Source organism: Camellia sinensis, chromosome 15 (assembly GCF_055761805.1).
Source record: "Camellia sinensis isolate YWXY chromosome 15, ASM5576180v1, whole genome shotgun sequence".
Lineage (NCBI taxonomy): Eukaryota > Viridiplantae > Streptophyta > Magnoliopsida > Ericales > Theaceae > Camellia > Camellia sinensis.
The window spans coordinates 87,014,385-87,086,473 of record NC_138975.1 but is presented as its reverse complement, the minus strand read 5'-3'; the positions used below and the strand labels follow the sequence as shown (position 1 = coordinate 87,086,473).

The 72,089-nt window shown below is 41.1% G+C and overlaps 2 protein-coding genes and 1 pseudogene across 5 annotated transcripts; 2 read left to right on the top strand and 1 right to left on the bottom strand.

The window, feature by feature from the left end:
- The first annotated feature begins 47,558 nt into the window (after nt 1-47,558).
- Nucleotides 47,559-54,605, top strand: LOC114259347 (trihelix transcription factor GT-1). 3 transcript variants are annotated; one of them, XM_082908720.1, is made up of 6 exons: nt 47,586-48,458; nt 50,293-50,331; nt 52,169-52,300; nt 52,857-53,084; nt 53,199-53,392; nt 53,840-54,605. In XM_082908720.1, the coding sequence occupies exons 1-6, from the start codon at nt 47,921-47,923 to the stop codon at nt 53,843-53,845; spliced, it is 1,137 nt and encodes a 378-aa protein (XP_082764846.1). In that variant the 5' UTR covers nt 47,586-47,920; the 3' UTR covers nt 53,846-54,605. The 3 variants fall into 3 exon arrangements, with proteins under 3 accessions (XP_082764847.1, XP_082764845.1, XP_082764846.1); XM_082908719.1 differs by lacking the exon at nt 53,840-54,605 and having other exon boundaries at nt 47,561-48,458; nt 53,199-53,741; XM_082908721.1 differs by lacking the exons at nt 52,169-52,300; nt 53,840-54,605 and having other exon boundaries at nt 47,559-48,458; nt 53,199-53,741.
- Nucleotides 54,606-54,666: 61 nt separating this feature from the next.
- On the top strand, nt 54,667-59,511 carry LOC114259343 (glyceraldehyde-3-phosphate dehydrogenase, cytosolic). Its single transcript, XM_082908722.1, has 11 exons — nt 54,667-55,025; nt 55,122-55,222; nt 56,043-56,158; nt 56,247-56,346; nt 56,719-56,865; nt 56,951-57,011; nt 57,081-57,178; nt 57,441-57,583; nt 57,699-57,782; nt 58,964-59,065; nt 59,181-59,511. The coding sequence occupies exons 1-11, from the start codon at nt 54,998-55,000 to the stop codon at nt 59,221-59,223; spliced, it is 1,023 nt and encodes a 340-aa protein (XP_082764848.1). The 5' UTR covers nt 54,667-54,997; the 3' UTR covers nt 59,224-59,511.
- Nucleotides 59,512-60,331: 820 nt separating this feature from the next.
- Nucleotides 60,332-64,543, bottom strand: LOC114259346 (prohibitin-3, mitochondrial pseudogene; annotated as a pseudogene). The gene is made up of 2 exons (XR_014356418.1): nt 63,604-64,543; nt 60,332-60,524 (listed from the first exon to the last, which is right to left on the bottom strand). The product of XR_014356418.1 is annotated as a prohibitin-3, mitochondrial pseudogene (transcript).
- Between the last annotated feature and the right edge of the window lie 7,546 nt (nt 64,544-72,089).

Below are 72,089 nucleotides of genomic sequence, written 5' to 3'. Positions count from 1 at the left end.
ACTTAGCCCTATTTGTATTCACTTTTTGGCCTTGCTTAAAACTGTAAATATGTTTGTTTTGGGACTGTCTTGATTCTGTCTTCACACTTCATATTCGAATAATGCATGCTTTGCATAGCCATAGGTCATTCCATGTACCTAATTTCATGTTTCGGGTCTCATCCCATGTATCGGGTGCCATGTTTCCATGTTCTGGGGCCGTTTTGTATCATATTTTGCTACTGAAATTTGCATGCTAGTATGCCATATTCCATGCCTTGCCATGTCTTGTTAGAGTGGCATTTGGTGCCTTAGGGTCGATCCTCGGTTCGCGTGCACGTGGGCACGCATTTCGAGTTGTCTCATTTTCATCGTATGGCCTCCTATGTGAGTGCGGCTGAGGTCCACTCACGTTGGTGTAAGCCCATATTGCATTGTGTATGCCATTTCATTTCATAGCATTACGTATGCTAGGTTGTATGTTAGCGCATTGTGTATGCCATGTTACCTTATGCATCATGTATGCCATTTTATTTCATAGCATTGCATATGCTAGGTTGTATGTTAGGATTGCGTTCATGCATGTCATGCATATTGTATTGTGTTTGGGATAGGAGTTAGCCCGAGCACGGGAAACGAGGGACGTTTCATACTCCGAGTGACAGAACGTGTCTCAATTCCTAGTCACCGACACTCCGGATTATCCATGATGGAGTTTAGGTCTTGTTGTGTTTATATGTGCATTCATTTCATATTGAGTCGTGCAATTTGACTCCTTGGCCATTATGCATCGATATGCGTGATTGGTGGCACGAGGATCAAGGACTACACTCCCCGAAGAGTAGTCATGCATACATATGTGAAAATACTTTGCCATGCCCCTTTGTTGCTCTCTGTCGCAGCAAATCAAGAATCAGCAGCCTTCCGGAGCTTGGCACGCATTCCAAGAACAATTGCAAACAGAGGCAAACCGGGGCATTGCGAGGGATTCTCCGCACAAGGCAACCCGAGCATGCATCATGCATCATTCATCATCCGGAGCAGATTTGAGGCAGTCCCTGGCTTGCATGCCAATTTATTGTTTTCCTAATTTAATTTATTAATTAATTAGGGTTTTGTACATATTTTGACTGTAATTATTTGGGACTGTATATTATTTATTCGGACCCTCTGCGCGAGGGCACAACTGTAATAAGTGTGCGTGTGTATGATGTATGTCTTCCAACCCCACGTCTTTCTCCCTTTTATTTACCCGCTTATGATGGTTAGATTAGGGTATGTTTCAATTAGCATACAGTATGATAGCATGTTTGCATTCATTCATTTGTTTTGCATGCACTGGGCTCGGCGCATCATACTAACTGCATTGTATTTTCAATTCCAAGTTGAACACATGTTAGCTGTAGCATTTCATATGCCATGTTTAGAATAGCCGAGCCTGCTATAGTTGCATTTTTGCATGTGTTGCATTAGGCATTTCCGTATAATTAGGATCATGCATGGATTTCTAATTAGCTTCTGTTTTGGCTTGGAGTACTCGGTAAGTTTTATGCTTTAGCATCCTTGCATGCATGTGAGTGACTGCCATAAATAGCATGCTTACCATGAGGCTATATGCTTATGTGATATAACTGCCTGAATGCCTGTGGGTGAAGGTTGGGTTATTTGAATTGGAACAATTCATCAAATGTGTATTTTAAAGCCCACTAGATAGTGGCAAAATCATGTTTTCTAAGCCCACCCGAGGGTGGCAAATCCACGTCTTAGCCTACTTGCGGGTAGCACCATCAAACCATTTTCAAAATAAACAAACATGAAATGTTTTGTTCCAATTCAGACGATCCAGTCTATACTTGTATGCTGTGCGCATCACATAGTAAATCTAGGCTAATAACCGGAATAAGAACGCATAAAGTTTTCAAAACTAGATATCATGATTAGTAGAGGCCGATCTTTGATCGGGCGAGCGGGGGTGCTCACGAAGTGACCTTCCCCAATCGTACCCAAGTTCCCGAGCCGAGGAAACTTTAGTAATGACGGACACGTGGCCTTAGGCAAACGAGTCAGGGTTTTCTAAATTTTCCCAAAATAAAATATTTAGGTGGCGACTCTGTATCTAGTAAAGCAGTCCATGTTTGGCACTTCTTTCAAAAATCTGTTTTCTTAAAACGATTTGCCGTACTTGGACTCTTTGGTTCAAACTTAGAACCGTGACAATTTTAGAGTTCTGAACTGTAGTGAGCCCAATATCGAACGGAACGGGGGGGACTCGTTCCTCCCGGGGCATTCGAGGACGTCTACAGTTTCTGGCGACTCCGCTGGGGATTTAGAGAACTTGACTCGAACTCATGATATCTGGTTTTGACTACACTTATGTGTTTCTTTGCATTGCATTTGCATTGGTACGCCTAGGACACCGTATTTGCTATCTGCTATTCCTGAACGGTTTGCCGGAGGCTTGTCTTGTCAAGACATGACCATACGGCTGACCGGTTGTGGGCTCTGCCAGTATGGGAACACAAACCCCGGTTTTACCGGGGCACCCTTTTGACCATTCGACCTAGTGCATATTCGGAATCCATAGTGACCATTCCAAACTAGGACAGGTTGCTTACCTGATATAGGTTGTTTGAAACCGCTGCGTGCGTAATGAAACCCTAGCTCCTGACAAAATAGGACAGGGAAAACCCTACCCCAACATAGGGGTGTTTTGGCTCTCAATTATCTGTTATGTGCTGTCAGAGTGTGTCTCTACAGGGATTGCATGTATCAGTTTATGAGTTTGGGCATCAGGCCTGCGGGCATCAGTCAGTGTTTGAGAATCAATTATCTGCGGGTATCAGATTCGGTCTTTGGGGACGGCGATTCAGGGATAATGATCAGTGATTGAGGACAGTGTGTGTTCAGCTTACCGACTGTGGGTTGTTATGCCCGGCTGTGTGTCGTGCATTTACTTTAAGCTGTTATGCTGTCCGTTTATCTGTTTATTTATTTCCTTATTGCTTTATTTATCTTTTTACTAGGGCAGTTTTAGCACAATTGCGTCCAACCCAGTAGATATTCCTCAAGCACTTTGGACAAGAGGTCGTTGGCTCAATCGATCCGAGGATCTGGTCGACGGACAGCAGTGTTTCATTCTCTACCCCCAGTTGTCAGAAGAAGGCCAAGAAAACGCAGTGAGTCTAAGCAGAGGTTACCGGAACAACGGTCTACCCTAGCAGTAAACAGTCGGGCTAAAGTTTTAGTTTCTGCCATAGAAATACACATACCAGTCAGTCAGCAGGATCAGCAGAGCGTAGCTGGAATGGAGGAAATGATGCGTCAGCTCCAAGAGAGCATGAAGCAAATGCAGGAGGATGCTGTCCGCCAAGCGGAATTCTCTAAACAGCAGGCCACAGTCATGGCTCAGCAGGCCGAGCTAATCACTAGACTGCAACAGCAAAATGCAGCATCTGCCTCACATCAAGTTCCTCCTCCACCAGGGGTCCCGTTACCCGAGCAGGCACCAACTGTCCAGAATACCCTGCCAAACACCCAGAACACCTTACCCAATGTCCAGAACATCCAAGAGGGCACAGACCTTCCAACGGGGCCAGCTCCGCCCCCGCTTCCGCCTCAACTGTCCAAGACCCATACACCCAACCACCCGGACTCTCCCTTCGAGTTCGAAATAGACCATACAGCTCTGAAACTGAGCAAGCTCGAGAAGCTTTTCAAGAAATCACAAGGAGTAAAGGCTATTCCGGATATCGATGACGGATATACCGATGTGGCCGTAACGTTGCCAGATAGATTCAAGATGCCGCAGATTGATCGTTTCGACGGATCCGGGGATCCCATGGTCCACCTCCGGTTATTCTTAGATATACTGTGGCCAATGGGCCTAACCCGACCACAAAAGCTTTCGATGTTCGGCCGAACCCTGTCGGGTGTGGCCGCTATTTGGTACGCGAAGTTGGAAGATGAGGTAAAAAGAAGTTGGGATGAAATGGCCAAGGCCTTTGTCGCACAGTACTCGTACAATACCCAGATCGAGATTACAACTCGTGATCTCGAAACAACGAGGCAGGAGCCCAAAGAGACTTTCTCAGATTTCGTAACTCGGTGGAGGGCGAAGGCATCGATGATGACTTTGAGGCCCACTGATAAGGACCAAATCAGGATGATTGTGCGCAACCTCCAACCAAATTGATGCAAAAGATGATTGTACTCCATTTCCCCACCTTTTCGGATCTACATGAGATGGGGGTACAAATCAAGGATGCGATGAAGCAAGGTCTGATTGACCAGGACAGGGAGCAACCCCGGAGAACATTTAACCATAACAATAACGCAGGCCCGAGTGGCGTTGCAACCGCAAGAGCTTCAGAGGTCAGCATGGTCACCACCATTCCCCCTCCCCTTCCAAGGCCCATGGCAGCCACACCCTTCTCCGGTGCATCCGGAAGTAATACCCAAACCACTAAATACCAGCCTAGAGGCCAAAGAACCTTCACCCCACTGTACATGCCTTTGTCTAAGTGTAACAACCCCCATACTGCTTACCGGAAAAAAATTACTGAATTACCTACTGATTATTGCTAAACTGGACTGCTTATGACAGATAATTGAACTAACTGAAGTACTGAATGGACTGATTGAAAACTGGAACTGAATTGACTGAGCATATCTATTGTATTGCATTTTTATCTGTTCGATTGTTTGATTATCTGTTGGTATTTTTATGTTTAAACTGCAAAATGAATGCCTTATCGGCGGCCGAATCGAAAATAGATTGATGTTTTGGGATCATTGGAAATTATGTGATTTAATGGTATATTTATCAAAAATGTGATTAGGTATGACTGAATTAGATTAAATATTGTTATATTGCAAACTTTGACTTATTTACCAAACTTGCCACTAAGTGGGCCACTACCTCACACATTTAGAAACTTGTATATGCTTGATCAAAAACCATTTCCTCAGCCCTTTTCCTTATACTAGCCGACCAAGAGAGGAAATAGGAGAGAATTGAGTTCATTTTGTTGAATTGGCTTGAATTGCTTGGAATTGAAGTGTAAATTGTCAAATTGGACTCCTAAACCTTGAACACAAGACTAAGGTAGGACATTCATCTTCTTGTTGTTGTCATAGAATTAATTCTTGCATGATTCATGCTTCAATTGTAGAGTTAAGTCTTGTTTTAGTTCATACATGTAGGATTAGAACATAATTCATGCATGCATGTTTGAATTGATGAGTTTTGAGTTGAATTCATGGTAAAATTGTACATGCATGTTCATAATTAGGCTTGAGTCCATGAATTCATCATGTTCTTGAAGAAATGAGTCCATCTGAACAAGCTTTGAAGGTTGAATTTGGTTTGAATCCATGCATGTTTGCATGTTCTTCATATTCTTGAAAATGGGTTTGAATATGGTTTTAATTGACTCACCTTTGGGGCTTGAATTCATAAATTGAGCTTTGAAACTTGTTATACATTGAATTTAGTTATGTTTTCCAGAATTTGGGCCCAAGAGGTCGAGTTGGAGTGGTAGAATGCTTGGTTTGAGCTTGGGAGGCAAATCTAGAAATTCCAGATTTGGCTTCCTCGCTCGAGCGAAGGATTCCTCGCTCGAGCGAGCACCTTTGTCCCGGGCTCCGCTCGAGCGACCATCGCGCGTAAAATCACAGCATCCAGTATTTTTACTGTTTCGACAGACCGCTCGAGCGAAGGATTCCTCGCTCGAGCGAAGCCTTTGATTTTGAAAGCTCGCTCGAGCGAGGCTCCTATTTTCAGCAAACTTTGCGAAATGTTTTCTAAGTGTATTTTTGCATCCTCATCTCATCCTAGGCATTCTTAGGCCTAGTTTAAGGCATCTTAATGAGGATATAGATGTAGAACACACCAAGGCAAATTAGGGATTAAGTTATGATATTTCCCAACTGTGTAGCTTAGCGTGTGTTCAACCTGTGAACTGTGTAGGGTTGGCGACTGGGGAGACACGCTCTAGCATACTGTAGCCCAAACTCTGTGAGTAACAATTGTGTAAAGATATGTTCAACTGAGAATGTTTTCTGACTGTTTAACGAAACTATTTTCTGAAGTAATTATTGTTAATTGTTTGAATGTATGTCCTATATTCTGAAATGTATTATGGCATCCTTAGCAACTGTTGTATACTGTTACTGCTACTGTTACAGAGATCTCTGTCGGTTCCCTCGTGGAACCACTACTGTTTACTGATTGATGGCCATCATTACTGTTCGGTCTTTAAGACCTACTGTTTACTGCTATGCTAATGGATGTACCACATATGACTGAATAACTGTTCTGACTGAAAGACTGAAGTATTGTTTAATGAACTGCTTTCATTACTGTAAGGGCATTTCATTCTTAACCTCTTTACGCATTATGTTATTCACTGGGCTTTAGCTCACTGTTTATATATATATATATATGTAGGTGCTCAGCCACCAGATCGGAGCTAGGAGCGTGGGTTAGACTCCAGTTTTGTCAAGCCAGCCTTTGTGCCTCACTGCGAGGTTCCGAGTTGCCATTCTATGGCTTTGGGGTGTTTTGTTTTTCCCCCGTCTGTCTCCATACTGTTTGGATTACTGTATAGACTGTCAGCTACTAACTGTACTGTTATCAAGGGATTAGGTCCCTGTACTGTGTGACTGTAAATTTTGTATAGACTGTACTGTTTGTATGTATGAATGCATGAAAAATCTTTTTGGCATACCGACTATCACAGCTCAATGGACATTATTTATTTACTGTATTGGCTTCCACCGGGTCCTGAACTTTGTTTTACTGTACTACTGTTAAGCAGGCCTTCGGTAATCTCGGATTACTGGCCGGTTACGATGCTAAACCCATAGGGCCGGGTTTGGGTCGTGACACTAAGGCTCTGGGGGTCTTAATCAAAAAGGGGCATCTAAAACCCCTGGAGCCGAGGCCATTACCAAATCCACTTCCACCCTCTCACAACCCAACCAAGTACTGTGCATATCACCAGCAGCACGGTCATGATACTGACCAATGTTTCAGGCTGCGTCACGAAATTCAAGACCTCGTTGACAAAAATGTGATTCTACCTCCAGAGAAACCTAACGTCATAACCAATCCACTCCTTACACACAACCAAGCTCCACCTCCCAAAAGAGTCAATCTTATCCAGACTGGGGTCGTGTCTTACGATCCTAGCATCTATATTACTCCTACCCATCTACCTAAGCCGGAGGTGCTCCTTCCTGACTGCACTGACTTCTTGTGCATATTGGACATCTTTACAACCCAACCTGAGCCAGTGGTGGTGACTGTGGAAGACAGCGCAACAGAGGTTACAGAGGAGGATGGAATGGTTGAGACAGGGTTTGAGCAGTCTGGAAACTTTGCTGGGGAAACCTACGACCCAAGTGAGTACATCCTGTCAGTGGGCCAATCTGAGCTAAGTGTAGGGCTGCCAGAAAAAGCAGAACTATGTGTGATTCAGGGGGACAGATTTGAACAAGGAACGGACAATCTGACGGCTGTAAAAGAGGACCTTGCCAACCTCCAGTTCTTCAGTGACCAAGAATCAGGGGATGCGGCAGTCAACTGGTTTGAATATGAGGAGTCGGCAGAAGTTACCGAATGGTTAGATGATCAACCAGACATTGTAGAATTTCAACCAGAACAAGGCCAAGCAGGGGCGAGAGTACCAGTGATGGCCGGAAGGGCCGAAAGTCAGAGTGCATTGCCGGAGAGCGCCGGTACAAAGAATTTCGCTCAGGACAGAAGCATTGTGAATGCAGGGAAAGTTGAACAACAAATTGCACTGACGTAGGTAGAACAACAGGGTTCTGAGAGAACCGGGAAAGCCAAAATCCATAAGGGGATCGGAAGTTCTGTGGGCACAAGAACAGAGGATGCTGTGAGCATACAGGCTGAAAGTGCTGTGAGTCCAAACATGCCCGAGCCAGACAGGTGCCTTTTGAATGCCAACAGAATGTGGTGGGAAGACGATGACTTATGTCTTGCCCACACAGACGAAGACTGGGGAAGCAATCAACCAGACGACACCTGGTACCTCGATGAGGTTGATCACATGACAAGAAGCGGGCGGTACTTCAAGCCCCCGCACCTAGACCAACCCGAGGCATCTGGGAAGGACAAAGAAGCCGAGAGACAGAAAGAGAAGCAGATCGAAGAGGAAGCTGTACTGAAACAGCTGAAGAAGATACAAGCAGGCATCTCCATCTGGGGACTGCTTATGGCGTCGCGAGTACACAGACAGGCTGTCTTATCTGCCATGGACAAGGCCAAACTCTCTATAGATACTACACCAGAACAGCTGGTTGGGCTGGTTTTTCCGGGAGGAGGTTCCCCCGCATTAACCTTTTCAGACAAAGAACTACCACCTGAGGGCACAAATCATAACAAACCCCTCTACGTTTCTATGGAATGTAGAGACAAGTGGATACCGGTGGTACTTGTTGATACCGGGTCCGCCATCAATGTCTGCCCAGCCAGAACAACGTATGCAATCAGGTTGAAGCCTGCGGACTTCGTGCCGACTGCTCAGGTGATCAGAGCATATGATAATACTAGCAGGGAAGTGATGGGGACTGTCAAAATTCAGACCCAGGTTGGTCCCGAACAACACAACATTGAATTCCATGTCTTGGACGTTCCCGCAACCTTCAATCTACTCTTGGGGCGGCCGTGGTTGCACCAAGTAAAGGCAGTCTCTTCCACTTTACATCAGATGTTGAAGTACCCTCATGGGAAGGGGGTGGCTATTGTCTTCGGGAATTCATCAATCCATCCGCCACCGGAAGTGTCCACACCAGTCTTGGAAATCGAGCATGGCACTGAGGATATGTTCTTATCAGGGTTCACTTTGGCTGAGGCTCGAGTGGTGCAGAATATTATGGCTTTGAATGAGGGGGTGTACGTCAGTACTCAATCCGTCTACCTTATGAACAAATTACAACACATCCTCGGGATGGGATTAGGAAGGAGCGGCCGGAAGGGCGTCACAGCATTGACCGAAGTGCCACACAACCCTCAGGAAATGGCCGGAAGAGCCAGAGCAAAGCAGGCTGGGAAGCCTTTCGAATTAATGCATAGGCCCATTCGGGGTACCCTGAACGGACGCTTCGTCAGGGAGGGGGAGGACTTTCCATTTTGCGGCTTCCCAGAGTCGTGGCTAAACGCAGAGAAGAAGCGCGTGCCAGGTTTCGAGATCTTCTTCGACCTGCAACTACCTGGGGATGATATTGCCGAAGAGCAGACAGACCTATCAGCTGAGATTGGGCAGTGTAAGGCAGTGGATTCCGAAGGCGCTGAAATTGAAATGGGGGTGGCGCTGGCAAGTCTACTCTCAGATCCTCCGATCGACCATAAGTGCTTGGAGGATAACTTCTTGGTTTCCGTGATTGGGGATGAAACGGCTGCGGGCCTACCAACAACTATTTTGGATGCATCTATCGCACCCTCTCTCACTTGGCAGTACGAAGAGGGATTTTTGTCCAGCAACGCCGGGTCAGGTAGTGAGCCAGAATCTGATTCCACCGAATCTTGTGAGTCGGAATCAGGTTCTAGCTCGACTGAGTCTGAGTCCGAGTCCGGTAATCCTGGGGATGATAACCCGGATGCCACAGTTATGTCCAGGTCGTCTTTTTCTTTCTCGTTTGAGTCTGTTGTAACCGAGAATTTGGACGATTTGGATGTGCTTAATGAGAATCAAGTAACTGTGGTTTCTGAGTACTTTTCTGTGCCCTTAATTTATTGCATAAACTCAGACTTTCAAAATTTTGATGAAAACGACGAGGAAGAAATTCCTCCGTTTTTGCAACGTTTAATTGAGCAGGAGCAGGAGAGATTTGTCAAACCCTTAACGGATGAAATCATTACCGTGAATATTGGTACTGAGGAGGACCCGCGGCTGGTCCAGATCGGGTCCACGTTGTCTTCAGAGGAACGCGAGCGCTTAGTCGCCTTATTAAAAGATTTCAAAGATGTTTTCGCGTGGTCTTACGAAGACATGCCTGGGATCGATCCTGAGATTGTACAGCACTGGATCTCCCTTGACCCCGAGGCCCGACCTGTCAAACAGAAACTCAGAAGGATCCGCCCGGATTGGGCTCTCAAGATTAAAGAAGAGGTCACCAAGCAAATCGATGCAGGCTTCCTACTGGTGTCCGAATACCCGACTTGGTTGGCCAACATCGTTCTAGTGCCGAAGAAGGATGGCAGGATCCGAATGTGCGTGGATTTCAGGGATTTAAACAGAGCTAGTCCGAAGGACGACTTTCCCTTGCCGCATATTGATGAGTTGGTGGATTTCACAGCAGGGCATGCTTTGCTCTCATTCATGGATGGCTTCTCAAGGTACAATCAGATAGTAATAGCACCTGAAGATCGGGAAAAGACTGCATTCACCACCCCGTGGGGGACATACTGCTACAGAGTAATGCCGTTTGGGTTGAAGAATGCCGGAGCTACTTATTAACGGGCCGCAACCACAATATTGCACGACATGATCCACAAAGAGGTTGAGGTGTACGCGGACGACATGATTGTCAAGTCCAAAGAAAGAGAGGGCCACTACACCGCCTTACAGAAGTTCTTTCAAAGGATCAGGGAATTCCAGTTGCGGCTAAATCCTCAGAAGTGTACGTTCGGTGTTACAGCGGGAAAAATGCTGGGATTTCTGATTAACCTTGACTTGTGAACCACTTTTTGGTCTCCTGAAGAAAGGCAAGAAATTCTAATAGGACGGCCGATGCCAAGCTTCTTTTGAACAGATCAAGGAATATTTACATAACCCATCCGTGTTGTCACCGCCAAAGCCGGGGAAACCGTTGATATTATACCTTTCAGTGACTGAGACCACAATGGGCTGTATGTTTGCGCAAGAATCCGAGGACAAGGTGGAGAGGGCTATCTACTATCTGAGCAAGAAGATGCTAGAGTATGAGACTCGCTACACACCATTAGAGAAGGCTTGCTTAGCTTTGGTATGGGCTACTAGGAAGCTGCGACACTACCTGTTAGCTCACTTCGTAATGTTGGTTTCACGACTCGATCCCATCAAATATCTTTTCGAGAAACCAGCACTTACGGGTAGGCTAGCTTGTTGGCTGCTGTTGCTCTCCGAATTCGATCTGAAATATGTAACATGCAAGTCAGTCAAGGGAAGAGCAGTGGCAGAGTTCTTAGCCAATCATCCAGTCGAAGGAGATGAAGCAGTTGAGTACTTATTCCCAGATGAAGCCATTTTGCACATCGACGACGAATATTGGACGATGTATTTTGACGGAGGGTCAAATCAATACGGGTATGGGATAGGAGTGTTGCTGATAGCACCCGACAATTTCCGTATCCCTCTAGCCTTCAAACTCCTGTTCAAAGTCTCGAACAACGAAGCAGAATATGAGTCATGCATTGCCAGTCTAGAAGCAACCCTGGAATTAGGGGCAAGACGGTTGGACGTCATCGGTGACTCGAACCTTGTTGTGTCTCAAGCAAAAGGAGACTGGAAAGTCAAAGAAGAAAAGATGATGATGTATCACCAGACCTTGCACTTGTTAATTCCTAGGTTTGAGAAGCTAAACTTTGCTCATCTTCTAAGAGAGAACAACAGGTTCGCAGATTCTTTAGCAACTCTATCTTCCATGGTAGACATCCCGTTTGGAGTCCGGATGCGTCTAGTAATCATTGACCATAAATTTGCGCCAGCCTATGAGTCAATTGCTGCTATAGATGAGGTTCAGGACGAAAACCCCTGGTATTACGACATTTGGAACTTCTTGGAGAAGGAAGCATATCCGCCAGGGGTAAATGCCAAGGCTAAAAGGGCAATCAGAAGAATGGCCGTTCAGTTCATCATCTGTGGGGGCAAGCTGTATAAGAGAGGTCATCTGGGAATGCATAAACTGTGTGTTGATGCCGAAGAGTCGAAACATCTAATGGAAGCCATCCATGGAGGGGAATGCGGTGCACACATGAACGGAGTAATGTTAGCACGGAAGATCCTCAGACAGGGTTACTATTGGTCCACCATGGAGGAGGATTGTGTTAGTTTTGTTCGGTGATGCCACAAATGTCAGGTCTATGCAAATCGCATGAATATCCCGTCGTCGAAACTGTACAACATGACTTCGCCATGGCCGTTTTCAGTTTGGGGAATTGACGTGATCGAGGCTGTCACTCTGAAGGGATCAAATGGGCATGAGTTCATCCTGGTCGCGATAGATTATTTCACAAAGTGGGTTGAGGCCCAGTCTTATGCGGTGTTGGAGGCGTCGCACGTTGCGAAGTTTATCAGAAATAACATCATTTGTCGCTATGGGGTCCCGAACGAGGTCATTTTAGATAATGGTTCCCACTTCAAGAAGGAAGTGATTAGCTTGTTGGAAAAATACAACGTGGCTTTTCATAAGTCATCCACATACCGGCCGCAAACCAACGGAGCGGTCGAGGCCGCCAACAAGAATATCAAACACATACTGCAGAAGATGGTGGAAACCTACCGGGATTGGCCAGATAAGCTGCCCTTTGCTCTGTGGGGCTACCGGACGTCAATCAGAACTTCTACCGGAGCGACTCCGTATTCATTGGTTTATGGGATGGAGGCCGTTCTACCTATCGAGATTGAGGTTCCGTCATTGCGAGTATTGGCTGAGTGTCAAATAGCCGAAGCAGATTGGCAGCAGAGCAGGTTTGAGGAACTCATGCTTTTTGATGAGAGGAGACTGAAAGCACTGTACCATGTTCAAGGTTATCAGCGCAGAATTGCCCGGGCTTTCAACAAGAAAGTTAAGTCCAGGAATCTAAAGGAAGGAGATTTGGTGCTCAAAGACAACCGAGCTCCCATCCACGACCCGAGGGGCAAGTTCAGACCTAATTGGACTGGTCCCTATATCATCAAAGCTATCTGGTCAGGTGGAGCTGTGGTTCTGATGGACCTAGATGGCCTGGAATTATCCTAACCGATTAACATGGACAAGTTGAAGAAATATTACCCCTGAGAGGCTCGCTAGGCCGAAAACCCGAAAGGGCGACCTAGGCAAAATTTAGAGCACAAAAAAATTGGAAAATATAAAAACTGAGCTCGCAAGGTTGAAAACCCGCAAAGGGCGACCTTGGCAAAAGTTAGAGCGTAAAAGGAGAGTGAAAATACTTGAGTAAACCTAAGCCTGAACTACGTAAGGCTTGATTCCCATCTTTGGGATACGTAGGCAACTTCATCCTGAAGTTCAACCATAAACTTTTTCCCGATCAACTTTGTCCATTCGATCATCTCAGTCATCTTTGTCTATCAGCATCCATTGGAATCTCCGGTGCAGTGCTATTCAGACTAGAGGCAACTTTCCGTTGCTATGCAGTGCCGCGGTACTCTTCAGACTAGGGGCAACTTTCCAGTTGCAGGGATCTAGGGTTGTGCATCTCAGTGACAGATCTTAGGCGTGTCCAGTTCTGATCCATATCGAAAATGGCTTTGAAATTTTTTAATAAAAGTTGACTTTGTTCAAATTAATCTCTTTACAACTAAAACCATTTTTGGACCAAAGCGAAAAATTTTCAGTACCACAACCTTCAATTTCATTGATTTCAAAACAGAGTTCTCCTACTCTTGCATACAATCGAAGTTACTTTTTATTACATTCATAAAGAAAACTTGAAAGTACTAATAAAGCAATAAATCCAGGGCATAGTCAAGTCAAGTATCCCTGCGCCCCCTCCCAGAGCTGGTCGAAGCCTCTGATGCCAAGCTGGGCCCGACCTGTGCCTCCTCATTAAGCCAGTCCCAACACTCGTCAGACAAAGTGCAACTGAAAGTGGGAGCAAGGGCCAGGAGCTCTATAGTCCTCCATGCTGTGGCATATCGGGCAAGCTGTGCACCTCGGATCGGGAAAGCAGCCGGGTACTCAATCCCCTCTGGCGGGCAAATCTGATCATGACCGAACTGGCGCAGGAACCAGAACGGAAAGTAGAACACACAGTGGGTCAGACCAATCAATTGGATCCTGATCAGCCGGGACATGCTATAGCTCATTGTCAGGAGATTGAGCCAAGGACAACGCCAAGCAATGCGACCTGCAGACAAATTGCACATCCAGTCAAACCACCACCTTTCATCAGGGGCATCGACTAGGCGCTGTCGAAATAAATAGCCTCGAGCTGAGTAGGCTGGGCAAGAGTCCACAACCTACAATTTGTCCATCAACCATACCTGGGGAGGGATGAAAAATGAGAGAATAAAGAATAGAGAGATGTACGGTGAGAGAAAAGTGATAAAAGGGTTTTTGTGAGAAAAACCGAGCCTGAGGGCTGAGTGATGTGAGCAAATACATATGTAAGATTGGGTGGGAAACATTACCTGCAGCAGCAGTGGACTCCCAGCAAATCTAGTCGTCTCCCGGCAATAGATAGCATCCAAGCCCATCAGTGTCTCGGCCAAGGTTATGGTGATGCAGCTCTTTCCTTCTTTCAAGCCTTGAGCAACTTCAATCAGTCGAATGCTAAATCCGCCAAAGCTCGGGAAAAGCAGAAAGTGAGACAGCAGGCACAAGCAAAGGGCGTGTTGCCAGAAACCTTGCCAATAATGGTTGCTGCGGTCACCAGAGTCAGAAAAACGATGAATCAAACCGAGGATATCCAGTTCCCCATTACAGATTAGAGACCGAGCGTCATGCGCGGTGAGTCCACACATCCGCCCTAAAGCTTGGGCGTGGCCAAAGCGGAACTGGGGCAAGATCTCTTCATGACATTCAGATTCCATCAAAACTTGAAAATCTTCAAAAGTTGGACATACCTCTTACCCGCCAAAGCTAAAGACATGCGTCACCGGGTTCCAAAACCTCGCCGCGGCATGGAGGAAAGGAAGGTGCAGCGGAGTACGACTCAGCGCGAACAGTGCATTTAAGCCGAAACCCTAGAAGTTCAATTTTTCCGAACCATCTAAAGAAGCGATCCAAGCTGTGAGATTTTCAACGAGAAACACCTCCATTTTTGTGCAAAACTAAGATGAATTGAATGAACCACGGAGCTAAGGCTTTTAAAGAGGAAAAGACACTATTCGGGGGACAAGTGTCAAAAATTTGATGGTTGCTGAGCTGAATGGTCAGTTGGCCACCTTTTCTGGCAGGCCGGCCATTTCTTTTTTTTAAAAACCTGGCCGGTGGCCTCCCCTTTGCAATAAATCTGGCCGGCCGGCTCCCAAAAGTAGCCGACCATGCTCCAATGTGTGTCTTTAGCCCTGTTTTACCCTCCAAGAGAAAGTTTCAAGCATTTCCATGCAACGAGTGTGTCGAAGGCCTCTATTTCCCTCTGTTTCGGATGCGTTCCGTTGCCCAGATCGTCCGAAGTACACTTTGTTTTGTTAAGTTTTGTTTATCGAGTTGTTGTTTTGTTTATCGAGTTGTCGTTTTGCTTATCGAGTTGTTGTTTTGTTTATCGAGTTGTCGTTTTGCTTATCGAGTTGTTTGTCGAGCTGTCGTGTTTCGTGTTTTTGAGTTGTTACTCTTTGTTTAAACAATTTTTGTTTGAGTCTTGTTTATTGAGTTGTCAACACTATTGTGTTTTGCTTATCGAGTTGTAAACTTGCTAAGGTTTTGTTATATCTTAGAAAGTTAAGTTGTTGCGTCGGTTCACTACCTGACTGGGCAAAATGCACAATGCACATTTCCATTCAATCTCATTATGGTGTAAAATGATGCGATATGATGCTAAGAGTTTAAAATACAACACTTTTTTCAAAGGCTATTTCATTCCATCATGCCTCGCTTGTTACAACATTCTACAGACTAAGTCACAAGTTTTACAAAGAATAAAACTGCCCAATAATGTACAATGTGCTACAACTACTAACAAAAAGATAAATAAAACAGGAAACAGCCGCATCTGTGCTCTCAAGGGCAGGAATAAGAGGCCCTCTTCGCCCTCTTCTGCGGAATAGACTCTCCGCCACCATCACCATCATCATCATCTGAATCGGAGTCGTCATCCTCGGGATCCCCCTCAGCCTCGTCTCCACTCCCGGAACCAAGACCGGAGCCGTCCTCTCTGTCAACAGATGTCTCCGACTGACGATCTGCAGCCTCCTCCTCCTCATCCTCACCGGGCTCCTCCTCTACAATGTGTGCTCTGCGTCTATGAGACGACCCCCCTCCAGCTCCTCGAAAAGGCCCAGATGGCCCAGCTCCTCGAAAAGGCCCGGATGGTCCACCTTCCCGAGAAGGCCCAGGTGGCCCGGCCTGCGGCTGAGCATATACCGGGGGCATCTGAGAATAAAGAGTTCAATTTAAATACATCAGTCCAAATATGTACATCAGATGCAGATACAAGAAAACTACATGAAGTGGGTACATGTAAACACAGTGTATAAGTGAGGTGTGTGTCAGATGTGCTCTACACAAGTAGCCTATCAATGCAGTAGAAATCAGCATATCATCAGAAGTATGATAAATGCCAGAAAACTAAAGGGTACCTGGAAGCCCATGATGGACAACTGCGCCTCCCTCCGCAGGACCATCCCCTCAAGTGAGGCTACCATCTCGAGCACCTGATCCATGTACTCAACAGGGGGCTGCAGATGCAAAGGCAAGCGTATCAGTAAAGGAATGAACGTCCAAGTATCTGAGTAATGAATCAAAGCCGTAAAACATACCGGTGGTGAGTCGGGGTCTCTGACATATCGATGGCTGGGCATCAGAGGCTCTATCGGGATCGAAATCGGAGAGGTAGTCCCATATTGCCACCCCATCAACTCGGTCGGCATGTTCGGCCATCCAGGATGAGGATAAGTCGGAGGAATCGGGGGAACCAATCCACCCCCACCTCTAGATGTACCAGCCCTGCTGGTGGAAGGGGCGTCTGTAGCCCGAGCCTGAGCCTGGCTCAAAGATGGCATGCCAGCAGGCCTCATCGTTGGAGTATGAACTCCCGTCAATGGAGGCATCAGGTATATGTGACGGTAAGTAGCGTAATCCCCCTCCTCAAGATGTAGCAAAGCATCAGTACCCAGCATAGCACTAACAACATCCCGAGAAGAGAGCCTATCAGCAATCCGTATATCGACTGGGGGTGCTGAGGGAGGGTCCTGAGAAGTGTACCCCCAGACCTGACGCAAGAAGCGATCCCCCAAAACCAGGCCCTACCAACTGGCCCTTTGAACAGGATCCTGTACCGGGAGACACCCCACCCTTCGGCAAACTGGAATCGGAGACCTTCACCTAAAGGCGCCCAGGGCTGCCATGTAATCTACGGATAACAGACGCATAAACCAAGCAGAAATCGAAAGTGTACAGGACAAATCAAAGATGAAAACAGAAAGAACTGAGAGTTCTGAAATACCTCCGTCGACCGCACCGTGTCGAAGTACTGCCGCAGATAAAGGAGAGACTCCCGAGGTCTTGGCCGGTGCTGGCCTTCAAATACAAGTGAGTACGGGGTCACGAGAGGTCCCTCTACCACCAACTCCGGGGCCAATGTCGGGAAATACACATAGACCCACAACTGTGGAAAACAAAGCAGAATACGAAGTGCTGAGGGCAAAGTGCACGATACAGAGTATAAAGTGCGTCATGTGTGCAATGTGCAGGTAATGAGGAGCAGAAATGTAAATTAAGAGGGCAGAAAGTACCTTCCAGGCTCTCCAATAGCCGCCAAGTAAGTCCCCCCGTCCGCGGGAGGTTGCGCTCATGTAGCAATAAAGGGTAGCCAAGCCGGCGCCACCCCAGTCATACCGTCTGACCTGTAACAAGTCCACCAAAGCACTCAATAGATAAAGCCCAACAGTGTTCCCCCTGTCGGCAAACAAAGTGGTCCTGAAGAGGAACATCAGAAAGCCGCGGGCATACTGTGCTGCCTCCTCATGAGTCCCGGGCTCCATCTCCACCCGCCGGAAATGGGAAGAGAACCAGGTGTATCGGACTCTCCCTGAAGGTCTATCAACAGGCGGGCGAACCCCCAGCAAATATATCCAAGCAGCCTCCCACTAGCCCATGTCCTCGTCGTAAGGGATGGGCCAACCTCCCACGTCAAGGCCAGTCAGTACGGCAAAGTCAAACGGGGTCATAGTCAAGTCCCCCGTGGCAGAAAAATGGAAGGAGTTGGTGGTGTCCCACCATCTCTCCACCAAGGCGGCCATCAACGTCCTCCTGGCAGGACAACGAGATAGCCCAGTACAGAAGGGCCCAAACCCCGCCAAGTCAACCAAATCCCGAACAGCCTCCAGGAGCTCGGCGTACCAATCTCTCGCCGCGGTAGAGCCATATCCCCGCACAGTGCGAGAAGTCACCTGCATTCAGAATGAATACATGTTTCAGCATAAAATGAATAAGCTACGTGCAAATAAAATGAATAGGCTGCGTGCAAAGTAAAGTAAGTGAGCCGCGTGTTCAGAATCGGTATGTGCTGCGTGTTCACCTTCAATTTGGGCTGTGTGTTCAGAAAATCAGTGTTTTGGGCTGCGTGTTCAACTCTCAATCAGTGTGTGCTGCGTGTTCACCTTCAATTTGGGCTGTGTGTTCAGAAAATCAGTGTTTTGGGCTGCGTGTTCAACTCTCAATCAGTGTGTGCTGCGTGTTCACCTTCAATTTGGGCTGTGTGTTCAGAAAATTAGTGTTTTGGGCTGCGTGTTCAACTCTCAATCAGTGTGTGCTGCGTGTTCACCTTCAATTTGGGCTCTGTGTTTAGAAAATCAGTGTTTTGGGCTACGTGTTCAACTCTCAATCAATGTGTGCTGCGTGTTCACCTTCAATTCGGACTGTGTGTTCAGAAAATCAGTGTTTGGGCTGCGTGTTCAACTCACAATCAGTGTTTTGGGCTGCGTGTTCAATTCTCAATCAATGTGTGCGGCGTGTTCACCTTCAATTCGGACTATGTGTTCAGAAAATCAGTGTGTGGGCTGCTGTAGACACCCCATTTTTGACCGACCTTAAGACTCAGACGTCACCGATTGAGCGCTTGGTGATGTTGCATAATGTGCTCGTTCAGAAGTTTCCGAGTTGCGGCCGTGAGCCCTGCCTCCGGACTTCCGAACCTTCTTCTGTGCCTTGTCTCGGTTTGCGAACCAGACTCGGTCTTCTCTGTTTCTTTTCCTGAGGGGAGGGAGAGGTCCTGTAGACTATCTCTCAATGTCCGTAGGCTACATTTGGTGGCCGTAGGCCATTTCGCCCATTTCGGAGTCCGGTTCCCGGTTTTCGGGACCGTTGGCCGTGTGCCTCGGTTCGGGACCGCTTAACCATCTCCTATTGCTCCGGTTTTTGGCATACATCTTATTTTCTCCCTTTTGAGGGACACTGGGGTCTGAGAAACCCACTTCGTGGCCGAACGCCACTTTCGGTGCTTAACAGCCCATTTTCGGGACCCCGAACTGCGTGTTTTGGTCCCCGAGCATTCGTTTTGCAACGGTTTTTGTTCATTTTTGGCAGGTACCTCTGTTTTATCACTGGAGAGGTCACTGAAGGGTGGGAGGCCAGCAATTGTTGCAGCAACCAGTTATCTCTCCTCCGGAGCCTCCCGGCGCCTGTTTTTCCAACTTCCGGGCTAATGTTGAACCCCTTGGGCCCACATTCTTGAACTTTCAACCACATATCTGTGATCTACACACATGAGAGGCCCCTAAAAGTTCATGGCCGGCCAGTAATTCAACTTGACCCTTTTGACCCCCTCTTTCCGAGCCAATGTTGAACCCCTTGGACCCACTTTCTCCAACTTTCAACCACATGGTTGTGTTGTACACACATAGGAGTACCTCCCCAGTTGCTGGCCGGCCAGAAAATATGATTGAACCTTTTGACCCCTAGCCGGCCGGCTAGGGGGTGTGGCCGGCCGGCCACCTGCAACAAAAGTATTAGGCCGGCCGTGTTCCTTGCACTGTGCACTTTACAGCTGTGGGGCAATATCCCCCAGATATTATCTGTATCCGGGGGATATTTTGTGGGGGAGTTTTGCTCTCCTTTTCCCCCACCTTTACACCCCCTTTTGGACCCTTATAACCAGCTGGTGGCCTCCTTTGTTGGGGCGAGAAAACTTCATCTTCAAGCTTCCATACTCAACTCCATCTTCATCCCTCTCAATTCTTCAAAAAACCCTAAGTCCCTAACCATCATTCCTTCTACACCACCAAGCTCTAGCACCACCATCTCATTTCCAGCAACAAGAGAAGATTCTTGAAGGCCAAAGCAGCTGCAAATTCATCCAAGAAGCAACAAAAGTTTGAGTCTTCAAGGGTAAGTAATACTTTTACCCTTTTGACCCTTTTTCTTGATCTATTTGTAAGCCCCACTTGCTTTTTGTTTCAAGCTCCGGCCCTAACTGAAAAGGGTCCTATTTTGAGCTCATCTTCACCTTTCATTAAGGGCTCAACCCTGTTTGAGCCCTCCATAATACACTTGCTTCATTGATCCTCTTGTATGTCATAATTTTGCATGCTATTTTTGACCCATGAGCAATTTATTTTCGAGCAAGTTGTAAACTGATATTAGGCTTATTTTGAGCCCCTCTTCAACATTGAAGAAGGGCTCAACACCATTTGGGGTTTCCATATTATACCTACCTTTATACTCCTCATTTCTTCCCCATTCTTGCATGCAATGGCAGCCTACCATGCTTTTGTTTTTGGCCATTTTACAGTTCTGAAAAAGTTCTTATTTTGGTCCATACTTCATTTTTCATTTAGGTCCTTTCATGGTTTGGGGTCTCCATAGGTCACTTCATGTTATATCCCCCTTTTATTCCTCATTCTTGCATGTTTAATTAGCCTACCATGCTTTTGTTTTTGGCCATTTTACAGTTCTGGAAAAGTGCTTATTTTGGTCCATTCTACATATTTTATTAAGGGTCTTTGGCTGTTTGGTGATTATTTTGCATACCTCATGTTATAGCCATTTTTTAGCCTTATTTTGCATCACATTTTTAGCATATTTGTATACTGATTTTGAGGCTGCCATATACTGTAAATATTCATATTTTTGGTCCCTCTTCAGTGTTGTAGAAGGAAATTTTTCAGTTTGGGTTTTTCTTATATCACTTGCTTCATTACCCCTCTCTTGGCCTCTATTCTTGCATGCTATTTTTGCCATACCTATACTTGCTGTTTGGCCATGATTATAACTGTGAAAATGCATCTTTTGGGACTGTCTAGCTTCTGTCTTTGCACTGCATGTCCATATTGTGCATGTTTAGCATAGCTATAGGCCATTTCGGGACATTTCCTTGCATTTCATGTCATTTCGCTTCATTTCGGGACTGTTTTCCCCCATATTTTAGTGCTGAAATTCCATTGGCATACTTGCATATCATTTTTGCCATGTTACATCATATTTTGTCATCGCCTCGGTTTGCGTGCCCGTGTGCATGCATTTCGAGGCACTCCATTTTTATCCGCCGGCATCCTATGTGAGTGTGGCTGAGGCTCACTCATGTTAGTATAAGCCCATTTGTCATTTCCATGTCATTTCATCATATTTTGTCATCGCCTCGGTTTGCATGCCCGTGTGCACGCATTTCGAGGCACTCCATTTTTATCCGCCGGCATCCTATGTGAGTGTGGCTGAGGCTCACTCATGTTGGTATAAGCCCATTTGTCATTTCCATGTCATTTCATCATATTTTGTCATCGCCTCGGTTTGCGTGCCCGTGTGCACGCATTTCGAGGCACTCCATTTTTATCCGCCGACATCCTATGTGAGTGTGGCTGAAGCTCACTCATGTTGGTATAAGCCCATTTGTCATTTCCATGTCATTTCATCATATTTTGTCATCGCCTCGGTTTGCGTGTCCGTGTGCACGCATTTCGAGGCACTCCATTTTTATCCGCCAGCATCCTATGTGAGTGTGGCTGAGGCACACTCATGTTGGTATAAGCCCATTTGTCATTTTCATGTCATTTCATCATATTTTGTCATCGTCTCGGTTTGCGTGCCCGTGTGCACGCATTTCGAGGCACTCCATTTTTATCCGCCTGCATCCTATGTGAGTGTGGCTGAGGCTCACTCATGTTGGTATAAGCCCATTTGTCATTTCCATGTCATTTTCATAGCATTTTACCATTGTCTCGGTTTGCATGCCCGTGTGCACGCATTTCGAGACACCTCATTTTCATTGCATTTTGCCATTTTCTCGGTTTGCGTGCCCGTGTGCACGCATTTTGAGGCACCTCATTTTCATTGCATTCATGCATTTTCTCGGTTTGCGTGCCCATGTGCACGTATTTCGAGGCATCTCGGTTTACGTGCCCGTGTGCACGTATTTCGAGACATCTCATTTTCATAGCATAATACATACTAGGTTGTATCTTAGATTACATTCTGTCATTTTCTCGGTTTGCGTGCCCGTGTGCACGCATTTCGAGGCATTTCACTTCCATAGCATTGTGTATGTTAGGATTGTATATTAGTTGCATTTCATGCATATCATGCATATTGCATCGTGTCTGGAATAGGAGTTAGCCCGGGCACGGGAAACGAGGTACATTTCGTACTCCGAGTGACGGAATGTGTCTCAATTCCCCAGTCACCGACACTCCGGATTATCCATGATGGAGTTAGGTTTTAGCTGTAGTTTCATGTGCATTCATCCTATATTGAGTTGTGCATTTCGACTCCTCGGCCATCATGCCTCGGTATGCGTGATTGGTGGCACGAGGATCGAGACATGCATATATCTGTGCAAATACATTGCTATGCCCCTTTCCTGCTCTCTGTTGCAGCAAAACGAAGAATCAGTAACTTTTTGGGGCTTGGCACGCATTTCAAGAATAGGTGTAAACAGAGGCTAATTGGGGCATTCCGGTGGATTTCCGCGCAAGACAATCCGGACATGCATCATCCATCAGAAGCAAGGCAGTCCCTGGCTTGCACGCCAGTTTTACTTGTTTTCTAGTTAATTCATTAATTAATTAGGATGTTGTAATATTTTGGACTGTAATATTCTTTTATTCGGGACTGTAATATTTGGACTGTATATTTATTCGGACCCTCCGAGTGAGGGCACAACTGTAATAAGTGTGCGTGAGTGTGATGTATGTCTTCCAACCTCACGTCTTTCTCCCTTTTATTTATCCGCTTATGATGGTTAGATTAGGGCATATTTAAATTAGCATACAGTATGACAGCATGTTTGCATTCATTCATCTGTATTGCATGCACTAGGCTCGGCGCATCATACTAACTGCATTGTACTTTCAATTTCAAAGTTGAATACATGATAGTTGTAACATTTCATATACTATCTTAGAATAGCCGAGCCTGCTATAGTTGCATTTTGCATGTGTTGCATTAGGCATTTCTGTATAGTTAGGATCATACATGATTTCTAATGAATTCCTGTTTTGGCTTGGAGTACTCGGTAAGCTTTATGCTTTAGCATCCTTGCATGCGTGTGAGTGACTGCCATGAATAGCATGCTTACCATGAGGCTATGTGCTTATGTGATATAACTGCTTGAATGCCTGTGGGTGAAGGTTGGGTTATCTGAATTGGAATAAATCATCAAATGTTTCAAGCCTACCTGCGGGTAGCAAACCATTTTCAAAAACAAGCATGAAATGTTTTGTTCCAATTCAGGCGATCCAGTCTATACTTGTATGCTGTGAGCATCACATAGTAACCTAGGCTAATAACCGGAATAAGAACCCACAAAGTTTTCAAAAATAAATATCAAGGTTAGTAGAGGCCGGTCTATGACCGGGCGAGCGGGGGTGCTCACGAAGTGACCTTCCCCAATCGTACCCAAGTTCCCGAGCCGAGGCAACTTTGGTGATGACGGACACGTGGCCTTTTGGCACCGAGTCAGGGTTTTCTAAATTTTCCAAAATAAAATATTTAGGTGGCGACTCTGTATCTGGCAAAGCAGTCCATGTTTGGCACTACTTTTTCAAAAATCAGTTTCTCAAAACGATTTGCCGGATTTGGACTCTTTGGTTCAGATTAGGGACCGTGACATTTCAAGAGTCCGAGCTGTAGTGACCCCAAATGAACAGAACGGGAGCTAACCCTCCCGGGGCGTTCGGGGGACGTCTACAGTTGCGTGCTCAACTCTCAATTAGTGTGTGCTGCGTGTTCACCTTCAATTCGGACTATGTGTTCAGAAAATCAGTGTGTGGGCTGCGTGTTCAACCCTCAACCGATGTGTGCCGTGTGCTCACAATCAATTTATGGGCTGAGTGTTCAGGAATTCAAGTGATTGAACCGTGTGTTCAGAGTGCAAACAGAATGCATGAAAAATTCATAATATGTTACAGAAAAGGTAAGAACGAAGTAAATACCTCTCGTGCCTCATGGGAGAGGTGATACTCTGGCTCCCGCAGAAGGAGATCCCCGGGTGCTCGCTCGTCGAAATCGGTGAAGTGATAGAAAATAGCCCACGGAAGAATATGTGCCGGTGGGTCGTACCTCTCGGGCATGAAAGGTCAAACCCTCAGAGGCAGAGCCATGATATCGGGATCACCTCCGGCGTCCGGAGGACCTCCACCGTGGGGGAAATGACCAGCCATTTCAGAAAATCTGCAAAAATGGGCGAAAATGAGCAAAAATAAGCCAAAATTGGAAAAAGTGAACAAAAGTCAACTCTCGAAAAATGAAAAGTCAACAAAAGTCAACTCCCGAGAAAATCTTCCAAATATTGAGACAAACTCACCTCAAGTGGCGAAAATGAGAAAAGAAGCCCCGAAATCAAAATTTAATCGGTTCAAAGTGCTTAAAACTAAAAGATTTCGCGAAAACAACTTGCGTGAGGCGTTGGAAAACGCGTGTAGAGCACAGATCTGAGAGAGAAAATGGTTTGGGAAGGTAGAGGAGATGTTTTCGAAGCTGCACTTGTGAGCACAAAGTGTTTGGATGAGTGTATTTAAAGAAAAGAGGCTGAAAAGACAAAATTGCCCCAAATCTGGGCTAGGTGGCCGACCGGCCACCTTTTCTGGTAGGCCGGCCACCCCTCTCCCTCAAAGCTGGCCGCTGGCCTCCACCTTGCCATAAAACTGGCCGGTGGTGTTCCCAAGATGCCCACCAAACTCTGCAAATTTTGGGGAGGATTGGAGTCCCCGGGACTTGAAAAAGTACAAGAAAAGTGCACATTCTGTCGCGAAATCGCTCCGCCGGAACCTCTGCTTCAACTCCCGATGCTTGTCTCATCATTACTCATCGAAAGCGAGATATATCCTTTTGAACATGTTGTAACCTCTCTGGGAGGTGAACCGGAGGCCGCGATTGAGTCGCCCTCGCCGAAACGTGCATTTCCTTGCTCATTGTTTTGGGACAAACATACATCCTGGTTTACGCTTGTTCCGCGTTATCATGCACGTGACTTGCATTCTCATGCACATACTTGCATAGTTATGGACGTCTCTTTGATATCATCGAGCCTCCGTGCTTAAACTCGCGTCGTCACGCGCGTTCCTTCCCGCATTGCGATGCACTTTTCCATCGGCACCGCGATTGTTTGCATTTGATATCACATTGAACCTATGTTGTTAGATCTGTTGTGCTTGTTGAGTTTTTTTCTTTTGCAGGCACGATATTGTATGTACGGTTCATTTGAGGCTGGTGCAACCAGACGAATCGCGCAAGTATCGTATCTTCTCCGTGTGAGACGCGACGAGAATTGAATAAATTCTCTGCATTCCTAACTGCATGAAATGTAGTTGTTGCTTTGCATTCTTGCTTAAAACTGTTGCATCTATTTGCGAATACTTGCCTCATTACAGCTTGCTGCATTTGCATGATCATGAGCTACATTCGGCTTTGTGCATATCATTTTGCATTTTTGCCCCTGCCTGCGGGCATGCCTGTGGGCACATCTTTGTTATTTTGTATATTTGTCTAAGTCTTCGGCCTTGTCAAAAATGGGTCGTCTCTGGGCTTTGACATTCACTCCCGTCACTTATGACTTCCGAGTTCTGTCAAAGAGGGGCAACTGTAGACACCCCATTTTTGACCGACCTTAAGACTCAGACGTCACCGATTGAGCGCTGGGTGATGTTGCATATTGTGCTTGTTCTGAGGTTTCAAAGTTTCGGCTGCGAGCCTTGCCTCCGGACTTCGGGGCTCTTGCGTGCTTTGCCTCGGTTCGCAAACCAGGCTCGGTTTTCTCTGTTTCTCTTCCAGAAAGGAGAGAGAGGTCTCGTAGATCATCTCTCAGTGGCCGTAGGCTACGTTTCGTGGTCGTAGGCCATTTTGCTCGTTTGGAGTCCGGTTTTCGGTTTTTCGGAGCCGTTGGTCGTGTGCCTCGGTTTGGGACTGCTTAACCACCTCTATTTGATCCGATTTTTGGCATGCATCTTATTTACTTCCTTTTGAAGGACACTGTGGTCTGAAAAACCAACTTCGTGGTCGAACACCACTTCCGGTGCCTAACAGTCAGTTTTCGGGGCCTCGGGCTGCGCGTTTCAGCCCCCGAACCTCCATTTTGCATCGGTTTGAGTTCATTTTTGGCAGGGACCTCTGTTTCATTGTTAGGAAGGTCGTAGAAGGGTGGGAGGCCAGCAATTGTTCTGATGACCATGTTTTATTCCTCCATCGCCCTCCGTCGCCCGTTTTTCCCACTTGAAAGCCAATGTTGACCACCCTAAGGCCACTTTTTCTTGCCCCAAACCACATATTTGTGTTGTACACACCTGGGAGGCCACCAATATCATATGGTCGGCCAGTAATTGTGTGTGACCCTTTTGAACCCCTCCTAAAAGTGGCCTTTTCTCTCTCCTGGTTCATTCTCTCCAGTTTTTGACCACATGGTTGTGTTGTGCACACATGAGAGGCCCTCTTTTTGGCATGGCCGGCCATTAACCTTCATTGACCCTTTTGACCCTTGGCCGACCGGCCACCTAAACTCTAGGAAACCGGCCGGCCATGATCCTCTCTCCAGGTACTTTACAAAAATGCCCTCTGTTTCCCCCCAGATTTTGTATCTGGGGGGGGGCCAACTTTTGGGGGGAAATTTGAATTCCATTCCCTCCCTTTTTTCCCTCCTCTTTTGCCTATATATCCAGGCCCTCCAGCTCCCATTTGAGGGGTTAGAAAATCTTGTCTAAGCCTCCTACATTGTATCTCTCTCTCTCTACACTCCAACCCTCAAACCCCTCAAATCCCACACCCCTTTCTACACCACCACATAGCACCACACCACCACCATCCTTTCCAACACTTGGAGCTGGTTTTCCAGAGCTTAGGAGCACCTTTTCTCAAGCCAAGAGCTGCTGAAGCTTGGTCTACAAGGGTAAGTCTTCATTCTCCCTCTTTTGTGCTTTATTTTGTTCTATATCTAAGCCATACTTGCTTACATTTTTGGGCTCCGACCCTAACTTAAAATAGTCATTTTTTGATGTATTTTTCATGATTGATTAAGGGTCCTTCCATGTTTAAGGTCTCTAGCTACTACTTGCTTCTTTACCTCTCTTGTATGCCTCTTTCTTGCATAGTATTTTAGGCTCACTTTTAAACTGTTTTGAGCTTGGTTATAAACTGAAAAGTGGCTTATTTTGAGCCCTTCTTCAACATTGTTGAAGGAATATTCACTGTTTGAGGCTTCCTTTTGTCACTTGCCTCTTCATCCCTCTTTTGGCCTTACTTTTGCATGTTTTGTTAGCCCCTTGTGATTGTGTTTTTGGGCTCTGGTCCTAACTGTAAATAGCCTTATTTTGACCCCCTCTTCATGTTTGATCAAGGGACTTTTTCTGTTTGAAGCTCCCTTTTTGCTCTTTGTGTTTAAACCTCTCTTTAGGCCTTATTTTGCATAGTATTTTAAGCTTGCATGTGCACTGTTTTGGGTTTGGTCACTAATTGTAAAATACCATGTTTTGAGCCCTTCTTCAACTTTGTTGAAGGGCTCTTGGCCATTTAGGGCCATCAGCTGCTACTTGCTTCATTATCTCTCTTTTGGGGCCATTTTTGCATGTTAACTTAGCCCTATTTGTATTCACTTTTTGGCCTTTCTTAAAACTGTAAATATGCTTGTTTTGGGACTGTCTTGATTCTGTCTTCACACTTCATGTTCGAATAATGCATGCTTTGCATAGCCATAGGTCATTCCATGTACTTAATTTCATGTTTCGGGTCTCATCCCATGTATCGGGTGCCATGTTTCCATGTTCTGGGGCCGTTTTGCATCATATTTTGCTACTGAAATTTGCATGCTAGTATGTCATATTCCATGCCTTGCCATGTCTTGTTAGAGTGACATTTTATGCCTTAGGGTCGATCCTCGGTTCGCGTGCACGTGGGCACGTATTTCGAGTTATCTCATTTTCATCATATGGCCTCCTATGTGAGTGCGGCTGAGGTCCAATCACGTTGGTGTGAGCCCATATTGCATTGTGTATGCCATTTCATTTCATAGCATTACGTATGCTAGGTTGTATGTTAGAGCATTTTGTATGCCATGTTACCTCGTGCATCGTGTATGCCATTTCATTTCATAGCATTGCATATGCTAGGTTGTATGTTAGGATTGCGTTCATGCATGTCATGCATATTGTATTGTGTTTGGGATAGGAGTTAGCCCGAGCACGGGAAACGAGGGACGTTTCATACTCCGAGTGACGGAACGTGTCTCAATTCCCGATTACCGACACTCCAGATTATCCATGATGGAGTTTAGGTCTTGTTGTGTTTATATGTGCATTCATTTCATATTGAGTCGCGCAATTCGACTCTTCGGCCATTATGCATCGATATGCGTGATTGGTGGCACGAGGATCGAGGACTACACTCCCCGAAGAGTAGTCATGCATACATATGTGAAAATACTTTGCCATGCCCCTTTGTTGCTCTCTGTCGCAGCAAATCAAGAATCAGCAGCCTTCCGGAGCTTGGCACGCATTCCAAGAACAATTGCAAACAGAGGCAAACTGGGGCATCGCGAGGGATTCTCCGCACAAGGCAACCCGAGCATGCATCATTCATCATCCGGAGCAGATTTGAGGCAGTCCCTGGCTTGCATGCCAATTTATTGTTTTCCTAATTTAATTTATTAATTAATTAGGGTTTTGTACATATTTGGACTGTAATTATTTGGGACTGTATATTATTTATTCGGACCCTCTGCGCGAGGGCACAACTGTAATAAGTGTGCGTGTGTATGATGTATGTCTTCCAACCCCACGTCTTTCTCCCTTTTATTTACCTGCTTATGATGGTTAGATTAGGGCATGTTTCAATTAGCATACAGTATGATAGCATGTTTGCATTCATTCATCTGTTTTGCATGCACCGGGCTTGGCGCATCATACTAGCTGCATTGTATTTTCAATTCCAAGTTGAACATATGTTAGCTGTAGCATTTCATATGCCATGTTTAGAATAGCCGAGCCTGCTATAGTTGCATTTTTGCATGTGTTGCATTTGGCATTTCCATATAATTAGGATCATGCATGGATTTCTAATTAGCTTCTGTTTTGGCTTGGAGTACTCGGTAAGTTTTATGCTTTAGCATCCTTGCATGCATGTGAGTGACTGCCATAAATAGCATGCTTACCATGAGGCTATATGCTTATGTGATATAACTGCCTGAATGCCTGTGGGTGAAGGTTGGGTTATTTGAATTGGAACAATTCATCAAATGTGTATTTTAAAGCCCACTAGATAGTGGCAAAATCATGTTTTCTAAGCCCACCCGAGGGTGGCAAATCCACGTCTTAGCCTACTTGCGGGTAGCACCATCAAACCATTTTCAAAATAAACAAACATGAAATATTTTGTTCCAATTCAAACGATCCAGTCTATACTTGTATGCTGTGCGTATCACATAGTAAATCTAGGCTAATAACCGGAATAAGAACGCATAAAGTTTTCAAAACTAGATATCATGGTTAGTAGAGGCCGATCTTTGATCGAGCGAGCGGGGGTGCTCACGAAGTGACCTTCCCCAATCGTACCCAAGTTCCCGAGCTGAGGCAACTTTGGTAATGACGGACACGTGGCCTTAGGCAAACGAGTCAGGGTTTTCTAAATTTTTCCAAAATAAAATATTTAGGTGGCGACTCTGTATCTGGCAAAGCAGTCCATGTTTGGCACTTCTTTCAAAAATCTGTTTTCTCAAAACGATTTGCCGGACTTGGTCTCTTTGGTTCAGACTTAGAACCGTGACAATTTTAGAGTCCTGAACTGTAGTGAGCCCAATATCGAACGGAACGGGGGGGACTCGTTCCTCCCGGGGAGTTCGGGGATGTCTACACCGACGTTCCCAAAAGGAAGAAGAAGAGCCTTTCTCCACCTTCCGCTACAACTCCATTGACCGTTTCCACATCACGAACAGATCAAGGACCAACATCTGACCCAGCAGATCAGCCATCTTCGTCAACTCCACACTTGGTTCCAATTGCAGAATGAAAACATCGGCGACGACTTGTCCTTACTGCCGAGATGGGTCGCCCTAAGCCTGTTGCAAAAGATCTTCTAGCCAGTATCCCATCATATGTCGATGAGCAGCCAACACAAACCCTTCCTCCACCGAAGCCAAAAAGAATAAAAAATGCTCAACCAAAGGCCAAGGTAGCTCAGGTTGAGTCTGAAGACACTCTCCCTATTTCAAAGTTAGCTGAGAGTGATAAATCCTAGCCTTCTGCTGGGAAGAGGTGTTCTGAGTCTCAACCACCAAAATCCCAACAATCCAAAAAGCCGAGGTCTTCTTTTACAACAACTTCGGGATCAAAAAAGCCCGATGCCCCCTGGGCCCCCAAAATTACCTTGGAAGACAAGCTTGTCATGGCAAGTGATAGTGCCGATGATATAAACGTCGGCGTCGCACTCAGTACCGCCCTGCTTCTTCTAGGCGACCTGGAGCGAAGCGCCCAGTATAGTGAATATGAGAACTATGCTTTAATGTTTCAGCACTCTGTTCAGGTAAATGTTTTCTATTTGGTATTTTTCCTCTTTCCTTCCCTTTTATTTTATACTTTGAGTATTCTCTAACACCTCTGTTTTCTTTCAGGCCATCCAGCATGCCCACTCATTTTCAATGCAGTCTTTTGAGAATCAGGAAAGGCTCGTTGAGATGAAGAGGGAGTTCTCTTCCCTCCAAAAGACCAACAAAGGTCTTCAATCGAAGATGAAAAAACTAGATGACCAAGCCGAGGCTGCAAGAAAAGCCCAGACCAATGCCGAAGAGAAGGCTGAGGCTACTGAAGCCATCAGGAAAATGGCTGAGTCTCAAAAGAGAGAAGCAGAAGAAAAAATGGCTCAGGCTGAAAAAGAGCTTCAGGTGGCTCTGGCCACTAAGGACGCCGAAATAAAAGAAGCTGATGAAAAGGCATGCCCAAGGCATGGCCGACGTCACTGATGCTTACGAACAGCAAGTGAAGGAGGCATGCAACAAGGGTTTCACCCTTGGTTGGATGTCCCTTCTGAAGAAACTTAACGTCCCAGAGGACTCGCCATTAAGAAATGCCGACCATATTCCTCTTCCATTCCCTCCAGCCCAACCCTCAAGTCAAGACGTCGGCGAATCTGAGTCTGAGGGTGCCGATGAGAAAGAGGATGAGGCTTTGGTCAAAAAATCTAAAGATGCTGATGGGGCCAAGTCCCCTCCTCAGAATGAGCAAGTCCTAGACTTGACTCAGGATGAGGAAGGTGATGAGGTTCCCATAGAAGCTGTTCCCGAGATTGCACCAGCCGACGTCTCCTCTGCAGACAAGAGTGTTGAAGAAACTCTGCAAGAAATTGATGCCGAGATAGCGGCAGATAAGGCTGCCGAGATGTCTTCTCAACAATCATCTGATATTCAAACTCGACCAACTGGTGGGGAGGAGTCTTAGCTGTTTATCTTTTTCTTACTTGTATTTTCTTGCTTCTTTATCTTGGGGAACAATGTGTGTTCTTTGTATGGCCGATGTGCCCCCTTTTTTTTCTTGGTGAATGAATATAACTTTTCTTTTCTAAGTGCTTGTATTCTTGGCTTCTCTTTTTTGTCTTCGTATTCTATACTTAGAATATTCTGCATATATCTTATGTACTCTTTCTTCTTTGTGCAATCTTCTCGGGGTAACACACCTTGGTTATGCCACCTGATAATTTACCTCGGCAAGTACTTGTCCTGTAAATTGCTTACAAGTTTCAACAAAGATAAACATATAAAGGTTTAATTTTTATAAACTTTTCTCAAGTTATAACAAGTGCTAAGCAATATATTGGCTTAACTTCAACTTGTAAATTGCTACAAATTTCAACAAATGAAGATAAATAATTATCTCGGCTTAACTTCAACTTGTAATTTGCTACAAATTTCAACAAGTGTTAAGCATTACTTCAGTTTAACTTCAACTTGTAAACAAGTGAAGATAACCAACTATCTCGGCTTAACTTCAACTTGTAAATTGCTACAAATTTCAACAAGCGTTAAGTATTACTGTCTTCTTTATGCCCCCAATGTGAACCTGAGTTCCACTTGGGTTCTCATTATTTAGAAACAATCATTAGGCATCTTTTATCCATTCACAAGTCTTGGAGAATTCTGCTAAGATTTTATTAATGATGTTGGCAAAAAATAACAAAGAACATTTAATGATAAAAAAATTTCAAATTACAAGTGTTCCAGGGTCTTGGCAATGCTTTGCCTTCATTATCTTCAAGCCGGTATGCTCCATTGCCCAATACCGAAATAATTCTGTAGGGACCTTCCCAGTTTGGGCCAAGCTTGCCCTCTCTGGGATCCTTCTTGTTGCCAACAATTTTTCTTAGAACTAGGTCGCCGACCTGAAAATCCCTTGGATTGACCTTCTTATTGTAAGCTCTAGCAAGCTGCTGCTAGTACGCTTCGAGCTGAATTGCAACTCTCTCCCTTCTTTCTTCTAAGAGATCCAGATCTCGAGCTAGAAGTATGTCATTGGTCCCATTCTCTACTCTCTGGGTTCTGAGCCCTGGGATGCCGATCTCCAGTAGAATGACTGCTTCTGTGCCATAGGCCATGGCAAAGGGGGTTTCCCCTGTTGATCTTCTCAGCGTAGTCCGATATGCCCAAAGTACATTGGGCAACTCGTCTACCCACTTTCCTTTTGCTGTCTGCAGTCTCTTTTTTATCCCGTCCAGAATTACTTTGTTGGATGCTTCTGCTTGTCCATTGCTTTGGGGAAAACTTGATGTTGAAAAGTAATTCTTTATCTTGAATTTCGCACAGAAGTTCTTGATAAGTTTGCTGTCAAACTGCGTTCCGTTGTCGGTAACTATTGCTCTTGGAATGCCAAATCTGGTGATGATGTTTCTCCATATGAAATTCTTAACGTCCACATCTCGGATTTTGGCAAGAGGTTCTGCTTCTATCCACTTCGTGAAGTAATCTGTTGCTACCAGTAAATACTTCCTTTGCCCAGTTGCTTGGGGCAACTGCCCAATGAGATCCATGCCCCATTGGGCAAATGGCCATGGACTGGATACAGGGTTCAGGTCAGCAGCTGGCTGGTATATCAAATGTGCGAACCTTTGGCATTGTTCACACTTCTTCACGTAGGCTTCTGCATCTTTTTGCATGTAGGGCCACCAATACCCCTGGGTAATGGCCCTGTGAGCTAGTGATCTGCCTCCAGCGTGGCTTCTACAAATCCCTTCATGAATTTCGTATAGAAAATCTTCAACTTGCAAAGGGTGTACGCACTTTAAAAGGGGTCCAGTGAAGGACCTTCTGTAGAGATGTCCGTCCGCTGTCAGACTGAATCTTGCCGACTTCAATCTGACCTTGTGTACCTCCTTATGGTCTTCTGGCAGTTTTCCCTCTTTCAGGAATACAACAATTGCATCCATCCAGCTTGGTCCCAAGTCCACACACATTGCTTCTTGCTCTGTGATCGGCTGTTCTATGCTCGGGCTTGACAGACAGTCAATCATTATTGTTCTTGTTTTTCCAGTTTGCATTGAGCTTGCCAAGTTGGCCAACGCGTCGGCGTGGTTGTTATCATCTCGGCTGACTTGAAGAAGTCGGCAGTTGCGAAACAAGGCTGCCAGCCTGATGACTTCCTTTGCATATGCCGACATTCTCTCATCTCGGGTTGCAAACTCTCCTGTTGTTTGATTTACTATAAGTTGTGAATCACAAAAAATTATTACCTCATCTGCTTCTGCTGCCACTGCTAGCTTTAGTCCTACAATCAGTGCTTCGTATTCTGCCTCATTGTTTGAGGCCTTGAACCCCAATCGAATAGACTGTTCTAATATCTCCCCATCAGGAGATATTAACACTACTCCAGCCCCCGCTCCTTGCCGGTTTGAACTCCCATCGACAAACAGGCGAAAGGAGTTGCCAATGTAAATGCTGCAGGGTCTGAGTTTTTCCTTACCTTGTTCTTTTGCCTTTGGCTGGGCTTCTCCTTGTTTGCTTGGATATCTTTCATCTTGGCTCAACAGAGCCTGATGTTCGATGGATTCTAGCATGAATCCGGCCACGAAGTCGGCCAAAACTTGGCCCTTAATTGCTGTTCTTGGCCTGAACTCCAGGTTGTACTGGCCCAAGGCCACTGTCCATCTTGCTATTCTTCCAGTTAAGTCTCCTTGTTGTAGCAAGGACTTCAGTGGGTGCTCTGTTAACACTATAATCTTATGCGCTTGAAAGTAATGGTTTAGCTTCTTTAAAGCCATTACTAAGGCCAGCATTAGTTTCTCTAGTGGTAGGTACCTTGTTTCTGCATCGGCCAAGGTTTTGCTTATATAATAAACAGCCTTTTGCTCCCCTTTTTTCCTCTCGGATTAGCACTGCACTTACTGCGTGTTCTGAAACTGCTAAATACAAAAACAGTTCTTCCCCAGGTTCAGGTGTTGAGAGGACTGGAGCCGTGGTCAGATATTTCTTTAGGTCGGCCAAGGCGGCCTCACATTCCTCAGTCCATAGGAAGTCCGTAGCCTTCTTCACCAGGTTGAAGAAAGGTTTACATTTGTCTGAGCTTCGGCTTATGAACCTGTTTAGGGCTGCGACCCTTCCAGTAAGCATCTGAACCTGTTTTGCCGACGTCGGGCTTTTCAGCTCTAGGATGGCCTTGATTTGATCTAGGCTGGCCTCAATGCCCTTTCTTGTTACCAGGTACCCCAAAAATTTACCTGATCCAACTCCAAATGCGCACTTCGATGCGTTGAGTCGGAGTCGGTATGTTTTGAGTATATCAAAGACCTCTTTTAGGTCGGCAAGATGACCCTTAGGTTCCTTGGTCTTCATGACCATGTCGTCGATGTAGACTTCTACTGTTCGGCCAATCAGGTATTTGAACATTTTGGTTACCAATCTTTGGTAAGTTGCTCCTGCGTTTTTCAACCCAAAAGGCATTACTCTGTAGCAGTACAGGCCTTTTGGGGTGATGAAGGTGGTTTTTTCTTCGTCTGGGGGGTACATGGCGATCTGGTGGTACCCCCTGTAGGCGTCTAGAAAACTCATCCTTCCATGTCCAGATGTGGCGTCTACCAACTGGTCAATCTTGGGTAGAGAAAAGCTGTCTTTGGGACAAGCTTTGTTCAGGCTTGTAAAATCTACGCAGACCCTCCATTTACCGTTCTTCTTTTTTACCACTACTGTGTTGGATAGCCATGTCGGGTAGTGAACTTCTCGGATGGCCCTAGCCTCCAAAAGTCTGTCCACTTCTTCCTCTACTGCTTCGACATGCATCAACGTTGGTCTTCTGGCTCGTTGAATCACAGGTTTTGTTGACCTGTCGACATTCAGTTTGTGGCAAGTGACCTCGGGGTCGATGTCAGGCATTTCGTAAGGTGTCCAGGCGAACACCTCAATGTTGGTTCTTAAAAAAGTCTCCAACTCTTTTTCTTCTTCTTCGGCTAAGCCCGAGTCGAGAAGAAAGAAGCGTTCTTCATCCCCATCCTGGACGAGGATTTTCTTTAGCGCTTCTTCGTTCTTCTCGGCTGGTTCTTTGCCGACGTCGTCTAGGACTTCCACGTCCTCATTTTCAATTTCTAACTTCTTTGGCTCTCGCACGCTGCAGGTAGATTTCATCGCTACCATGGAGCAATTCTTCGCCTGTAGCTGATCGCCCCTAACTTCCTCTATCCCATGCTCCGTTGGGAATCACAGTAGTTGATGTAATGTTGAGGGAACTGCCCCCATTGTATGCAACCATGGCCTTCCCAAGATGATGTTGTAAGGAGAGGGTGTATCAATCACCATGAATTCTGTCTTGATATTCTTAGTGCCGGCTTGTACTTCCAAGCTTGTTGCGCCCAGTGGCCACGTCGGCATTCCATTGAAGCCGACCATCGGGCCATTGGATTGCTCCAAGTCATCAGGATGAAGGCCCAGCTCTTTGTAACATCTAACATACATGATGTCGCAAGAGCTGCCTTGATCAATCAGGATGCGTTTCACTTGGCACTCCCCAACCTGGAGGGATACTACCAAGGCATCATTATGTGGATGTTGGACCATCTCTAGGTCAGCTTCAGTAAAGGCTATCGTCAGTCCCTGGCATTCTTCAGGCCGAGGTCCTTTATGTTCGACCTGGTTCATGTGCTGTAGGTGTTTTACCTTCTGGGTCTTCCCTCGTATGTCATTTTCGTTTGCTTTTGAGTGAATTACATTAACCACCTGTGGTCCTCTTGCCTGTGGTTACTGAGCTGGGGGAGGCGAAGCTGCTGGTGCTTGAGGCAATCTTGCCTGTTCTTCTCTAGTCCTAGCCTCATCAACAAGGTCCCTCAGATGTCCTTGCCTTACCAAGTCTTCTAAGTATGCTTTTAGGGCTCTGCAGCCCTGAGTTTGGTGCCCTTCTTCATTGTGGTAAGCACAACGCCTACCGACGTTTCTTCCCATGAATTCCCCTGGTGTTCTTGTCGGTCCTCTAAAATAGGGTTGGTTTCGTATTTGATCCAAAACTTTATGGATCGGGACTCGGAATACAGTCGTTACTGCTTGTTTAGCCCTCAAGTCCGTTTCTTGTTTGGTCGGTTCATTGTTACCTCGGCTTCGCTTCGGCGAGCCATTTCCTTTCTCCTGCTTTGTTTCTTTATTTCCCGACGCATCCTCCTCGGCTCTGGCGTACTTCTCGATTCACGCCATGAGTTCTTCTATGTTTTTTGGCAATGTCTTTGCCAAAGACTTCCGTAGTGGGCAGTCATCTTTCAGGTCATTCTTGAAAGACACGACTGCTACCTCTTGGTTGCATTCGAGTATTCGATTGAACACCTCATAGTACATTTTTGCGTAGGCCCTAAGGCCTTCATCCTTGGTGATTTTTAAAGCCATTAGTGCGTCGACCCTCAAGGGCTGTAGTTTATTTGTCACAAACCTGGCCACAAATATCTCGGCCAGGCCTTCCCAAGTCTTTATGCTTCCTTTCGGTAGTTTATGGAACCAATCTGATGCAATTTTCCCGAAGGATGAGAGGAATACTTTGTAGAGCAACGGCTCGTTCCCACTATATAATGCCATTGAATTCAGGTATAGTCCAACGTGAAAGTTAGGATCTAACTTACCATCATATATTTGGAACCTCGGCATACTGAATCTCTTTGGTGCTTCAAATTTGTCCAGTTCCACCGAGAATGGTGTCTTCAGCTTAACCGGGGAAGTTACCTCGGCTTCAGCATTCTGTTGTTTCCTCTTGAGGTAATCTCTCAAGTCTTCTTTACTCCTCCCTGGAGCTCGGCTATCTTTTGACTTTAATCTTTTCGGTACACTACTTTCGGCCTCGTGGTGTGCTCGTTTTGATCTCTCTTCATGTGTTGTGTCAAAGCAGAGCGCCTGCCCTTGAACATACCGATGTTCTTTGGGCTCTGGGTCCTTCGTGTGATATATTCTTCGGGACTCCTCTCGTCTCAGCTCCTCTCGTCAGACTTCCCTGGAAGGTCGGTGAGAGTGTCTTCCGCTCCTGGTGTGTTGAGGAGCTTCGGGGATTGTTTTCCTGCCTCCCTTCTGGGTGTTAGTTGCTGGAATCGGTGTGTCGTGCAGCGGGTACGGTGGCTGCATGACATTGTTGTGCATCATGAAGTTGACGACCGACTGTAGGTCTGCCAACTTGTTTGCCAATTCTTTTACTTCTTCATCCCTCCGTAGGCACCTATCCCTCCATACCTGGAGGTTATCTTCGTTATAGTACTTGCTTTGGTTTGTCTTCTTCGAAGTGCCGCCCTCCTGGCCGATGTCGTTCTCTCCGTGGCCCTGGTCATGGGTTTCTGTATTGTGGTTGTCTCCTTCAATATCAATGTCGATTGGTCTGCTACTCCCAGTAGGAGCGTCGTCCCCAATCTTTTCCTTCTGTGCATTACTGGCCATCTATTCTTCTAAGTTCCCACAGACGACGCCAAATTGTGTGAGTGACTTTCTAATCACACTGCCCGTTTAATAATCAGCTAGAGAGCACCGGCAGAATAAATGGCTTCAACTAACCTGTAACAGAAAGAAAAGGCTCCGGCGGTGGCTCTTCCACCCGGGGGCACTCCGACGATCAAGTCAGTATTTCAAAAATAATCAAGTGCTAAACTCACTACTCAAAGCATAAAATTGCGTACCTTAGACCCACGGGGGTGCCTCTCTTTTATAGTTTACTTAATCCTAGTCCCACAAGAAGCCTGACTTCCATGGACTCCAATTAAGTACTTACTTTGGATTCTTCAAGAGATAAAGATAAACTCTCTAAGAGCTTTATCCTTATCTTGACTAAGTCTCCTCTTTATCCTAGGACTCTTGTCCATTATCCATTTATCTCGAATTCCGATATCTTCGGAGATAACCTCGGTGCTGCCGAGATCACCTCGGCGTAATGACCAGGGCACGTGGCACATCGGCTGACACATCGACGTCACCTTGCCACGTGTTGGTACTCAGAAATATATCCTCACACATTCCATCAAAATGTTCATTCCCATATTTAGTTAGTTTAAGAAATTAATGACAAATGCATTACAAATTGAATTATCTTTTACCATTTAAGGAAATGGTCATTCAACTGAAAAGTGTGAGGAATCATCATTTCATTTCATCTCATTCCAATAAACCCAATAAAGTATAGTGTGTGAATCACTCACTAATATATATATATATATATATATATATTCATATAATTTTATCGTCTTTATCTTTATAAAAATAGATATAAGATAAGAATGAATCTATATAATTAACTATCGAATCTGCAATTAAATCCGGTGAGGGATACGTCCTGGCCACATGTTGGCCAGGTGATGGTTTCTGTAAGGCCCTGGTGTCCCACATCGGGAATGGATGGGGAGTTCCTGGGCTATAAAAGTAAAAACCCGGACCCTTATATAGCATCGAGGCCTTTTCCCAAGTGGTGAAATCCCTATTAAAACTCCCCAATTAAGCGTGCTTAGGCTAGAGTAGTTCTAGGATGGGTGACCCACTGGGAAGAACAAATCCGTGCGGGCATGACCCAAAGCGGACAATATCGATATTTTGTAAGGCCCCGGTGTCCCACATCGGGAATGGAGGTGGAGTTCCTGGGCTATAAAAGTAAAAACCTGGACCCTTATCTAGCATTGAAGCCTTTTCCCAAGTGGTGAAATCCCTATTAGAACTCCCCAGTTAAGCGTGCTTAGGCTGGAGTAGTTCTAGGATGGGTGACCCACTGGAAAGAACAAATCCGTGCGGGCGTAGCCCAAAGCGGACAATATCGATGACGTGTAAAGGGTCGGGGCGTTACAAATGGTATCAGAGCCGACTCTTCGGAGTACTGAGTGTGGGCTCCTGGCGTCTCTTGGTGCATGTGGGCGGGCTTGCGAGCTGGCAGGCTACTGCACGGGGACGTGCAGCCTTATGGGGTGTGGATTGTAAGGCCCCGGTGTCCCACATCGGGAATGGAGGTGGAGTTCCTAGGCTATAAAAGTAAAAACCTGGACCCTTATATAGCATCAAGGCCTTTTCCCAAGTGGTGAAATCCCTATTAGAACTCCCTAGTTAAGCGTGCTTAGGCTGGAGTAGTTCTAGGATGGGTGACCCACTAGGAAGAACAAATCCGTGCGAGCGTGGCCCAAAGCGGACAATATCGATGACGTGTAAAGGGTCGGGGCGTTACAAATGGTATGAGAGCCGACTCTCCGGAGTACCGAGTGTGGGCCCCTGGCGTCTCTCGGTGCATGTGGGCGGGCTTGCGAGCTAGCAGGCTACTGCACGGGGACGTGCAGCCTTATGGGGGGTAGATTGTAAGGCCCCGGTGTCCCACATCGGGAATGGAGGGGGAATGCCTAGGCTATAAAAGTAAAAACCTAGACCTTTATATAGCATCGAGGCCTTTTCCCAAGTGGTGAAATCCCTATTAGAACTCCCTAGTTAAGTGTGCTTAGGCTGGAGTAGTTCTAGGATGGGTGACCCACTGGGAAGAACAAATCCGTGCGGGCATGACCCAAAGCGAACAATATCGATGACGTGTAAAGGGTCGGGGCGTTACAAAATGGTATCAGAGCTGACTCTCCGGAGTACTGAGTGTGGGCCCATGGCGTCTCTCGGTGTATGTGGGCGGGCTTGCGAGCTGGCAGGCTACTGCACGGGGACATGCAGCCTTATGGGGGGTGGATTGTAAGGCCCCGGTGTCCCACATCGGGAATGGAGGGGGAGTTCCTAGGCTATAAAAGTAAAAACCTAGACCCTTATATAGCATCGAGGCCTTTTCCCAAGTGGTGAAATCCCTATTAGAACTCCCTAGTTAAGCCTGCTTAGGCTGGAGTAGTTCTAGGATGGGTGACCCACTGGGAAGAACAAATCCGTGCGGGCATGACCCAAAGCGGACAATATCGATGACGTGTAAAGGGTCGGGGCGTTACAGTTTCATCTCCCTATATAAGGAGGAGGTTCCTGGAAAGAAAGAAAGAAGAAAGGAAAGGAAGGGACAGAAGAAAAGAAAGAAAGAAAGGAAAGAAAGAAAAGAGAGAAAGAAGGAAAAAAATAGTGGAAATTAAGAGGGTCTTTGATAGTGAAAAGGAATAGTAAGGTATTAAAGTTAAGGTGAGTTATATTATACCTTGAGTAGGTATTAAAGTTAATTTGAGTTATATTATATCTTGAGTTACCAAAATATATTTTACGTATGTTTTGACTTATCAAAATCTGTTTTATTCAAGTTATATTTTATTAGTATATTAATAAAAGTTATGTTTTATAAATGTTTCTGTTACGTGATTTTATTTATGAACCTTATTTGCTTAAAAGGAAACCCATGGATATGTTTGTTTATATTTTAAAGAATATTTGACTATAACCTTATGAACAATTATGTTTTGTAAGTACCACCACGGAAGTCCCATGCCTTGAGGGACTTAAATAACCATTGGCCTCTGTTTGACCACTTTGTGGTCCTCTGTCTATCATGGATCCATTGACCTCTGTTCTGTGCAGACCAAAGTGCTGTACGGAACTAAGTGCTACACTATTGTGGGAGCTACTTCTAGAATCCGCACGAGCCACCTCTTGAATCCGTACCTCTGTTCTGACTGTCACTTCTGTGATCTCTGTTCTATTCTGTTCTATACCGTGGTTATGGTCATTTATTTACATAATATCAGTTTTGCTACTTAAATGATTATTTGTTTCGACTGAGTTATCTTAAATGTTTTGGCTTAACTAACTATCCATGGTTATTTCGTGGCTCGTACTCTTTAAAATATAATATTTCTCACTCTGTCATGTGCTTATAGTTGTTTACCAATTTTCAAGAAACAATGCAATTCAAAAATAGCTTTTGGAAAGTCTTAGACGCAGGGCTGCGGAATAGACACACACAACACTTTTATGATATTTTTATATGTAAATATCGACATTTTTTGTCAATACATTTTGTAATAAAAATAGAAACTCCGATAATTATTTTGGTACTCTCATTTAAATATTACTTCCGTTTGCGTTTATTAATTTATTTAAGAATCGACCGGAGGTAACTTCAGTTACTGGCCATCACGATGCTTAACCCTTGGGTACGGGAAGCAGGTCGTGACAAATGGTATCAGAGCAATGATTTTTTTTAGAAAAAAAATAAAAAAATCATCATTGGAGCGTAGGACACACGCACATTTGAAAAGTAGGATAGCGAGTAATTAGTACCTAAATATTATATTTTGTTAATCGATTTAATTATATTATAATTTTTTATGATTATGTATATATAATAAAAAAAAAATTAGTGTGCCTAGTTTGTGAAAGATAATAGATATAATTTATATTTGTTATAGCAAAAGAAGGAAAAGAAACAAAAGGTGTCGAGTTCAAGCACCTACCAAAATTATAATATAATTAAATATATATAATTTTTAGTTCAGTATTCAAAAAAAAAATTTATTTTGATGTTTTTTTAAAGTGGGTTCAAATTATAAAGATACTAATTTTAAAACTATTTCCTATCAATGAAAAGTTCATCTCAAAATTTTCAATTCTTGCATATAATTCTGTCATTGTGTTCTCATTTATTTTTTATCATAAACAGAACGAGTGAAAAGTTTTTAAAGTCATACATTATTTCTCATTTTGGCCCAAACCAATTTTTGACAACTAGACAGTGAGTCATTTTTGGTAAAAATTTTTTTTTGAGGTACTATTTTCTATCAGATTAATCATCTAATAAATATTTATTAGAGTGCGCAGCGGATAGCTTACATATATGATAAATTTCGAGGACGAAATTTTAAAAAGAGAGAAGATTGTAACAACCCAGATTTTTAATTATTCTGTATATGTTATTATGTGTAATTTTGTAAAACAATATAATTATTAAAAGTTGAGGGGTCAAGTATAATAATAATAATAATAATAATAATGGGTGTGGTAGTAAAATAAATAACCAAATTACTGTTAATATATAATAAAATGTAATTTAATTAAAAATTAAATTATTTATATAATTATATTAAAAGTTAAGTCAAAATGTAATTATATTAAATATTTATATAAGGTAAGAATGAATCTATATAATTAACTATCGAATAGGTTAAATCCGGTGAGGGATACGGCCTGGCCACGTGTTGGCCAGGTGATGGCTTCACCTCCCTACATAAGGAGGAGGTGCCTGGAAAGAAAGAAAGAAGAAAGGAAAGGAAAGGAAAGGAAAGAAGAAAAGAAAGAAGGAAAGGAAGGAAAGAAAAGAGAGAAAGAAGGAAAAAAATAGTGAAAATTAAGAGGGTCTTTGATAGTGAAAATGAAGAGTAAGGTATTAAAGTTAAGGTGAGTTATATTATACCTTGAGTAGGTGTTAAAGTTAAGGTGAGTTATATTATATCTTGAGTCATCAAAATATATTTTACGTATATTTTGACTTATCAAAATCTATTTTATTCAAGTTATATTTTATTATTATATTAATAAAAGTTATGTTTTATAAATGTTTCTGTTACGTGATTTTATTTATGAACCTTATTTGCTTAAAAGGAAACCCATGAATATGTTTGTTTATATTTTAAAGAATATTTGACTATAACCTTATGAACAATTATATTTTATAAGTACCACCACGGAAGTCCCATGCCTTGGGGGACTTAAATAATCATTGGCCTCTGTTTGACCACTTTGTAGTCCTCTGTCTGTCATGGATCCATTGATCTCTGTTCTGTGCAGAGCTAAGTGCTACACTATTGTGGGAGCCACCTCTAAAATCCGTACATGCCACCTCTTGAATCCGTACCTCTGTTATGTGCGGACCAAAGTGCTGTGCGGAGTTAAGTGCTACACTATTGTGGAAGCCACTTCTAGAATCCGTACGAGCCACTTCTTGAATCCGTACCTCTGTTCTGACTGTCACTTCTGTGACCTCTGTTCTATTCTGTTTTGTACCGTGGTTATGGTCATTTATTTACATAATATCAGTTTTGCTACTTAAATGATTATTTGTTTCGACTGAGTTATCTTAAATGTTTTGACTTAACTAACTATCCATGGTTATTTCGTGGCTCGTACTCTTTAAAATATAATATTTCTCACTCTGCCATGTGCTTATAGTTGTTTACCAATTTTCAAGAAACAATGCAATTCAGAAATAGCTTTTGGAAAGTTTTAGACGCAGGGCTGCGAAATAGACACACAAAACACTTTTATGATATTTTTATATGTAAATATCGGTCTTTTTGGTCAATACATTTTGTAATAAAAATAAAAACTCTGATGATTATTTTGGTATCCTCATTTAAATATTACGTCCGCTTGCGTTTATTAATTTATTTAAGAATCAGTCGGAGGTAACTTCAGTTACTAGTCATTACGATGCTTAACCCTTGGGTACGGGGAGCGGGTCGTGACACATTTTATCATTTTTTAGGCAACAAAACGCAGAGAGAGAGAGAGGGAAGAAGAGATTGAGTTCAACTAGGAGAATTCTTGGAGAATCAAACTTGAACCCTTTGAATTCACACCTCAAGTATGAACAGTTCCCTTAAATCTTGGAAGTAAGGTACAAGGAAGTGAATTCATAATTCATGTAAGGACATTTACATGAAATTGAAGAGAATAAGGTAGAATTATGTCAATATAGAAGAAGTGAGCTAATTGTATACATGTATGTATATTTCATGGATTTTGAGTTTTGATTTCAACAAATTTTTACATACAAGAGCCTATTTTTGTTAAATTATGGGAGCTCATTGTGGTTTTGCACCTTAGCACTTTATTTGTATATGTTTGGGAAAATTTGAGTTCATGATAACACATGCATGTTATGTTCACATCATGTTCTTACATTTCAAGTTGAATTTTGCACAATTGACATACTTTTGGGTTTTGATTTTATGAAATGATCTTTGATTCTCAATGTTTTTCAAGTTTAGACAAGTTTTCTTGAGTTTTGGCTCAAAAGAACATGATTTTGTGGTTTTGAATTTGAGTTTTGAAGCTTAAAGGTAGTTTTGGAAATTCCAGAATTCGCACTGTTCGCTCGAGCGTAAAAATCGAGCTCCCAGAAGTTTTACAAAATTTTACAGGTCGCTCGAGCAAGGACCTTTTTACTTAGTCTTTTGCTCGAGCAATCGTTGAGCAAGAATTTTACGCAATCAGTACTTTTGCCAAGTTTGCAGACCGCTCGAGTGACGGAAGTTACGCTCGAGTGACCACCCTTATTTTTGAACCCCCGGTCGAGTGAAGGAAGTTACGCTCGAGCAAAGACCTGTTTTCAGCAACTTTTGACTAACTCTTTTAAGTGTATATTTGCATCTTCTTGCCATTCCAAGTGTTCTTAGGGCACCATTTAGACTCACATAGTCATGAAATAAGGTAGAAACACATAAAGAGAAAATTGAACTAAAATGAAATGGTGCTTCAATTGTACTTTTGTTATGTGTTTTGTTTAGGTAGACGTCTGAGACTTAGTGACAACACAAACCACTGTGAGTAATAATTCTGTAAAGTTATGTTTGACTTTAATTATCTTCAGATGATATGAATGATCAGTTTTCTGAAATATTACGTTTTATATAAATGAATGATTGTCCAAGTTTCTGAAACGTGTTCGTGGCATTTTTAGCATCATGTGATATGCGTATCTTTATGGGTCATTAGAAACGTCTCTGTGTGCATGAGTCATCGGAATGCCTTTGTGGCTGTCCCTTTACGGGTCATCAGAAACGTCTCTGTGTACGTGAGTCATCAGAATGCCTTATGATTGTCCTTTTAAGGGTCATCGAAATGCCTTCACGACTGTCCCCTTGTGAGTCATCGGATTTGCTAATGCTAATGGATGTGCCACGCATTATAATGTGTATTGTATGAACTTTGATTACGAATATGAACATGTATAAGAATCTGTTTTTGATTTGAAATTTGAATATGCATTAGACTCTGTAACTTTATAAACATCATTCATTAAAATCTTTACTCTATTATTATTTACTAGGCTCCAACTTACTATTTCTATTATGTATGTAGGTGATTTGGCGCATGACTATGCCCAGAGTTGATGGCCTAAGATTCCGTTTTGTTAGCCAGCCTTTGTGTCTCCCGAGGAGGTTCCAGATTAAGTCAAGTCTAGTGGCTGTATTTTTATGAATGTATAAAACTTTGTTTCTTTTGACTTACGGAAAAGTTTTATGTTTATATATACATGGAGTGACGTGTAAGTACTGTATCTTTTGATATTACTCTAAAAGTTCAAGATTATCTGTCCCATGTATGTTCTCACAGCTCGATAGACTATGTATCTTTTATGTATTTGCTTCCGCAACCCCTAATTATATGTTATATTGTTATGAGGCCTTTGGTAATCCAAGAATTACTGGCCGGTTACGACGCTAAACCTATAAGAGCAAGTTTGGGTCGTGATAATTTAAAATATAAAATATTTATCCTAAAAAAATTAATCTAAAAAATTTTAAAATTTATAACCAAACAAATTTTTTTTTTTCAAAACTCATAACTCAAAATGCGACTCCACACTCAAATCATGATTCTAAAAATTAATTTTAAAAAATAAAATTATTTTTTTTATTTTTTTTTCTTTTAAAATAGAGTTTTTGAAAAAGGTTAGTTTTAAGTTTTGAAAAGAGTTTTGAGTTAAGTTTTAAGTTTGTGTTTGATTATGAGTTTTGAAAATAATTTTTGAATTAGGTTTTGAGTAAAACCATGTTCCGAAAAAAGATTTTTTGAGAAACATGTTTGGTTCTCTTTTAGAATCACAATTCCAATTAGAAATTTTCAAAAATCTTTTCAAAACTCATAGAGTCTTAACCAAATACACAACTTAAAATTCAATTCAAAAATTTAATTTTCAAAACTCATAACTAAACACAAACTTAAAAAAAAATACAAACTTATGTTAAATATATTTTTTAAATATTAAAAAATTTTAAAAATTTTATTTTTTTATTTTAAATATATAGTTTTTATTTTAAATATTTTATTTTATTTTATAAATATATTTTTAAATATTTTAATTTTTTTGTTATGCGTTTGGTTACGATTTGAGTGTAAAGTTTTGAAAGTAGTGTGGAGTGTCGAGTTATGTGTTTGGTTATGAGGTTTGAAAATAATTTTTGAATTGAGTTTTGAGTTATATGTTTAGTTACAATTTGAGTGTGAAGTTGTGTTTTGAGTTTAAAATATTAAAATTAAAAAAATTAAATTATTTACAAAATAAAACAAAATATTTAAATAAAAATTATATATTTAAAATAAAAAAATAAATTATTTAAAACATTTTTTAATATTTCAAAAAAATAAATCCAAAATTACTATTCCAAACACTATTTGTTTCTTTCAAACCTATTCTCCAATTCAAAAATATTTTTTAATATTTTAAAAGGAAGTGCAATAAGACAATTTATTATAGAAAAAGTAATACAATTTGACAGAAAGAAAAAAATAAGAGAAGTTATTGTAATTATTCAAATTAGCGAAGAAATTTTTATATTTGTCAGAAAGCTCACAAGAGGTAAATGTAATTTACCCTTAAAATTAAAGTGTTAAAACTTAAAAGATTGTTTGGGGTGTCCTAAATAAGTGTACTTTTTGTCTTTTTAGACTAAAAAATTAAGGAAAAAAATATGGATGTTTAAATTAACTTTTTGAATTTTTATAAAAAAAATATATATTAAAAAATTATATAAATTAGTATGTAAAAAAAAATAAAATTATAAATTGTGCAATCATAATTTTTAAATTTTGATAAATAATAACAATATTTTAACTTTTTAAATAACTTTTTGATATTTTTAACTTTTCCTCGACTTGTCAAACTTCATCTTAATTATTGCAAGAACACGGTAAAGTTGGTGTGAAAGTTGAGCATGCTATCATTTTTGGACCAAATTCATCGACGGACGGTACACGAAAACAGTCAACGTTTCCATGACCAACACAGCACCATCTTATAATGGATCAACGGCTATCACCATATCTATCAAACCAAAGCATGCTTTATCCACTGCCACGTGTCTAACAGTTACCCGGTTGTGTATGTCTGTCACTCTTCTCATTCCACAATCCTAGCTTCTGCAAGAAGAGACCTCTCTCTCTCTCTCTCTCTCTCTCTCTTTCTATAGCGTTGATGTTGCTGTATTCCACTGTAAATGTCAATTTGTAACTAAACCGAAAACGAGGCCATATTTGGAACTAGGGTTTGTGTGAGAGATGTATCTCTCGGAGAAGCCTCGTCCAATTGATTTCTACAAAGGAGGAGGAGAGAGAGATATGGTGATCCAAGTCTCCTCCAATGGCGAGCTGCCACCTCATCACCACCATCTCCAACAACAACAGCAGCAGCAGATGATTCTGGGCGACAGCAGTGGTGGCGAAGACCACGAAGTGAAAGCACCGAAGAAGAGAGCGGAGACATGGGTTCAGGAAGAGACTCGGAGTCTGATCAGCTTTCGCAGAGAAGTGGATGGGCTTTTCAACACTTCGAAATCGAACAAGCATTTGTGGGATCAGATCTCGGCGAAGATGAGGGAAAAAGGGTTTGATCGATCGGCGACTATGTGTACTGATAAGTGGAGGAACTTGTTGAAGGAATTCAAGAAGGCAAAGCACCAAGATAGGAGCAGTGCTTCCGCTAAAATGTCGTATTACAAGGAGCTTGAGGAGTTGCTTCGAGATAGGAGCAAGAATGGCCCCTACAAGAGCCCCAGCTCTTCGAAAGTCGATTTGTATATTCAATTTTCAGATAAAGGTAATTAATTACTTAAATGTGATGTTTCTGGTTTAATTTGTTTTGGGTAAGTATGAATTATGATGTTTGAGACTTTAGATTTGGGAACTATAATTAGAATAAAGTGTATATTGTTGCTTCATAAGCATTTCTGTAGTTACTTCTTAGGTTTTTTCGATGGAAAAAGGAAGGGGGGGGGGGGGATGTTGTTTCAGAAAGCGATGAACCAGCGTCCAATGTGCTAATCAAACAATGCCGGCAATTTCTTTGTTGGGTAGTTCTTTTCTTTGACTTCACTTTCATTTCCATGAATTGCATTAGCTTATGTTTCTTTGGATGGGTAATGCAATACTGTATGCAAGTTATGACATTTGTGTAGTTGATCACCACAAATGTCATAACTCAATCCTATGGGAGTCCTAAAGAAAAAAAAATTTATAACGAAATCGCACATGAGCTATAACCAAAAGCTTTTAGGTCATAACCAAAATAATGTCGTAACCCACATCACAATGAGTCATAACTAATTCCACAATGTGTATAACCAAGTTGTAACTAACATCCCAATAGGTCATAACCAAAACAAAGACCTCATCGTAACTAAGGGGCATATGAGGTATGTACCATATATTTTTTCTTCTTGGATGACTCAATTTTTACTATGGCTGAGTAAAGAAACTGAAAATTTTGCAAACCGAATCGGTCTAGACCAATCTGGTAGGTTTGGTTTGTTTTTTAATTCGTGGTTTGGTTCTGGTTTGGAAAATTGGGAAATGGGTCTCTGCAGATTGGTTCCAGATTTAGGTTCATGATTTCGGATTTTTTTTGGGTGAATATGATTTCGGATTTGAACTGAACTGAACTGGAGCTAGATATTATGTTTGTTTAAGTTAATGGTAAAATAATGTGCATCTTTATACTTTGAAAGGTAATGTTTGGAAAAATCATGACAGATTAATGTTGAATAATATTTGCTTAATGTTATGTTTTTGCTTAACTGGTCAAAACTATGAGAGTAATTTGTTTGATGGGCATGTTATTATTAATTTTAAAATTTATGATATGTTGAATTGTTTTTGCAAATGTTATATGGTTTTTCTTGTGAATAGATTATGTGAAACTGTGGTTCCAAAATGAACTGAACCATGTTTATATGGTTTGGTTTGGTTTGGTTTGGATTGGTTCCATGAGTTTAATAAACAATGGATTGGTTCTAGTTTCATCCCAAACCAATCCAAATCGGACCATGCTCACTCCTAATTTGTACAGCTATGATTGCATGTAGGATTTAATGAGGGAAAAGAAAAGGAAATGAAATTACTTGTTAATCTTTTTGGTTAACTAAACAAACAAATGATTTCTTTTTTGTTTTTTTGAGAAATGCCTATTCATTGTCTTTGACCATCCATACAGAAGCAAAGAATGTAGCTTCTCTCCTTCATTGTCTTGAACCGAACAAAGCTTTAATGAAGCATATTTTTCACTTCCTGCCATAAATGTCATCGTAACCAAATGGAGGTTTTCACTGTTCCTTGACTATAAACTTATATATCTATGTGTGTTTAATCATGCCTAAATACCTTTTGGGTGACACTATTTCCTGTTTTGACTTTTGCCAATTCTAGCAGCATGAGTTTCATGAGATTTTGTTACTATTACCATACATGTGAAGTTGGTCATTTATGTTGACATTTCTATTTTTTGCTTTCCGTTATGGAAATATGTTGTGAAAGGGTGCTTTCTTTTGTGTTTAAAGATATTACTTACAATTATCCTTATTTGGACCTGTACCTCTCCTACAAAGTCATCATCCGTATTAGTTCTAGTTAATGATTTATTTGTTACTCTTTCTCAGGCCTGGAGGATGGCAATATCCCATTTGGACCAGTAGAAGGTACTTTGCTGCAAATTGATTTATCATTGATTTCAGTACATTTGGTATTTTTAATTTATTTTTTGTCAAGTTAAGAGTGCAAATCTCATTTATTTTTTTAGCTTCAAAATGATTTTCTTTTCTCCTCCTGGTGAAAAAAAAAACTTTGCAAGGGTATTTAATTTTTTCTCTCTTAAACCATTAATAGGCTTAACGGTCCGCTTTAGTTCAAAAACCACATGTGGGTTGTGTGCTTATTTCCAAATGACAAGGCATGTCCACATGCACCAAACCACAAGCTGGTAACATGAAATTTGCCCTTGAGCTAAATTCAAATTGTTTTAGATTTAGTTATATCTGATGCTATGTTCCCCCCTTTGCACTGCACTTTGATGGCTTTGCTCATAATGATCACACAATTTGTCAATTTCTTTGTGTAAATTGGTATTCAACTGGTCAACATCAGTGTCAAGTTTACACCTTGTGTTGTCAAAATGTCTATCTGAATTCAGTTATTTTTTGGGAAACTTCTTATCAGGTACTAACCTTGTGTTTCAAGAGGTTTTCTCCATTTTACTGCTCAATTTGTAGAGTGCATTGCATGCATTAATTTTCAGTTCTGGAGTTAATTGAGATCCAAAATTAAATTTCTTAATATTTGGAGGGAAAAATATGATTTTGATAATGTTTGGTGTTGGGTTTGGGTCCATTAAGTTCATTAGTTCAAATGGTGGCTTCATATACCTTCTGCACAGCTGTAGATCTCTTGACCTTTTTATAAAGCTCATATGCAGTCCCTTTGTCTGAAATACATCAGGAAGCTGATACATCATACTTGATCTGGGCTAGGAGTCACAAATGACAATGTGTTGTTTGATATATCTTGTTATTGGTGTTTTTCGGAGTCCTTTAAATAATATTATTGTAATTTTATTCTTACTGAACTTGCATAGATTTATTTGATAGAATTTGAGTCCTTTTAAGTTACTACTTTGGGTCGGAGTGGTTTTAGAAGATTTTCATATGGTTTGTAGATTTGATTGCTGCAAAACAAATATTAGGCTCTCAAATATGAATATGAAATGCAGATTTAAGCCTAGATTAGGCTCTCTTCTTTCTCCTGTCCTCATCTCTCTCTCTCTCTGTATATATATATATATAATATGTATTTCTCTCGTCTTATCACCGTATTGGAAGTCACTTTTTTTTTCTCTCAAATCTCTTATGTTCTCTGTGCTGTATTCTCTATCTCTGTCTGTGTATCTTATTTCTCTTCTTTCTCCTCTGTTCTTATTTCTCCTCTGTGTACCTTAAAGGGGACTTTAAGACTTTAAAGTTTCACAAAGACGCTGAACATGAAAATTTGATGTTGGCCCTAGTCAGATGATTCCATCAAAACATTGGTGGCAAATTCCTGAGAGAACTGAATAACAAAAAGAGAAAAAACAATGAAGACAAGCTATTGGAGAAAAAAAGGAAGAAATATATTAAAAAGTAGTAGGTTTTTTTACTAGACTGTACTGTTTCAAATTACTGAAAGCTTTTGTTGTGCCGAGAGTGACTAGAACACTCAACCACACCAAAGGTTGAGTAGATGGTTTGTTTCAAGAACTAGATGGTTTGTTTGTAGAAAGGCCTAAGTTGACATGTTCTACATGACTTATCAGTTTGAAAAGATTGGCTTTAACATCATAGTTTCTATAGTAGATATGTTACGTCATTTCCTTGGCAATTTCTAATTCATATGTGAGGTTTCAATTATGTTAGGAGGGACTAGGTATGCCGTGCTATTGGTACATGCCTTTCTATAACTTTTTTCTGGCTTGAATTTTTAAACATGCTTGTGCTCTGTGTTCAGCTGGTGGCCAGTCAACGGTCAACCTCGAAAGACCTTTGGATCATGATGGTGATCCTCTTGCCATTACTGCTGCTGATGCAGTTGCAGCCAGTGGAGTGCCCCCTTGGAACTGGAGAGAAACCCCTGTAAATGGTGTCTATCTAATTCTTTTTTTTGTTCTTCTTTTTTTGATATGTAGAAACGGTATCTGTCAAATTTTGGTGGTGATGTTCAATCATTTTACATTTTCTGGCAAAGTATGTTTGAAAAAAATACTCATTCTTCTTAATGTACATTTTCCGGCAAAGTGTCAAATTTTTTTTTTTTTTTTTTTTGTTGGGAAAAAGAATGACTTTAGTGGCTAGTGGAAAGTGTTTTTAATGGTTTTATTTAAGGCACATACATTTTGGATTTTTGGGTCACTATTTTTTTGTGGGAAAAAGATAGGCATTGCTTCAAAACTACTGAATGTTTTACAAACCAAACCTATGTGTGTGGTGTGTAAAATATCCGGTAGTTTAGTAAGGGTCCGGTAGCAAAACTGTTTTTTGTGTGCCTTGCAGACATCTAATGGTACACTTTCATTGCTGGAGCTTCTAAGCCTTCACCTGTATGCATAGTGATCATTATGCCTTTGACTTGATTCATCTTCTCACTTATTTCAGTTTGAAACATGATGTTTCTTTTTATTTTTTTATTTTCATGGCAGGTGGTGAGGGCCACTCTGCCTATGGTGGGAGGGTCATAACAGTCAAGTGGGGTGAGCACATTAGAAGGATTGGTATTGATGGAACTGCAGATGCAATCAAGGAGGCAATCAGGTCTGCTTTTCGCTTACGAACTAAACGGGCATTTTGCTTGGAAGATGAGGATAATGTAATTCGGAGTCTTGACAGGAACATGCCTTTGGGCAATTACACTCTTCACCTTGATGAAGGTAAAAATGGACATCCTTTTAGTTTTAACACATATCTGCAACTTTGGTAGCAAGGATTTGGTTAAGTGAGTTTTTATTTTTTATTTATTTTTCCCTCTCGTTTCTGTATGGTAGGAATCTCAATAAAAGTATGCCTCTATGATGATTCTGACCGAATGGCTGTTCGAACTGAAGACAAAACACTGTATACTGAAGATGAATTTCGGGATTTTCTCTCACGTAATGGCTTTACAGGTTTGAGGGAGATAAATGGCTATAGAACCTTTGATAATTTGGATGATCTCCGGCCTGGTGGAATGTACCAGGGGGTGAGTTCTGGGTGACTAGAGCTTTGTTATCTATGAACAAAGTGCTTAAAAATCATATATTAAAATCGGTTTTAGGCTTCCCCCCCCCCCCCCCCCCCCCCCCGGGTCACAAAACAAGCTAGTGTAAATTCCATTACCATCTGAGATCCGAGTGATAGCATTGTGAATACATGCAATGTGGTCTCTTAGATGGGTGTCTTGTATTTTCCATGCTTGAGTTCATTTCATGGAAATTTTGTTTATTGACCACGATATTTTATGCTGTACCATAGGTACCATTAGGCCAATCCTTTGGTCTTGTGCATTGCTAGCTTACCTATGAGAAAATTGATAATGATTATGATGAGAATAGTGTAATGCTTTAGACTGGGTTGAGATGATGTCATGTGGAGCATTTTTTTTGGGGTCAGTTTTCATATTCTGTTTTTTTCCTTACAATAATCTCAGGTATGATCTCTGTAGCAGCTAGAAAAGTCTGGGAAATTGGAAGAGTAATTCCTTTACGTACAATGAGTTGTGTGGATAAGAAAGTGGCAGTTTCTAACCTTCAAGAACTGATTATACGTTGTTTGTGTTCAAGAACAGTGTTTTTGGCTTTATGTTCTCTGTTTGTTTGACGATGATTGTAGCTTCTTGGGCAGTAGCTGCACTTATGCTAATATTACATTGGAGAATATAGAAATAGAGAGAAAATAGATGCAGATTTGGATCAACAGAGGGAGGAGAAGCAACAAGGGCAGTGGCGGCAGAACAGTGAAGCTGGCAATGCATGGAAGCAGAGTGCTTGAACAGTGAATGGTTAACAACAACTCAGATCTGGATCACTGAGGTTTGAATGATTGAAATAGATGTCGGTGGATGGCGGTTGAGGAAGTGCCAGCGAAGGTGGTGACAAGAGGCAGCAACTGAGAAGAGAACAGAGAATGAGAGACCGTACAGAGAGTTGTGGAGAGGAGAAAATATTATAGGGCTTTTAAAGGTTTTGAGATTGACCATTTACAACAATTTTTTTTTTTTATAAATATTTTTATTCTTCTAAAATTAAAAAAAAAAAAAATCAAAGTAGCAAGCAAATTTTCAATGAATTAGAACTTAATATAAAAACTTGAAGAGTGGTTTCTAATTTTCTCCTAATTAAAAAAAAGTTACTCAAAATAAAAAAAGAGCCAACAAAAAAAAAAATCGCAAAGAAGCTGATACAGTAGATTACCCAAAAATAGAACAAAAGAAAAAAGAAAAAGAAAAGCCCTGATATGGTGGATCGGATAGAAGAAACACGTGATGTAGAGAGTCATTGAAATTAAGGGTGAAGCAACCAGTCTCGGGAGTCTGTCTATGGTGCTGCTGAGTCCCTGATCTGACCTCTAAGCGAGTGGTCCCACTTTAAAAGTTCCGTATATTAATTCAACTCACGACACATCCGCCCACGTTCCCTCCTGTCCGTTTGTCTATGATATAACGTCCTCCTCCCCTTACATATATATATATATATATATATAGCTTCCTAGTTGCAAACACATTTCCCCATCGTGATCACTCTAACCCTAGGCTACCATTACCAACACCACTACTACTCTATCTCATTTCACTTTGTTTGCGAAGACCATGGGCAAAATCAAGATCGGAATCAACGGTAAGTGATCTGATCTGTTCATCACATTTTCATTCGATCATTATGCATAACACAATACGATTTTGATCTGAGGTTATTTGTGTTGTGTTGTTTCAGGATTTGGAAGGATCGGCCGTTTGGTGGCGAGAGTAGCTCTTCAGAGCGACGATGTCGAACTCGTCGCCGTTAACGATCCGTTCATCACTACTGATTACATGGTAAAAATCACCATTTCTCTCACATTATTGATGATGATATCCATCATGATTATATGGATCGCTGGACTGTCTCGTTGTTCGCTATTTTTTTTTTTTTTGATTGACATTTAGTGTAAGAAACGCATCAATCAGTCGCCATTCAAATTCTGATCTATTGTAGTTTCAGTCTGAACTAATCATCATAGATTTATGTGATACATGATTCTTATTTTGGAAATGTGTATTAGTGATATGTTTGTAATGTGAAACTACGTAGTGGTTTCAGAATTTCTGTGATTTTGTTGTATTCATGTTATTTGCTTGGATGAAGTATATTTCATATCTATATATAATGTTTGCATATGTAAATTCATGAAACTAGCCCAACCACGCTGTGTTGTTGGAAATTTTTAGTTTCGTCCTAGGATGTGCTTTTGTCTAATCAAATGTTGTGAGATAACTTTACTGGATGCAACATAATCATGCAAAATTAAAGAGTCAATATAGAATTCATGCCACATACATAAGCACATGTATATAGAGACAGAATGTGTGAGTGAGGTTGCTTTTGTTTGAGTTTTGAAGAAACTTCTTGACAAAGAAAGTTCCTAGGTAAATTAGCATTAGACTATCTAGATGAATTGTTTTGCTCTAGCTTTTAATTTCCACATAGCTATATAATATGCATAACTTTTTTTTCTTCTTCTCTCTTTTTATCATGGACAATGGATTATTTGAACCCTGATAACCATTTCAGTGGCCCCAAGTCACCACTAGGCCATGAAATCAATTATTGGATATCCATCTTTTGTTAACTTGATTTTGATTTTGTGCTGTACAGACCTACATGTTTAAATATGATAGTGTTCACGGCCAATGGAAAAAGAATGAGCTTAAGGTTAAGGATTCCAAGACCCTTCTCTTTGGCGACAAACCTGTCAGAGTCTTTGGTTCGAGGTATAAACTGGTTCTCCATCTTTATATTTCAATTTTTAAAAATCACATCCTCTGATTATTGATTATATTTTCTTTGCTTGTTATTTAGAAACCCAGAGGAGATTCCGTGGGGTGAGGTTGGAGCTGAATATGTTGTTGAGTCCACAGGAGTTTTTACTGACAAGGACAAAGCTGCTGCACATTTGAAGGTTTGCCTTAATTTGCTGCTCTCTTAATATGCATTTTGGCTCATGCACACATATTTGAATGATATTGTTGATGAAATTCATCTGTATTGATGTCTGATAATAACTTTTTCATGAAAGTGTTTCATGTTGAAGTTGTTTTCATGTTTGGCTACATAGACCTTAGTTATTATTATTATTATATTCATAATCTAATCTTGTAATTGCTTCATATAATACTTGTTCTGGTGCAATCTCCTGCACATAAATCTGAATGTTCTTTTGCACATTATGCTCAGTGGACATTGTCGAGGGTCATTTTTAAAATTTTATTTATTTATTTTGTTGGTTGGTTGATGTTAATCAGTATTGCCCCGTTTTTTGTTTGATTGCCAGGGTGGTGCAAAGAAGGTTGTCATTTCTGCTCTGAGTAAGGATGCTCCAATGTTTGTTATGGGTGTCAATGAGAAGGAATACAAATCAGATATTGACATTGTTTCCAACGCTAGTTGCACTACCAACTGTCTTGCTCCATTGGCGAAGGTTGCTTTTGTACTTGGTTTCAGTTTATATCATAACAAAAGACTGGAATTCCTATCTTATGTTTCTTGCATATAAATCGCTACAGGTTATTAATGACATATTTGGCATTGTCGAAGGCCTCATGACCACAGTGCATTCAATTACTGGTACTACTCATTTTCCTTTTTTCTTTAGATAAAGTGAACTTTTTTATCTTATTTTTTCATGCCTTTCAGCAACACAAAAGACTGTTGATGGTCCATCAATGAAGGACTGGAGAGGTGGAAGAGCTGCCTCTTTCAACATTATCCCTAGCAGTACTGGAGCTGCCAAGGTATTCAGATGATTTGTGTCTATGGAATGAATTGCAGTTTTATTTAAATAATTTGTAGATGGCAGAATGCTTTGCATATCTATGTTTGGTATCACATAGCATAGGCAGTAGAGTAGGATATTTATTTCAATGTTGGACACGTGATAAAAAAAAGAAAAAAAGAAAATTCTATTAATTATTTTATTTTTATCTGCATTTTGTTTGTACGAGGCAGTGTGATGTTTTTTCTTTATCATGACCTTTTGTGTGTGTGCGCATGAAGGCTGTGGGGAAAGTTCTGCCTGCACTAAATGGAAAGCTGACTGGAATGGCTTTCCGTGTTCCCACCGTGGATGTCTCAGTGGTTGACCTCACTGTGAGGATTGAGAGGAAGGCTTCCTATGATGAGATCAAAGCTGCTATCAAGTAAGGATAATTTACTCTAGAATTTCTTTAAAAAAATTTAACAAATTAACTGAGAGAGAGCCAAGTAACGGATTATGTGATCCATGATCCCTTTTGGTTTGTAATTGTTTTGTAGGGAGGCTTCGGAGGGTAGTTTGAAGGGAATCCTTGGTTACACTGAGGATGATGTAGTGTCAACCGACTTTATTGGTGATTGCAGGTAAGGAGGTGTATACTGTTTATCATATTTAATGGATAACTTTTCCCAATGGCTGATTCATTTTTTATTTTTTTGTCATTTTGAGATAGTTTGTTCTGTGATTGTAAAACTGTCCCTTGGCAAGTGTGCAATACTTTGAAACTCTTTGTTTGTATATGAATGTTTTTATATTGATAACGAAACCAAACCAAGCTTTAAGTCCCATCAAATAAGGTCGGCTACCTGAATCTTTCTTCTCTTCTCTACACGGCTCTATCAAAGGCTATTTCGTTGGTCAAATTAAGTATATTTACATCTCTATTTACAACGCTAGCCAACGTTAATCTAGGCCTATCCCGTCCCCTAACACTTCCATCTACCGTTACAGCATCACATCGCATCTCTTCACTATTGCCTCTGTTAGTCTCCGTTGAACATGACTAAATTTTTTCAATCGATTCTCTCTCAATTTATCTTCTATCGATGCTATTCCTACCTATTTTCGAATACACTCATTCCTAATTTTGTCTTGTCTAGTTTTGCCACATATCCACTTTAGCATCTTCATCTCAGCCACACTCATCTTACTTATATGTTGTTTCTTAGTTGTCCAACACTCCATCACATACAACATCGCTGGTCTAATAGCCGTTCTATAGAATTTACCTTCTAGTCTAATGAGTATTCGTTTATCGCACAGTACCCCAGACGTACTTCTCCAATTGCACCGTCCCGCCTTAATTCTATGAGCCATATTTGCATCAATCTCCCCCGTTGTTATGATAATCGATCCTAAATAATAAAAATGTTTACTCTTAGGCAGTTTTTGGTTCTCAATCTTCACTTCTCCTTTGCTTTCATTGTGACTGTTATTAAATTTACACTCCATGTACTTTGTCTTAGTTCTGCTTATACGGAATTCAAACCTTTAGATTCAAGAGTTTTTCTACAAATCTCTAACTTTGTGTTAACTTCTTCTCTAGTCTCATCCCCTAGCACGATATCGTCTGCAATAAGTTACATCACGGCACGTCATTTTGAATATTTGTCGTCAACTCATCAATAACTATCTTTTATATGGATGGAATATGTAATTATTTTTTTCTCTCTTCTTCTTCTTTTATTTATTTATTTATTTTTATTTATTTATTGTTGCTGCAGTTGAATAATGCAATTCACTTTGTAAATTAATCTTTTGGCAGGTCCAGCATTTTTTATGCCAAGGCTGGTATTGCATTGAATGAGAACTTTGTGAAGTTTGTCTCTTGGTATGACAACTTTGTGAACTTTGTGAAGTTTTTCAGGTTAGTACTTCCAGGAGAAATATCTCATTTGTTTGTTTTAGTTTTAATTATGTGACGGGGATGTGTGGAGATACCTTTTTGTCCATAATTTCTAACATTTGTTTATCTGTTGCAGAAACCGGGTGATTGACTTGATTCGACACATGGCCTCTGCTTAATGAGCTTCTTTGGCGCTGATCCCGAGCATACCATGAAGATTAGTACTGTTCCTTGGTTAGGGAGTTCAGTTTGGAATGATTTTGCTGTTCAAACACTATACCAATATTTGACAGAAGTTAAAGAGCGATGTCTTCTTGCGTTTTTTTGGGGGTTTCAAAATTAAAATTGCCCCATGTTTTGTTTAGTGCAGATTCAGATTCTGCCATTATTTCTATGTTGGTGCGAATCCAAACCTGAGGTTTTTAGTAATAATTGAAGGCTTTGCCTTTCACTTTTTTGCTTGAAAATCTTTCCATTTGGTATTTTCCTGCTTTGCTTTATTTTTTGGAGTTTATTTTCTAATTGCTCTTTACATAAATTTCATATCATTTCCTTTGCATAGCATTGCTCCAGACTGAATGTTGCAGCAGTGGTAACAATGTAACAGTAGTATGTACTTTCCGTAGATTGCTTGGTTTTTCTGTTTTTTGTTTTTTTTGAGAGCCACGTAGATTGACATAATTACGTGAGTTATCATTTGGTAAGTACTTTCTTAATTAGTTTTTTTTTTTTGAATTGGGATTTTTTTTAAGTAAAAGCTTATTGCAATGGACTTTTTTGATTTTTTTTTTAATTTTTATGAAAAAAAAATTATTTAAATGTAATATTTTATGTTATTAACTTTTTAAATTTATTTTATCTTTTAATGACTAATTTAGCCCCAATCTCTTTAGCCAAACAATTCTACTTCCTCCCTATAAAAGTGTTAATAGGAGGGAGAGACACACAATGTGCATGAAATATGAATTTACTGGAATAAAACCCTTCACTAATTGCATCCAACATGACAGATACATTATCACAATTTCTTCTAATTAAAAACATGCGGCCTCATCTAGAAAAATCTGACATAAAGTGGATTGCTATGTGCAGGTTGCCCCTCTTATTATCATTATTTTTTTCTTTTAACAAGAATTTAACAATGTGACAAAATCATATCAGATAACAGATTCATGTATTTCACCATTTTTGATAAGCAGCAGCCTTTATTGAAATATGGGGGGATATCTATCAAATATTGCAATGGTTGTATTTCCCCCCATATGTTCAAAAGCTAAGTGTATTCCATAACCAATGTTCTAAAAGTAGTAATTCATTTTCAATATAACACTACAAAATAAAGCCTCCCAAAAGAACTTGTTCAGGTCTCAAATGTGCAAGAGAAGACATCTAGTAGAATGTAATAATATGCCACACAAAGCAAGTAAACTGTGAGGCATCAGCAATAATCCAAAACCCGAATATCATGCACCAACAAGCCCTACAAGTAAAGAAAAAAGAGGAACAATCAAAATCTATAAAATAAAGCCAACAAGCAAAGCAGTGATGCCCTAAAGGTAATATTACATCAGGAGCTTGAATTCAAGTACACAGATGACCAGAGTAATAGCTATTGCATAAACAGAATGTTCAGGAGAAATCAAGGGGGGAAATCTTGAAAATAAAGTAAGTAATCTGACAAACAAAAGACACACTCACTCTTTGCGACCGCTTTCTCAGGTTAGTATAATGTAGCTAGTTGCCCTTAAAACTAAAAAGAAGCCATTCCACTAAACTAGAAACCCAGGTTGGCAAAATGTCAATTTATTTATGGGTCATAATTACTCAATCTACAAACATTATCAGCAGAATTCTAACAAGAACATACTTCTTCATAGAATAAAAATCCAAAGTACATGTATTTCAAGGTAAGGGAGATTAGTCTTTCATAACAAATTTCAAGTGTTATGCATGCTGAAAATTAATGCATACATTGCAATGTTTTAAGAACTGGTGACTGGACCTAGTTCCGGTCCGGAAGATCTTCAAAAACCAGACTAGGCCAAAAACCGGCCTTGTTTGTAAAAACCGGTGGCTTAACCAGTAAAACCGGCGAACCGGTGCCGGTTCTCGACCAACCCGTTGGTTTTTTTTTTTTAATTCTTTTTAAAAAAAATTTCTTCTTTTCTTTTCTCTTTCTTTCTTTCTTATATATATATATATATACATATATATATATATATATATCAAAATTTTAACTAAAAACTCTCACTTCAAGAGTTCTCTCTCATAAGGAGTCTCATTAGAAACTTGAAGAAATTATGAAAGTTTATTCCTATTTATAGGAAAAAAATTGTTCAAAAAGAACCTAAAAATTCAACGTAGGATTTAATCAAGTTGTTTGAATCATATTTGATTAGTGGGAAAGTTGAAAATTTCGTTTCCCTCCAAAATTAAATCTAACATTCAATCAATTTATTTGGAGGGAATATTTAATTTTTTAAATTTCTTTAAAACTAGTCTTCTTCTTCTTTTTTTTATATCAATTATGACTTTATTAAATATTTTTAGTAAATATTATGCAACACTTTTTTTTTATCATTATTTTAGTAATTATATATGTTTTTATTTATTTATAATTATAATTATATAATATTAATTATGACGTCACGGTTCAACTGCTTCGACCTGACGGTTGAATCGGTGATCCGTCCACACGGTCCCTTTTCGGTTTGCTCACCGGTCCGGTTTTAAAATATTGATAGATTTTATCAAACCTTACAGGAATGAAGTTAAATAATTAAAAATTCTTTATGGAAATATTTGACTAATAATTAGCAGAAAGAAAAGATCTTAGAATCTATAAGAATACCACGCATCAATTAATATTCATTTTATTTCCCATCATTTTCTAATATCACTTTTTGAGGGTGTAACACATGCCTAGACGTACTGGCTGTCTTAAACTTCCTAGACAAGCTTCCATATAAGTGACAGACTAATACATAATATACATTGGCAAAACCCTTCCACATCTTCTCAGTTGAATTTAGACATTCCAGATTCATAGTGAATTAAGGAGAATAATCCAACTATGCATCAAACCAAGTATTTCATTAGGTTACCAGTTTGTAAGTCCAAACTTACCTAATAAATCCATCAAATAATGCTTCCCATTGTACAACTTGTAAAATGATTCAATTACTAATATGCTAAAATAATTTTAAATTGGAACCGATTTTAACCTGTAACGAATCAAGAATATAAAACAATACCTCGCTATAGAGATGTCAATCTTAAGCCAAAAATTCAAGACATCAGAGATGCAACCATGTCTATACTGAAATGATAAGAAAGCCTGCAAATTCAAATGCACCGAACAGCCAAAAGGAAAAAAGATGAAATTGATCCACAGCCCACTTTCTCACCATGGTCGGACCCACTAATACCAGAGGGAGGGTACAGGACACATTAAAAAGGGAATGAATTTGGCAGGCCCCAAGACTATGGCATAGTAAGTAGCTACAAGTCCAAATGTTAAAAGCCGAAGGCCAATGACACTAGCTAACCAACTGAGAGAGCTCCCCTAAATGGGATGATGGTAGTTGCCCCCCCTCCCCCTTTTGGAACATATGCATGTTTCAATACACTTATTGAACCCAAACTTTTCGCACTCCTTTCTCTGAGTCAAGTATTTCGCTTGCTTAGTAAAGTTTTACTAAGTTAATGGTGGTAAAGGCGTGAAGGAAGCCACCTTACCTTGTTTACCCCCTCAAGTTCTTTAATTTGAAAAAGGCTTCTATGCCCACCTTTCTTTATGCTGAAGGCTGGTTGAAATGATTTCAATCTTTCCCTGTTACTACTTTTATTATGCATTCATATATAATGAAGAAGACAACTGCATGCACACAAACGATTAAGGCAGAGCAACTCCATCACCCACATAAGCTCATGATGAAAAGAGGACTTCCACCTATCACGGGTTTTAGTCACCATTTTGTATCACAGGGTACATAGCAAGAAATTACTTGCTATCATTAACTCCTTAACAATTATCTCCAAACAAGGAAACCAATCATAAATATCCATGTAGGCGAGTGATACAAAACAATGACAACAAATTGGTGTCTAATAAAAAACCTATCATGAAATGACACTTCAATACAGATTGAAATCAAACCGGGTGCCAACAGCCCATTCCAGATGCATTTCAGCAAAGAGTTCAAATTAATCGTAAGAAAGGGCACAACCAAAATGGTCTTCGACCATTGGATAATCTGTATAAAGTTAAAGCCCATCAATACTAAATTGTTTGTAGCCATAAAATAATCACTAGCAACAAGAAGTTATCCACAAAGCTGGACAAGTACATTTATACTTCAATTATAGGTCACAGAATCTGGAACTAGAGTTATAGCCACATCAATGGCATCAGGTAATTTAAGGAGGACAAGAACCTAACAAACATGAATAAGGTGCCGAATCAACCTGAACTCAATTATAATCACTGTAACAAGGCCATAAACACCAACTTCAAGCATTCATGAGTTTTAAACTAAAACTAGGGTTATTGAACATACCGATTCAGTGACCAACCATGGAAGGATTGAGCCCCAACAACATGTTATTTCCATTAGGCAGGTAGGCGACATTTGGAGTTTTCGCCAAGGTCGAAGCTATCTCCCTCGAGGCCTCAATCTTCCTGAGATCGATCAAACCCATTCCAGCAGCAGCAGTCGCTTCAGAAATCAGCTTTGCAGACTCGCTCTCTCCTTCCGCCCTAATAATCGCCGCCCTCCTCTCCTGCTCCGCTTTCGCCACAACGAATTTCGACCGCTCCGCCTCCTGCTGCGCCACCTGCTTCTGCTCCACTGCCTTCGAGAACTCAGCCCCATACGACAAGTGCGTTATCACTACATCATCAAGCACGATGTTGAAGTCCTTCGCGCGACGAATCAAGCTGTCGCGGACCAAAGCCGAGACGTGAGGACGATCAGTAAGAAGCTGATCGGCGTTGAATTGAGCAACAACAGCCTTCAACACTTCGTTGCCGATCGAAGGGAGGACTTTCTCGTCGTATTCGAGACCTAGGGTTTGGAAGATTCTGGGGAGTTGAGTGACCTCGGGGCGAGAGAGAAGACGAAGAATGAGGTTGACCATTTGGAGATCTTTGGTGCCGGAGATGGACGAGAAGGTGTGGGGACGAGTTCGGATGTCGAAAATGTAGGGTCTCTGGAGCCATGGGACGAGGAAATGGGTTCCTTCGCCGACGGTCTAATCGATGATGCCACGAAATCGATCGAAGAGGACGGCGCGTTGGCCACCGTCGACGGTGTAGAGGGAGGAGTTGAGGACGGTAGCGCCGAGACCGAGGCCGAACGCCGCCCGGGCTAGGTTGGTGAGGAAGGACATTGTTGCTTGGCTGCTACCCATCCATGGAGGAAATTGCAGAGAGAGGAGAGAAATGCAGCTAGGGATTGGGAGTGTATAAGTGTTCTCCAAGTAAATTGTTTCTTGGGATTTTTGGTGAGACTTTTTTTTTTTTTTTTTTATTTTTATTTTTAAGATAAAGGACAACTCAATGAATTTTTTTTAAAAAAATATCTGAGTAAGAGAAACTCAACTCAATAAGGACATTCTATAATTTGTTTTTTCTTTTTGACCATATTGCCCTTATATATATATATATATCATATATTTAAACAATCTCAACTCATGTATAAAACGATCTTGAAGATGATCTACAAAGTGAAGATGATCTGCGAAATCCATGAAGACGATCTCAAAATCTAAAGATCTCACTGCCGACGATCTCACCCTTGGTCAACAATACACAATCTCGCCATCCAAGATCAACACTCTCAATTAAATGAGAGATTACGTTGCAAAGTTGTATAAATCTGTTGTTATTTTTGATTTGTTTTTGTTGATTTGCTGAGTTCAATCAGGTGTGTGCTCTATTTTTGTTTGACATGATGAAAGTAAAATTTTACTCTGGTTTGTGCTCTGTTTTTGTTTGACAGAATGAGAGTAAACTTTTACTCTGGTTTGTGCTCTGTTTTTGTTTCATAAAATGAGAGTAAAATTTTACTTTATTTCAGAGTAAAATTTTACTGCATTTCAGAGTAAAATTTACTTTGAATTGAAAGTAAAATTTTACTGTGTTGTTGAATGTTCATCTATGCAGTTTCTGATTTGTTTTCTGGTAAAATTTACTCTAAATCTTCAAAGTAAAATTTGAATCTTCAAGTAAAATTTTACTTTATTTTAGAGTAAAATTTTACTGTATTTCAGAGTAAAATTTACTCTGAATTGAAAGTAACATTTTACTGTATTGTTGAATGTTTGTCTATGCAGTTTCTGATTTGTTTTTTAGTAAATTTTACTGTGGTGTTGAATGTTTGTCTATGCATAAGAGAATACACTTTATTTTTCATTAACCAGAGTAAAATTTTACTGTTGCGAAAACAGAGTACATATTAGATAAATGAATTATAGTCGAATTTTACTTTAGATCTATGAACAAACAAACAAAAAACTCTCGATTTTTTATTGTAATATATCAATTTTTTTTGGACATATATGAGGTCATTTTATCTCAAATCTGAAACTATTGATCTCAAACATGAGTTCATAGGCATCAAATCTGAGATGGTGATGGATTTCAATGGACGATTTTAAGATTTCGATTTTGTGAGATGCATCGAAAATGGAGATCAAAAGGGTTTAGGGCTTAAAAAGAGAAAATAAAGGGAAGCGAGAGGATACCAGTAATGTAGAGATAGAAAGGGAAGAGAAATGGTTCAGCGAGGGTTTTGGATTATATGGAAGGGCATTTCAGCCTTTTCATCATATTTTTTTATTTGAGGGACTTTTGAAACTATTATTTTATTTGGTGGGTTTCACACAAAAAAACCCCCATAGAAGGGGCTTTTCACCAAAAATCTCTTGTTTCTTCTGTAAAACCCTAACCTCTAAAATTGAAGCGGTGAGGTAGTTTGGTTGGGCCTAGTCCAGCTCATGGCCTAGACTGAGACCTGACAATATTTTGTGTTGTGATTTGGGATAAGTCAAGTCCAATAACCTAATTGGGCTCGAACAAAGTCATCTCCTGACGTGGCATAAACATCAACTATAAAAATTTGGAGGAAAACAAACTGGAGACAACTTTTTTTTTTCTCTCTCTCTCTCTCACTTGAAAAGAGTTCATATCTGCAATTGTAAGTTTAGGTATTTTGGCAGTTTAATTTTGTCTTTGTATGTGGTATCATTGAATTTTAGAAATCTACTATAAAAAAAAAAACCATGTCTTTTTAATCTCTTTTATGTGTGCCTAGTTTCTATGTCTAATACCTGTTTGATAAAATGCTTCAACTATAGACTATGATTGTAATTTGAATGGGTTGCTCTCAAAACTGCCATTTTTCACATCCGAACGGATTTATATTGTAGAAGTGACACATTTTGGGATGCAATTATCTATATGTGCAACCACAATTCTTGTATTCAAATCTAGAATTGAAGGATTTATATGATGTGATCAAGTCTTGGAGTTGAAAATTGGAATTTTGTTGTTAATTTAGGAAATGGAAAACTGTTTTATATGTTGTGTTTAGGAGGCAGAAAATAATTACACACAAGCAATAACACACAAAGATTTACGTGGTTTGGCAAATCGCCTACGTCCACGGCAGCAGATTTCACTATATGGAGAGAAATATAAAATTACAACAATGGAGAAGGAGACACTACTCTCTCAACTCTTGCTCACACTCTCTCTTGTTGCTTACACTCTGTAATCCTCACACACTCTGATTTCACCACACAAAACTTCTCCCATTCACTATCCATTTATAGATCAATAAGAGAGCCAAGCTACCGATAACATTAAAGGCAACCACCAACAAGGTTAGCCACCCTACTATGAGTAGCTCGGCTGAATGTCTAGCTTTTTCATTTTTTCTTCAATTAGCAGTCATCGTTGACAAAGCAAATCTGAGTCAATCTTCAACAAATCTCTACATTGGCGAGGATTATCTATCCAACATAGTGATCGATCAACATTGCCATGCACCTGAAGGTGCTTAGTTCCGAGAAATGTTGACCAAGTCCAAACAGTGTTGGAACTTGATCCTATAACCCACTTTTGTGAGCATATCGGTTGGATTATTTGCAGTGCTAATCTTTTAAAGCCGAATATCCCCTTCATTCACAATTTCTCAGACAAAATGGAAACGGACATCAATGTGCTTGGTGTGGGAATGATGAACCAGGTTCTTTGCCAAACAAATGGCACTCTAACTGTCTCAGTACACCTCAATGTGCTTCTGAACAATACCCAAGTCCTCAATCAACCTATGTAGCCAAATAGCTTCCTTAAAGGCTTTTGTCAGTGCCACGTACTCTGCCTCTGTAGTAGACAAAGCCACCGTTGACTGAAGCATTGACTTTCAACTCGTCGGCCCTTTAGCAAGCATAAATAAATACCCTGTTGTTGACCGGCGTTTGTCCAAGTCACTAGCATAATCTGAGTCCACATATCTAACCAGATTCTGTCAGAGTCTATGATCTCTCTCGAACTTCAAACCCATATTAACTGTGCCATGTAAGTACCTCAAGATCTACTTCACTGCCTGCCAATGACCTTTTCCTGGATTATGCATATATCTGCTTACCATACTCATAGCATGTGAGATGTCAGGCCTTGTACAAACCATAGCATACATTAATGCACCGACTGCATTTGCATATGGAACCTATGCCATATGCTTCCGTTTTTCTTCTGTGCGTGGAGACATCGAAACACTAAGCTTGAAATGAGGGGCCAATGGTGTACACACAACTTTTGTTTTCCAATTTATGCCAAATCTATCTAACACCTTTTTCAGATACTGGGTTTGCATCAAACAAACTGTGTCCTTCTTCCTATCTCTTTTGATCTCCATGCCAAGAATTTTCTTTGCTTTGCCAAGATCCTTCATTCCGAACTCTCCTGCCAACTGTGCCTTGAGTTTGTCAATCTCTAATTTATTCTTAGATGCAATCAGCATATTATCTACATATAAGAGCAAATAGATGAACGAACCATCAGAAAGTTTACAAAAATATACACAATGATCATACTGACTTCTTGTGTATTTCTTTTTCGTTATGAACCGATCAAATCACTTGTACCACTATCTTGGGGATTGCTTTAACCCGTACAATGATTTGTTCAACTTACAGGCCCAATTCTCTTTTCCATCAACTTTGAAATCATCTAGTTAGGACATGTATATCTCCTCTTCAAGATCTCCATGTAAAAAGGCAGTTTTGATATCGAGTTGGGCGAGCTCGAGATCAAACTATGCAATCAAAGCTAGCAAGATATGAATAGACGTGTGCTTCACAATAAGTGAAAATACCTCATTGTAGTCTATTCCTTCCTTTTGGGCATAGCCTTTAGCTACCAATCGAGCTTTGAATCTGATGTTGTCTCTACCTGGGATGCCTTCTTTCTTGGTTTAAACCCACTTACACCCAATTACTTTCTTGGCCTTTAGAAGTTGCACCAATTCCCAAGTCTGGTTCTTATGGGGTCTCCTGATCTCTTCATCCATAGCCTCCTTTCATTTGACGCTTTCTACATTCTGCATAGCTTCTTTGAAAGTGCAAGGAATATTGTCTTCAATGATTGGAAGTGCATAGGCCACCATATCGATCATCCAACTGGATTTCTTAGTAACCCTGTATCCTTTTCTTATTGCAATAGGTTTCGATTGTTGTGAGGCCTCTGGATCTTCATTTTCATTTGAACTCTCTTCAGAATCTTCTTCAGAGCTACCAACTAAAACTTCTTCAGGATTGTTGCCTGTCTAAATAGTCTTCGCTGGAGTGTCAAACTCCACTTGTACTAGCTTCTTCAATGCTTCATCATTCTCTTAAGGATTTGGTTGCTTCAACATTGTAGACTCATCAAAAGTAACGTCTTTTTTAGTCACAACTTTCTTTGATTCAGGACACCAAAGTCTATATCCTTCAACACCCTCACTAAAGCCCAAAAAGATAGCTTTCTTGGCTCTAGGATCCAACTTAGATTCTGTAATATAGAAATAGGCTGGACATCCGGAGATACGTAGCCGATCATAATCAGTAGCTAGCACTCCTGACCATACCTCCATGGGAGTCTTGCCATCTAGTGTTGCAGCAGGTAGTCTGTTGACAAGATGACGAGCATAGTTCAAAGCCTCGTCCCAAAAAGCATTGCTCAATCCTGAATGTGACAGTATACACCAGACTTTCTCCACCAAAGTGCGATTCATGCATTCTGCAACTCCATTTTGCTGTGGCGTTCCACTAATTGTGAAATGTCTCACTATCCTTTCATTTTGGCAAACCTCGAAGAAGGGATCTGATGTGTATTCGCCGCCATTGTCAGATCTGAGCTTCTTAATCTTCCTGTTTGTCTGGGTCTTAATCATTTTCTTCTATGTAAGGAAGATGTCTAATACCCCATCTTTATACTTCATTGTGTAAACCAAACTTTTCTTGAGAAATCATCAATGAATGACACAAAATAGTGTTTACCTCTCAAAGAAGCATTTTTGGAAGAACTCCATACATCAGTGTGAACGTAGTCTAGAATCCTTTTGGTACGATGAATAACAGTACTGTAACGACCCCAAAATGCATATCAGAACTTATCTTTATTTAATTATGGGTTAAGGTGCTTTGATTTAATTATACATGTTTGAATTGAGGAATTATCTGTTGAGTTACAACCTTGAAACTGAAATTGCCGACTTTTAAGAGTTCAGAAACTGAGATTGAGTACATGGATATGTTAATGAGAATTTTTAGAGCTATTTGGAAAAATTAATTGATAATTTATTTTGTCTGATTCGTTAAGGTATGTTTGGGTGGTTAACTTTGCATTGCGAATTGAAGGCCTTAGAGGCTTCAGAAACCAGAACAGAGTATATGGTTATGATCAGCATGATTCTTAGAGTCATCTGGAAAGTTTAATTGAAATTTGATTTCGTTCGATTCGTAAGGGTACGTTTGGCTTCCCCTAATTGTGATAAGCTTATGTGTGTGTGTATATATATATATATATATAAGATATATGATATATGAGTTGAACTCATCACTTTTGAGCCAAAAATATCTAAGGAAAATGGAGAGAACCGAGAGAGAGCACAAAAGAGAGAAAGCTTCTCTAAGAAAGAGAGCTCAACATTCATGGGGGTTTGAAGACAAATTGAAGAGATTGAAGAGAAAGGAAGAAGATCAACCATGGAAGCTTGGGAAAATTGAAGAGAGCTAAGGGAAGGGCAAAGATTGAACTAAGGTATGGAAATCTATCTTGAATCCTTATGATTAATTCATCAATTTCATGAAATCAGAATGAGATCGGAAGATTTGAAACCCATTTGGGTTAGGGTTTTGTATGTATTTAATTGAGCTAAATTTAAGAAATTAGAACTTGGATCCTTTGATTTTTTTTATGATTGGAGCTCAATCTTGTGAATAACATATGAAATGAACTTTAGATTATCCATAGAACAAGATTTATGTAAAGGTCAAGAGTGTTTGTGGGTTGTGTTTTGGGAACTTTCAAGATTATGAAAGATAAAACATTGATCTTGAACTTGAGGCAAAGATTGATTTGTTTGAATGGAATTACACGTGAATGATATTAGTTTATCATGTTGTGGGGTAATTTTACATGTTTTTGAATGATTAGAGTTGAAACCAAGCTTAGAAAATAGAAAAACAAGTGTTAGAACCAACAGGGATTTCGGACAGTAGATTTTGCCTAGAGCCGCACGTGCGGCGGGGCTTCCCGTACGTGCGGCAGTCCACTTCCAGCACCTAAATTGATTCTGAAATAAAAGCACCTTGTCCCGCACGTGCGGCTCAATTCCCGTATGTGCGGCCCTGATTCCCGCAGGTGCGGGGCACCTCTGTTCCAGCCCACTTTCAAATGAGTATATCTCTTTTATCCAGACTCCGTTTTGAGTGATTCTTGAGCCTAAATTCAAGCCCCGGAAGTCTAGTTTCCAATGGTGGTAGTCTCATACCCAAATTCTAAGTAAGCAAATAGATATACTCAAAGTAGTGAAGGTTGTTCACTTTTTGTCTACCGGTTTTATACCATTTATTCTTTTAACCCATTTTCCTTTCGTTTCCTCCTATTTTTCCTAGACACGGATTATGACCTATTAAGGACTAATGAGTTTAGAACCAACATAACTAATTGATTAAAGAGCAAAGAAAGGGATTGATTATATTCATACGTTATGTTATGTAATTGTGATTGTAGGTCAAAACGAGGACATCGTCCAACTACTATCGGAAGCCCATCACTGTGAGTAATAGTATAGTAAAGATATGTTTTTCATTATCTATATTTAATTTATGAATGACATGATTCTCTAAATATTGTATTTTATCAAAATGAACAAGTTTCCAAAAAATGTGAAATGAGTCAAGAACAAGAAATGTGAATTGTTTATAATATGACATGGTGGGCCTAAGGCCGTTCTGTTTATTCTGCTTATGCTACGGCATGATATGAATTGGTCGGTCTTTAAGACCTAATTATTTTGGGTATGGAACAAAGTGCTATATGGAACAAAGTGCTATAGTGTGAGTCACCTCTACGATCCATACGAGAGACACCTCTTGGGTCCATACATACATGAATTGGGCCCAAAGAGAGGTGAAGACATGTCGATGTTCCATCTACTCCACGACAAGATTCAGTGATATGATATGATACGTTTGGACCTAAGGTCATTTTGATATATGAGTGGGCTCGAGGCTATTTTGTTATACGTGGACCCGAGGTCGTTCAGGAAATATGATATGAATACAATGTTTTTACATTGCTATATGAATCAGGTTACGAAGTGTTAATTTATATGCATGAATGGATGTCCTATTTTGAAATGTGCTTCTAACCTTTTGTATAAGTGGGCATACCACGTACCACATAAAATATTTTGTAATAATTTCAAATATGTATTCCATTTGAAAAGGCATGGATTATGAAACGATAAATGTTTCTTTTGAAATGATTTAA

Coding starts and splice junctions, on each gene's coding strand:
- LOC114259347 (XM_082908719.1), top strand. CDS start 47,921: ATGTATCTCTCGGAGAAGCCTCGTCCAATTGATTTCTACAAAGGAGGA. Junction 48,459..50,292: donor TATTCAATTTTCAGATAAAG/GTAATTAATTAC, acceptor ACTCTTTCTCAG/GCCTGGAGGATGGCAATATC. Junction 50,332..52,168: donor CCCATTTGGACCAGTAGAAG/GTACTTTGCTGC, acceptor CTCTGTGTTCAG/CTGGTGGCCAGTCAACGGTC.
- LOC114259343 (XM_082908722.1), top strand. CDS start 54,998: ATGGGCAAAATCAAGATCGGAATCAACG. Junction 55,223..56,042: donor TCATCACTACTGATTACATG/GTAAAAATCACC, acceptor TGTGCTGTACAG/ACCTACATGTTTAAATATGA. Junction 56,159..56,246: donor GTCAGAGTCTTTGGTTCGAG/GTATAAACTGGT, acceptor CTTGTTATTTAG/AAACCCAGAGGAGATTCCGT.